Here is a 70,936-nt window from a genome sequence, read left to right as displayed (position 1 = left end):
CAGCCAGGACAAGCTGCAGCCTGTGCTGTTTGACACCCATGGAGTCACCGCCAGGCGTGGTGGGACAAGTCACACAGCTTGGGGTGCTGCAATGGCTGGGTACAGGCTTTTCAGGAGAGACGGGCTGGAAGGGTCAGCAGTGGGATTCCCTCAGAGTGAAGAAGTTGCTTGGATGTATGGAGCTCCTTTATGTGGGGAGTGACCAGATGGGTTTTCCCTTGTGAGTGAGGGCACCAATGACAAAGCCCTGGGGCTGTGGGGGCACATGGCCAAGCCTCCCAACAATCTGGTGCCACCAAAAGTGGGGCACAGCAGTCAGGGAGAGGCACCACCAAAAGGAGGAGAAAGCAACACTGAAAGACTGTGCTAGGGAGATTGGAAATTATTTCCTTTTTCTTGAATAAGCTCTGGATGGAACCCTGCTACTGCTGCCATTTTAGTGGCCTCTTCCTGGGCTCAGGAGAGTCCTGGAGGCTGAGGCCCCTTTTCTTTAGGGGGCACCGGGGGCTCCCCGGGCGAGTGGTCCCTGCCCTGGCTGGAATTGGAGGGACTGTGGCTGCAGCAGTGCAGGGAGAGTCCAGACCTGGAGAAACTTTGGGGTTCCACCATCAGGAATCTCTGAAGTTTTAAAAGGAGAAGTGGCCAGTCCTGTATCGGGGCAGGAGAATAACCCCATCCATCAGGACAGAGCAGGACCTGACACGCTGAGCAGTGACCCTGAGGAGAAGGGCCTGGGCACTACAAGGGCCGCCACACAAGCCCGTGCTGCACGCTCACCATGAACAAGGCAGCTGCCCACGGGGCTGCATGAGGAGGAGCGTGGGGACCCAGACACCTGGAGTTCTCATCCCATTCGGTTCAGCACTGGTGTGACCCCACACACACGGGTGTGTGCCAGTGTGCGGCTCCCAGTTTGGAGAAGCAGGGAGGAACTGGAGAGTGCAGGGCTGTGCCAAGGCAGGGTTCAGGACCTTGTGCACATGGTGTGGGATGCTGAGGGACCTGGGCTGCTCTGGCCCAGCAGCGCTGGGGAGGCTGCAGCAGTGTAGGAGTAGCCTGAGAGTGCTGGAAGGGTGGTTTCAGAGATGGTGGAGGTTTTCTTCATAGTGGGAAAGAGCATGAGAAAGAAATAATGGCACACAGTGCAGCTGGGGAGGTCCAGGCCGGACATGAGCAGCAAGAAATTTGAGGTCACCCAGAGGGAGTCTGCATCTGCCCAAGGCTTTGTGCTTCAAGGAACAGCTGGGGAGGATGGAGAGAGATCAGCAAAGGAAGGAAGATGCTCAGACAAGAGCAAGGTGGGGCAGCAGGGGGGATGTCTCCAGCCTGCAGGGAAAGAGGTGCAGGGGATGCCACAGCATAGGACAGGCTGTCGTGGAGATGATCAAGGGATGTAAAGAGGCTGAAAGCCCCCAACAGACATGAGCTCCTTCTCCCCTTGGCTGTGGCTGTTGTCTCCAGCTCTGATGCCTGTGAGGAGACACCTTGTCCTTACAGCACAGGGGCCTCATGGCCTCCTTGTCCCCAGCCAGGAACCTGGGAGGTGTGGGACCATAGTCCTGCCCTTGGCCTTGCACAGCCCCACATCACACTGTCCCAGGAAGGGCCCTGGGCAACGTGGGAGGGACAGGATCTGCCTTCCCAGGGCTGGGGGTCAGGGCTTGGCCCTTTGATTAATGAAACACGTCCAGGTTTACTGATCATCAGAGAGACCTTCACCTTGCTTGTCCTGACCTTCATCTCTGCCTCCAGTTTTCTTCTCTAACCAGATCCTGGGGTCAGTTCCTCAGTAGTGTTCCTCAGTGGGACCCATTAACATTACAAGAAACTTTGGAGTTTGAATCTGACTTGGACTTCTTGAGAGGTTTCTTCAGCTTCCTCCAGGGTCAGAGGTTCATGGACTCAGCACCAAACCCACCAGAGGGGTCATTAAAGTGCCTTGGGCTGCTCCTGTGCTGCTGAGCTGGGCTGGGCTCCTGGGACAGAGGGAGCTCATGGCAAGCGGCAGCGCTGCAGAGAGACAGCTCTGCCCAGGAGCAGCTCCTCTGCAAAGCGCAGCAGGGCTGAGGGCTCTGCCTGCAGCACCGAGGGGAGAGGAGACAGGCACAGAGAGGGGAAACACAGTCTGGGGTAGTGAGATGGCTGAGAGCTCACTGGAGGAGAAATATTTGCAGCCCTTGCCATGGTAAGTCTCTGGGTGCAGGGCAATGCAGCTGCAGCTCCTGGAGGCATCTCCTCAAGTTAGCACAGGCACAGCTTGAGGGATCTGTAAGGAGGGGGCTCTTGTCAGGCAATTTTGAACAGCTGTGAAGGTGGGTGAGCACCCAGGGGTGCCCAGGGCTGTCCTGCAGAGCAGGGTCCCTGCATTCCAGGGCTGTGCCGGGGCAGGGACTCTGCCGCCTGCCAGGGTCAGCGCTCAGCCTGCCCGGGGAGATCCCCACGGTGCTGTGGGGGGAAGCTCGGGGGGGAAGGAGCGACCCTTATCAGGGCAGGAAAGGTGCTTCTGCTCTTGAGGATGTGCTGCGTGGGTCAGGGCTGCTCACAGCTCCAGATCACCCCCAGGATTTTTTGCAAGTTGATGCCTCAAGGAGAAGACCAATATAAGGATTAGCAGACAGATAAAGAGCTTTCCTGAGCCTGTCTTTTCAGTTGCTTATTCCAAGGGGTGGGGGGTGCAGGAAAGTATAAAATGAAGATGAGCTCTCATGCTTAAACAAGTCACTGAGACTCCTGAACTGCAACTCTGAGCGATCAGTACGTCTGCCAGAAGCCTCATACCATCCCTTCAGCTGCTGCTCTGCCTGTGCACAGCGCCAGCATCACATCTGCTGAACCCGTCAGCCTTAGTCTGACCTGTCCTGTTTTCCAACCTGCAAACAGGAAGATGCCCCCAGGCAGTGCCCTGTGAACAGGCAGGATCTGTAGGGCCAGGGTGAGGGCACAGAGGGTGGGATGGGGTCTGTGAGTGCCATGTCTCTGTGAGAAGAGACATGGACAGGGAAACAGTTCCCAGGGGCAGAATCTCCAGGCAATAGGGAAATGATCAGAAATGAGAGGAAACTAAACCTGGAATTGTTATGGGAGGGAGAACAGAGAAAACTCCATATGATCCCCGCAGTGCAGATCCCTCCTGTGAGCAGCCCCCTCCCCTCCTCTCCCACCCAGCAAAGCCTCTGCCCTCAGGGCCGGGGGCTCCAAGGCATGAAGCAGCTCCTGTGCAGCCAGAGCTCCAGTTCCCTCTGCAGAGCACAGGGGCTGAGAGCAGCTGCCCGGCAATGCTGGTGTGTGGGAGGTGGCTGCACAGCTGGGGAAGGGTGACGCTGTCTGAGTGCCCGGCTGCCTCTGCCCTGGCCTCTCTCACACCCACCCTCACCGCAGTTTCCTTCTTGCTCCACTGCTCTGGGTCACTGCTGTTGTGACCTTGTTCTTGCTGTCGGGCTCTCTGGGGATGGGAGTTTCAGCTGCAGAGTCACAGCCTGATCTTGTGGGTCCTTTCCTGCAGATGCGTCCATGGGAACACGTGTCCCAGCTTTGCTCTGCCCTGTGGGGCTGTGGGCAATGCAGTGTGTGGGGCTGGGGAATGAGCTGAGTCTCCCTGAATCAAATGCCATCGTCAGGACACTTGGCTGCCTCACTGAGGTTTTCTTCCAATCCTGTCCTATAGCAGCTTTGTGTTATCTGAAACCCCTATGGAGAAACAGAGAGATGCTGTGACAGATAAAATGCAGTTTGGTTTGTGAAATGAGCCGTGTGTATCCTGGGCTAGAAGTGGAGAGTTGCAACCTTTAGGAGAGGGTGAGACATGTCATGGTCTGAGGTGGATCCCTCTGCTCTCAGCAGTGCCTGGTGGCTTTTCAGGGTAACATGGCAGTGTGATCACCATCTCAGAAAGGTGCCAGCCCAGGGCAGCTGGAGGAAGACAGAGGGACAGAGCAGCTGCCCTCACTCTGCACTGACCCACAAGCATCCTCTGGTCTCGCAGGACTCGCTCTGTTCTCCCTGAGTGCAGCAGAAATGCTGAGGGTTTCTGACACCCAACAACACTCTCCAGGGGAGTTGAATGATTGGACTAGATGATCTTTCAAGGTCCCTTCCAATCCCTAATATTCTGTGATTCTGCGAAGCTGTCAAAACCCCAAGCATTTCAAACTTCATTTTACCATCCTGTTCCATTCTCTGTGACAGTGCAGATGCTGACAGGCCCTTCTGCACCAGCAGCAGTTTCAGATGACAACTTTGAACCCCAGGTCTGTCCCCTGCCCCCCGTTCCATGACCCCTGCTGCAGAGCAGGGATGACTCCTGGGCAGCCAGCGGGCACAGGCCCTGCTCCTCACGGCACCTCCAGCCAGCACCACCCAGGGCTCAGCCACGGACCCGAAGGAAGGTCTGGAAAAGGACAAGGTGTGTGGAGCAGGGCAGGGTGTGTGAGAAATGGCTTTGATTTTGCTCAGAGAAGTCTCCCCTAACTTGTCACTGTGTTTTCCTCCTATGACAGGTCCTCATGTTCACAGGCAGAGCAAATGTGCAACAGCAGCTCCATCACCCAGTTCCTCCTCCTGGCGTTCACAGACACACGGGAGCTGCAGCTCTTGCACTTCTGGCTCTTCCTGGGCATCTACCTGGCTGCCCTCCTGGGCAACGGCCTCATCATCACCACCATAGCCTGTGACCAGCACCCCCACACCCCCATGTACTTCTTCCTCCTCAACCTCTCCCTCCTCGACCTGGGCTCCATCTCCATCATTATCCCCAAATCCATGGTCAACTCACTGTGGGATACCAGGGTCATTTCCTATGCAGGATGTGCTGCCCAGGTCTTCTGTGTATTTTTCTTGTTTGGTGCAGAGTATTTTCTTCTCACTGTCATGTCCTATGACCGCTATGTTGCCATCTGCAAACCCCTGCACTACGGGACCCTCCTGGGCAGCAGAGCTTGTGTCCACATGGCAGCAGCTGCCTGGGCCACTGGGTTTCTCGTTGCTCTGCTGCAAACGGCCAATACATTTTCACTGCCACTGTGCAAGGGCAATGCCCTGCACCAGTTCTTCTGTGAAATCCCCCAGATCCTCAAGCTCTCCTGCTCACAGTCCTACTTTAGGGAAGCTGGGCTTCTTGTGGTTAGTGTCTGTTTATCATTTGGGTGTTTTGTGTTCATTGTGGTATCCTATGTGCAGATCTTGAGGGCTGTTCTGAGGATCCCCTCTGAGCAGGGACGGCACAAAGCCTTTTCCACGTGCCTCCCTCACCTGGCCGTGGTCTCCCTGTTTGTCAGCACTGCCATGTTTGCCTACCTGAAGCCCCGCTCCATCTCCTCCCCATCCCTGGACCTGGTGGTGTCTGTTCTGTACTCAGTGGTGCCTCCAGCAGTGAACCCCCTCATCTACAGCATGAGGAACCAGGAGCTCAAGGAGTCCATTAGGAAAGTGATTTCATGGGCGTTTGTCAATACTGATCATCTTTCCATCACTGTCCACAAATGATGTCTAATTGTATCCCAATGCAGGCCTGTACCCTGTTTTATCCTTTTTACTTCGTTAGCATTACCCATATTTTTTTTTATGGTTATTATGTTTGTACATAACTGTTCATGTTTAGCTCACTATCCTGAATAATGGACCCATTATAAATAGTTTTTCTAACACTGTGTCAGAGCTTAGTCTCCCATAGCATCTCTGTAACAAAATGACATCTCCAGAGTGCAGTTCCTCAAGATTTGGTTGTTCTTCCAAAGCTGTTTTCAACAACAGGCCCAGGAATTTCCCTCAAAAGGGCCTGAGGAAAAAGCTTGATGCCACCTTGGAATCTGATAGACAACAAAGGTGTGATTTAAGACACAACCCTTGCTGTCTGTTGACAGTGGAGATGGGGAGTGGTCATGAAATACAGCCACACTGGGCTGTCCCAGTGCATGATGGGGCAGAGGACAATCCTCCCGGAGAGGAATCTGGAGCTGCCCAGAGAGCCCATGAGATACACACGGACCGGCTGTGCCTGAGGTGGGCAGTGACAGGACCCCACAGATTGAGACATGGCCCAAGGTGGACTCATCAAAGGGAAAGCAATAAATGCAGGTATCTGCAGGGAAACAAAGATGGACACAGACCATCTGACACAGACCAACTCCAACAGGCAACAGCACCCTCACAGCCACCACACCAACAGCAGCGCTTACACAACCATGAGCAACAGAACTGACCCTGTCCTGTTGCCCCTCTCAGACTGATCTGGTGTGAAGGTTGCACGAGTGGTCTGTACATCCCAGGTAGAACTTACTTGCAGTTTCACACACCCCTGTGGTCCTTCCCATGTGGACCTGGGGTTTGGGTCAGCCCAGACTCAGAGATATTACTCACTTGGACATTCCAACCCTGGGGTTCTCCAGATCCTGGTGTTCTCCTCCTCCTTGCTAGCCTCACTTAGAATTGACCAAGAAGGTGTGTACGTGCCATCACACCCAAACGCACACACAATAGTGAGCCCACTCACACAGCAAAGAGCCAGGAGCAGAGTTTGATTAGTTTTGTAGTTTAACGCTGACAGACAGCTCAGCACCACATAGTCTGTCGCTCACTGCCCCACAGCAGGATGAGGCGGAGGATTGGAAACACAAAAGAAAACTCGTGGGTTGAGATAAAGACAGTTTTATAGGTAAAGCAAAATCTATGCATGTAATCAAAGAAAACTAAGGAATTCATTCACTGCATCATCGGCAGGAGGGTTTTCAGCCATCTTCAGAAAAGCCGGGCTCCATCACATGTAATGGTTACTTGGGAAGACAAACACCATCACACCGAATGTCCTCCCTTCCCTTCTTCTCCCGGATTTTATTGTTGACCACGGTATCATATGTTGTGGAACATCCCTTTGGTCAGTTTGGTTCAGCTGTCCCAGCCATGTCCCCTCCCAATTTCTTGCGCACCCCAGCCCCCATGCTGGTGGGGTTGGTGTGAGAAGTGGGAATCCCCTTGATACTGTGCAAGCACTGCTCAGCAATGACTGAAACATTGGGGTGGGACCAACACTGTTTCCATCATAAATGTAAAATGGACTCATACAAATTGCTATGAAGATAAGTAACTCTGTCCCAACTGAAACCAGTATGATAAGCAGGACAGGCCATGGTGATCAGACAGGGAGTTTGGCCAGACCAGCACTGACCAGCCACCTCCCCACGGGCAGCTTGTTTCTTGAACCCCCCTCCTCCCCACTCTTCCACAGGCTGCTTCTTCCACGATCCAAATTTCTCTGCCCCGATCTCCTCACAATTCATAACCATCATCAGTTACTTTTTCCCCAGTGGGCTCAGGTTTTCTCCATTTGCACTCAAATTTGATAGTTTGGATTCCATTGCCTTGGTCCTCTGGGACTTCAGTGGCATCACTGGTGGCTCCTCCAGGCACTGATGGCCTTGCAAGACTTGACTGCCCAGACAGTCCCCAGTGCTCCCCTCTGTGCAGTCTGGCCAACCTGGTCACATCTGCAGCCACCTGTGAGGCCCAGCTGGCACACACGGAGCTGCCCATACTGCTGGTCCCTTCTCACATCCCTCAGCTTCTCATGCATGTCCCACAGTTTCCCGTGGCACGTACAGGTGGTTTCAGCCCAGGGCAGGGCCTCACCAGGGGCTCACTCATCTTTCTGCAACCTTCCCGTCTGGTGTCCTTGATGACCTCATGATACCTGCCTACCTCTGGCCAATCACATTGCTGTCATGAGGTGACCTCACAAGTAATAATCCAGGCATGTTGGCTTTGCCTACGTCTACCCCAGGTAACTGCAATAGAAGTGGCATCACAACCCACCTCCAGCCGTGTCATCTTCCCCTTCTCCTGCATCTCCTGTCTCCCAAGCTCTCAGCACTGCTGGGGGTGTTTCCCAGCATCCAGGTGACATCACCAGGCCTGTCTCACCACATGCCCAGTTGGGTTGTTTCCAAAGACGTGACCTCAAAATCCACCTCCCTCCCATGATGCCTCACCTTGCATCATCCTCTTCTGGCACCAGGGGTCACCTCCCAGCCAACCTCCCACACACTGCCCCTTTACCTGCCTCTCCTCTTTGCTACCCAGCACTGTCGTTTCTGCTGGGCAGGCAGCAACGTGCTCCCCATGGGGACTGCAGAGCCCTGGTGGGACAGCTCGGTGGTGGGAGGGCAGCCATGGGTGGGCAGGGCTCCTCAGGAAGGCAGGCGGGTGGATGAGGAGGTGGAGATGAGCTCTGTGCAGAGGGGAGCCTGGCGTGCACAGCCCTTGCCTTGGAGGAAGCTTCATGGTCACAGGTCCTGGATTACATGGCAAGTTGGACCATCGCTCGGTCTGCTGGGAGGGCAGCAGGGCTGGGCACAAGCAACCCAGGAGGTTCCTGCAGGGTGTGGAAGACAGCATTTTGAGACAAACACTGGACGAGCTGACTAGGGCTGGTCTCTTACTGACAGACAAGGTGGATCAGGCTGGGGATCTAAGGATGAGTGCGGCCATGGCTGCAGTGACTGTGAGATGGTGGAGAAGCAGGGCAACTGCAGAACAACAGTGCAGTCCTGCAGGAGAGCTGATTTCAGTTACCGGAGGATCTCCTTGGGCTGTCCTGGAGAACAAAGGGGCTGTTAAACTCTCTTGGATATTCAGGGACAACATCCTCAAATCCCAGGAAGAAACTAATCTGATGGTCAGGGAGTTGAGCAGGGCCTGGCAAGAGGTCAGCATGGGTGCACAGCAACCCCCTGCCTTAGGAGATCAAACAGCAGAAGGACGTGCAGGGAGGCTGGAGGGGAACAGGCTGCCCAGGAGACAGACAGACAGACAGCTGGCCTGGGGGTGCAGGGATGGAGCCAGCAAAGCCAGCGCTGAGCAGTGGCTGAAGTGGCCATGCAAGGGGAGCGCACCCAGGAGGGCTTCTCCAAAGATATTGTCAGCACAAGGAAGGCAGCTGAGGGAACCCTGGTCCCAGTGGCCAGTGGGGCAGGGAACGGAGTGACAAAGACAGTATCGAAACAGCAATTTCTCAGAAGAAAGATTCTTCCTTTGAGAGTGCTGGTAGGAAATGTGTTTTGCTGAGTAACTGGATGCACCTATGCATTTTACTATACATTTACCTCTACATAAATATTTATTTTTCCTTATACTCACATAGAAAGACAGATAACGCAGATCTGTTGAGATCACTGTCAACATGACCATCTACAAAGAGAACAGTTCAAGTAACCTTTTCATCCTTTTTTCCTCCATCAGGCAAGAGTGGCCAACAGCTTCGAGCATGACTCACGCCGTGCCAAGAGTAAAAAGTGGCATTGACGGTCCAGGGCAGTGGATTTTTTGGTGCCTTCGACTCTGTGCAAGACACAAGGATTATCTTTCTTAATGCTGTAGGCTTTGGTGGGATAGAAATCTAGAGAACATTTTCTAAAAATGGAGGGAAAAAGAAACCAAATGAAAGATGTAGAGTGAAGGAAATGTCTTCTTGCAACTTTAAGCATCAAACGTTGTTGGTGTTGTAATTCTCCTTTCTTTGTTTTGATACTTTAAATACCAGTGTTTTCCCATGAGATCAAAATGAGACTTTTCAGGATGTGCATTAAGAGCAAGAGGAGAACGTCAGATCTTCCACAAGATTTGCCTTCTCAGCACTCCCTGTTAGGCTGTGCATCTGATCTCCCTCATCCTTCAGGTATTTCCTCCTGCCCTAACTAAACTGACCATGTCTGAAGTCCCATTTCCAGCAGCTGATCTGCACACAAGCACTTGTGATCGGTCTCTGGATTGCCCTTCCCCTTACTCTTTGATCACTCAGACACTTGTCAACAATCCAGTTGCTGCTTTCAGCTTCACGGACTTAAAAGATTCCTTGTCTTTCAGTAGTCTGTCTAATTCTGTCTTTAGCCAACTCTTTTATTGTGTTTCTTTTCTAATTTCCTTTCTGTCTAAATCATTTCTTGCATGGTTATGCCTTGGAGAGAGTGAACCTCATTGGTGGCAGTTTGTCCTTGGCATACAGCTGAGGAATGTGTTTTCTTTTAACCATGATTCTTATCAGTTTATTTTGTTTGTTCAAAAGTAAGGAGAAGTCTCTCTTTGCCTGTGTGCAGCCAGGTCTCTAAGGAGAGCTGGTGGGAGCTGGTGCAAAGGAGCTGGAACATCCAGCTGCAGACTGCAGTGGAGAAGTCTGGGGTAAGGAAAAGGGATGCAAGTGCCAGGTGGCCAATGAGAGAAATGATGGGGTTGGGGAGGTGAGGAGCAAAGTTGTCCACATGGTGTCAGAGCTCAAGGGACAGCTTCTCCAGCCAGTCCAGACCTCCTTAGGAGAGACCATGGGTCAATATCAGATAATGCTGCAATCACCTCTTCTGCACACGGAAAAAAAATAAACTATATCATTTATGAAATTAAAAAAAAAAGTCAGTTTTATTAGAATGTTTTTGAAATCACTCTCCATAACTACAGTAGGAAATGTCTCTAATTAACTGTACAAGACTAGAAGGAAATTACAAGGAGACATGGTTTCTTAGAGCTTTCTTCAGTGTGATGAGCCCCATGGCGCATTTGGTGCTAAATCCTTGAACCTCAGGTGCTGAGAGATCGCACAAACCTTTCCAGAAGTCAACGTCAGAAGAAAAAAGTACTAAGTCCCTTGAAGTATTAATGAGTTCCACTGAGGGCAAGTACCAGCAAAGCCTCCCCAGGGACTCGTTAGAGCAGAGAATTGGAGGCCATGCTGGCAGATAAACAAAGGGTCATGTGCAGGCAGCTGAGGTGCTGAGAAAACCCTGGTTTTGTTGGACGAAGCAGACAGGCCAAGGCCTGACCCCCAGCCCCTGGGAAGGCAGATCCTGTCCCTCACCCGTTGCTCAGGGCTCCTCCTGGGGCAGGGGGATGTGGGCTGTGTGATGCTGAGTGAAGGACAACGGTGTGACAGTTCCCAGCCTTACTGGGGTGTGCAAGGAGGCCATGGGGTGCCCCAGTGCCTGAGGACAACATGGCTCCTCATAGGCCTTGGTGGCAGAGATGATTGCCATAGGCAAGGGGACAAAGACTTGGGTTCTCTTGGTGACATCCAGCCTTGCCAGTGCCCTTTGCCATCTCCACCACGGGTTGTCCTCCACTGTCCCACAGCTGCTTCTGTTTCCCTGCAGGCTGTAGACACCCATCTCGCTTCCTCCCCTTGCTCTCACCCTGGTGTTTCCATACATTGGCTGATGTGTCTCCACTCTCGTGCTCTGTTCCTTGAAACACAAGGAGGTGGACTGATCTCATGCTCCTTCTGGATGATTTCTCGTATCGCAGCACCACCCTTTGAGTGACATTTCTTCCTCCTCATGTCCATTCCAAGCTGCGCTGTGTGGCAGTGTTTCTGCTGGAGAAAGGAGGATCCTGAAAACTACTGACCTGTCAGCCTCTGACCTGTGCCTGGGAAGATCATGGAACAGATCCTCCTAGAAGCTGTGCTAAGGCACAAGGAATGGTGACTCAACCAGTTGCCTGGGCAGCCTGTTCCACTGCTTCACAACCTTTCCCATGAAGAAATGTCTCCTGATATCAATTCTTAACCTTCCCTGGCACAAGCTGAGGCCATTTCCTCTCATCCTATCACTTGCTACTCAGGAGAACAACACCACCCTCCATGCTACAACCTCTTTTCAGGTAGTTGTAGAGACTGAAAAGGTCTCTCCTCAGTCTCCTTTTCTCCAGGCTAAACACCCTCAGGTCCCTCAGCTGCTGCTCAGAAGACTTGTGCTCCAGACCCTCAACAGCCTTGTCCCGTCCTCTGCACTCACTCCAGCACCTCAAGGTCTTTCTTATAGTGAGGAACCCAAAACCGAACTGAGGATTCGAGTTGTGGCCTCACCAGCGCCGAGTAAAGGGGATGATCACTGCCCCGGTTCTGCCCACTACACTATTCTTGATGCACACCAGGAGGCCATTGGCCTTTTTGGACACCTGGGCACACGCTGGCTCATGTTCAACTGCTGTTGATCAACATCCCCTGGTCTTTTTCCACCAGGCAGCTTTCCAGCCACTCTTCCCCAAGCCTGTATTGTTGCAGGGGATTGTTATAAACCAAGTGCAGGACCCGGCACTTGGCCTTGTTGAATCTCAGACAATTGGCCTCAGTCAGCCAACGTCCCTCTGTGTGGCCTTCCCACTCTCCAGCAGATCAACACTCCCACCCAATTTCGTGTCATCTGCAAACTTACTAAGGGTGCACTCGATCTCCTCATCCAGATCATTGACAAAGAGATTAAACAGAACTGGCCCCAATACTGAGCCCTGGGGACACCACTAGTGACCGACCGCAAACTGGGTTTGGCTCCGTTCACCACAACTCTTTGGGCCCGGCCCTCCAGCCAGTTCTTTATCCATCACAGATACACCCATCCAGGCCATGAGCTGCAGCTGCTCCAGGAGATGCTGTGGGATACAGTGTCAAAGGCTTTACTGACATCTAAGTGTACAACATCCACAGTCTCTGTGGTGGATTCACTCCCCCACGACAGACTTCCCTCATCTGCTAAGCCGGTCACCTTGTCACAGAAGGAGATCAGGTTGGTCAGGCAGGACCTGCCTTTCATAAAGCCATGCTGATTGGGCCCGATTGCTCGTCTCGTATGTGTGACCTCCCAGTCCCTTTCCCAGCCCTGTTCCTGCTGTTGGCCTGTCCCCTGCAGGGGCACAGGTGACTCACAGTCCCCTCCACAGCCATTGGCTTCCTACTGGACTGTGAGTTCCTGAGACACAGCTGAGCACATGGCATCGTACCCAGCCATCACCCTCCTTGTGCTCCAGTGTGTGAGCAGGTAAAACTAAGCTGGTTTCATCAAATGTATCTAATAGATTTCCTATCAAGGGTTTGAGTGGAGAAACGTTCCTCAGAGGAGCTGCTGTATTTACACTGGGGCATTTTATATCTCTGCTTCTGCCTCTTTTTTTTTCTTCTTCTTCCTCTTCCTGTGTCTATTCTGATGTGAAAGAGCTCTCCAAGAAAAGATTCATGGAATCCTAGAATAATGCAGGTTGGAAGAGATCCCTCAACACCATCTCTCTCCCACTGACCTTTATGGATCCCTAATGAATAGCTGAAAGCATTTGCGCTCCCTTGGGTTCATCTCACCACATGCGCACAGTGGACATGCACATGATGTGTATGTTTGCAACTCATCTGTACAATGAAAACATGGGCTTTTGACCCAGTATTCCATAGAATCATAGAATGTCCTGAGTTGGAAGGACCCACAAGGATCATTGAGTCCAACTCCTGTCCCTGCACAGGACAACCCCACAGTCCACACCATGTGTCTGAGGACGTTGTCCAGTCTCTTCTTGAACACTGTCAGGTTGGGGCCGTGACACCTCCCTGGGCAGCCTGTTCCAGTGCCCAGCACCCTCTGGGTGAAGAACCTTTTCCTCATGTCCAACTGACCCTCCCCTGGCACATCGTCCTGCTGTTCCCTCGGGTTCTGTCACTGGTCACCAGAGAGAAGAGATCAGTACCTACCCTTCCTTCTCCCCTTGTGAGGAAGCTGTAGCCACCATGAGGTCTCCTTTTAGTGTTTTCTTCAGCTCTGATGCTGAGAAACCCCTTGGTTTGCTTTCTGCAGCAGAAAGGAGAAGCCATGACCTCCAGGCAATGGGAAAGGGGATCCTGTCCCTCACACACGGCTCAGGGCTCTGCCTGGGACCGTGGGATGTGGGTGTGCAAGGCCAAGGGAAGGACAGCTCTGGTACAACAACTTCCAGCTTCCCCATGGGGCTGCAAGGAGGAAGTGAGGCCCCAGTGCCATGAGGACAACATGTCTTCTCCTGGGCCTCAGTGGCAGAGACAACTGTGATGGCCAAGGGGACAAAGACCTGGGTTCTGTGGGTCCCTTCCAGCCTCACCAGCGCTCTTTGCCATCTCCATCACAGGCTGTTCTACACGGTCCTACACCTGCCCCTCTTTCCCTGCAGGCTGCACACACCCATCTGCTTCCCCGCCTGCTCTCACCCCAGCATTTCTGTCCCTTCACTGATGTGTCTGCACCCGCACTGGCTGTTCTTTGGAACACAAACCATGGGCTGATCCAGCTCCCTCTGGGTGACCTCTTGCACCACAGCACTGCCTTTCCAGTGACATTTCTTCCTCCTGATATCCTGTCCTCACCTTTCAAGTTGCACTTTCTGGCTTTTTTTTTCTCTTTCCTGCTTCTTCCCACTAACAAGGAAAGCTCAACTATCTCAGAAACTGCTCTTCATGCAGGAAAACCAACCCATTAGGATTTTTGAAGGTCTTTTACGTGACCGGAGAGAAGTAACCTCACCATGATCTTCTAAAACCCAGGACTGCTGCTGGCCTTTCAGCTTCTCTGATAGACATGACCATGTTCCTGCTGCTGTTCCATCATATACTCAGGTGGGATGGACATGACAGCCCGTCTCCAAGGCCTCTTACTTGGTAGGGCTTGTGGGTACTTATGCAGAGGTTCTTTCCCAGCCACGTTCCTGCTGCTGGGCTGTCACCTCCAGAGACAGAACTGACCCCACAGTCCCCTTCACAGCCACACGCTGCTTACTGGATTATGAGTTACTGAGACACAACTGACCTCATAATACCACACCCATCCATCTCCCTCCTTAGCACCCAAGACCTGACCAAGACTGAAGCGTGTTCTACACAGTGCTACACGTGCCCTTCTTTTCCTGCAGGCTGTAGACACTCATCACGCTTCCTCTCCTTGTTCAAATTTGTCAAATATATTTCCTACTTACAATGTGAGTGAAAAGCACTACTCACTCACGTTCATTTCACCTCTCGTACATGATGTGCGTGCTCACATCTCATCTGTACAACACAAACTCGGACTGTTGAACTACTCATTCAGTGTCCACCCATGGAGGGAAGAACAACCTCTGTGAGCTGGGAAGAGAGGCCAGGGCTGGAAATGGTGGTTGTGAGGGGCCAGTCCATGACGATGCCCTGGGGCAGCTTCCGCGGGGTGTCCAGTGCACAGGGGCACAGCCCAGCCCCTGCTCTGCTGGTCCTGCAGGTCTCTGGCAGGAGGCCTGGCTGTGAGAGGACACTGCTGAGTGCCCAGCCCTGCACACACACTGTTCAGCTGTACACTGGTGTTTGCATCTGCATGTCACTTCAGCATGTTCTACAGAGAAGCTTGGAAGAAGAGCTTAACCTTCAGGCCCTGCCCATAGGAGATGACCTTTCTTTCTGGAAAGCTGCTCTGAGGCCAGCTCTGTCACAGCAGTGCCCATGGCCTGTCCCTGCCTGCGCTCACAGGACTGACACACAGCAGGACGGTGACCAGGCTGCCAGAGCACTCAGGCCTTGCACCAACACAAGGGATGAGAAGGAGAGTGTGGGAGTGGAACGAGAACAGCTCTGGAAGGCCAAGCGCTGGTGCTCCCTGGCAGTGCTGTCATGATGGACTCTTTTCCCCTCCTCCCATGCACACAGGAGCTGTCCCTGCAGCTCCAAAAAACCTTGCAGGAAGGATATATATTGAAAAACAAGTCACTACAGACACATTTATTTTGTTTAAAGGGAAAGAGAGCATGGCTCCTGATTTACACTAGTGGTTATGAAAGAAAAGCAGACAGAGAATTAGAAAGGGGATGACAACATTATCACAATAAAAAAACAATCAATAACATATAATACAGATGACAGGATGGATCTCTAATTAGATACATTACAATTCCTATTCAGAAGCAGATGGGCAGTTTATTGTTTCATAAAACACTAAGACATGAGTTTCCACAGGGCATCCTTGAGCTCCGGTTCCTCATGCTGTAGATGAGGGGGTTCACTGCTGGAGGCACCACCGAGTACAGAACAGACACCACCAGGTCCAGGGATGGGGAGGAGATGGAGGGGGGCTTCAGGTAGGCAAACATGCCAGTGCTGACGAACAGGGAGACCACAGCCAGGTGAGGGAGGCACGTGGCAAAGGCTTTGTGCCGTCCCTGCTCAGAGGGGATCCTCAGCACAGCCCTCAAGATCTGCACATAGGATACCACGATGAACACAAAACACCCAAATGATAAACACTAACCAAAATAAGCCCAGCTTCCCTAAAGTAGGACTGTGAGCAGGAGAGCTTGAGGATCTGGGGGATTTCACAGAAGAACTGGTGCAGGGCATTGCCCTTGCACAGTGGCAGTGAAAATGTATTGGCCGTTTGCAGCAGAGCATTGAGAAACCCAGTGGCCCAGGCAGCTGCTGCCATGTGGACACAAGCTCTGCTGCCCAGGAGGGTCCCGTAGTGCAGGGGTTTGCAGATGGCAACGTAGCTGTCGTAGGACATGATGGTGAGCATAGAATACTCTGCTACTATCAAGAAGGCAAACGAAAAGAGCCGTGCAGCACATCCCGAGTATGAGATGGCCCTGGTGTCCCAGAAGAAATTGGCCATGGATTTGGGGACAGTGATAGAGATGGAGCCCAGGTCGAGGAGGGCGAGGTTGAACAGGAAGAAGTACATGGGGGTGTGGAGGTGCTGGTCACAGGCTATGGTGGTGATGATGAGGCCGTTGCCCAGGAGGGCAGCCAGGTAGATGCCCAGGAAGAGCCAGAAGTGCAAGAGCTGCAGCTCCCGTGTGTCTGTGAATGCCAGGAGGAGGAACTGGGTGATGGAGCTGCTGTTGGACATTTGCTGCCTGTGGGCATGAGGACCTGTGCAAGGAGGAAAAGACAGTGACGGTTTAGATGAGACTCCTCTGAGCAAAACCAAAGCCATTTCCCACAGACCCTCCCACAAAAGAGACCCTTTTCTTTTTCCAGGAGAAAGTCCTGGCTGGAGCCCTCGTCAGTGCTTGATGAGTGTGCACTGAAGAGCAGGGTCTCTGCCCAGGGGCTCTTGAGGAGTCAGCCTGAGCCTGTGTGATGGGGTGGGGCCGGGGCCAGTCCTGGGGTTCAGCTTTGTCAGATGGAACCGCTGCTGCTGCAGAAGGGACTGTCAGCATCTGTACCCGCAGGGCTGAGAAACTGAGTTTGAGAGGTTTGGCGTTTCTACAGCTCCTTCTGCCCTCCCACCCTGAAGAGTGTTGTGGGTGTCAGAAACCCTCAGCATTTCTGCTGCACTCAGGGAGAACAGAGCGAGTCCTGCGAGACCAGAGGATGCCTGTGGGTCAGTGCAGAGTGAGGGCAGCTGCTCCGTCCCTCTGTCTTGCTCCAGCTGCCCTGGGCTGGCACCTTTCTGAGATGGAGGCTGATCACACTGCCATGTTACCCTGAAAAGCCACCAGGCACTGCTGAGAGCAGAGGGATCCACCTCAGACCATGACATGTCCCACCCTTTCCTCAGGTCTCAGCACCCCACTTCTATCCCAGGACACACACGGCTCATTTCACAAACCAAACAGCATTTCTTCCATCATAGCATCTCTGCACTTCTGCATGAGTAATTCAGATAATGCTAACATGCTATAGGACAGGTTTGCATCCTGGAGGGAAGCTCACAGCTTGGAAGAAAAACTCAGTGAGGCAGCCAAGGGTCCTAATGATGGCATTTGATTAAGGGAGACTCAGCTCATTCCCCAGCCCCACACACTGCATTGCCCACAGCCCCACAGGGCAGAGCAAAGCTGGGACACGTGTTCCCATGGACACAGCTGCAGGAAAGGACCCACAAGATCAGGCTGTGACTCTGCAGCTGAAACTCCCATCCCCAGAGAGCCTGACAGCAAGAACCAGATCACACCAACAGTGACCCAGAGCAGTGGAGCAAGAAGGAAACTGCGGTGAGGGTGGGTGTGAGAGAGGCCAGGGCAGAGGCAGCCGGGCACTCAGACAGCGTCACCCTTCCCCAGCTGTGCAGCCACCTCCCACACACCAGCATTGCCGGGCAGCTGCTCTCAGCCCCTGTGCTCTGCAGAGGGAACTGGAGCTCTGGCTGCACAGGAGCTGCTTCATGCCTTGGAGCCCCCGGCCCTGAGGGCAGAGGCTTTGCTGGGTGGGAGAGGAGGCGAGGGGGCTGCTCACAGGAGGCATCTGCACTGCGGGGATCATACGGAGTTTTCTCTGTTCTCCCTCCCAGAACAATTCCAGGTTTAGTTTCCTCTCATTTCTGATCATTTCCCTGCTTCCTGGAGACTTTCCCCCTGGTTGGTGTTTCCCTGTCCATGTCTCTTCCCTGTCAATGCTCACAGACCCCATCCCACCCTCTGTGCCCTCACCCTGGCCCTACAGATCCTGCCTGTTCACAGGGCACTGCCTGGGGGCATCTTCCTGTTTGCAGACTGGGGAAAAGGACAGGTCAGAGTAAGACTGACGGGTATAGCCAATGTGATGCTGGTGCTGTGCACAGGCAGAGCAGCAGCTGAAGGGATGTTATGAGGCTTCTGGCAGATGTGATGATTAATCGGAGTTGCAGTTCAGGAGTCACAGTGACTTGTTTAAGCATGAGAGCTCATTTTTATTTTATACTTTCCTGCACCCCCCACCCCTTGGAATAAGCAACTGAAAAGACAGGCTCAGGAAAGCTCTTTATCTGTCTGGTAATCCTTGCATTGGTCTTCTCCTTGAGGCATCAACCTGCAACAAATCCTGGGGGTGATCTGGAGCTGCGAGCAGCCCTGACCCACACAGCAGCCTCTCCACAGCACAAGCACCTTTCCTGCCCTGATAGGGGTCACTCCTTCCCCCTACAGCTTCTCCCCACAGCACCGTGGGGATCTCCCTGGGCGGTGCTGACCCTGGCAGGCGGCAGAGTCCCTGTCCCAGCACAGCCCTGGGGTGCAGGGACCCTGCTCTGCAGGACAGCCCTGGGCACCCCTGGGTGCTCACCCACCTTCACAACTGTTCAACATTGCCTGCCAAGAGCCTCCTCCTCACACATCCCTCAAGCTGTGCCTGTGCTAACTTGAGGAGATGCCTCCAGGAGCTACAACTGCATTGCCCTGCACCCAGAGACTTACCGTGTCAAGGGCTGCAAAGATTTCTCCTCCAGTGAGCTCTCAGTCATCCTCCCCATCCTGACCACCTCTCATATCTCTCTGCCTTGCTCGTCTCCCTGAGATCCCCAGGCAGAGCCCTCAGCCCTGCTGCGCTTTGCAGAGGAGCTGCTCCTGGGCAGAGCTGTCTCTCTGCAGCGCTGCCGCTTGCCATGAGCTCCCTCTGTCCCAGGAGCCCAGCCCAGCTCAGCAGCACAGGAACAGCCCATGATGTCCCTTCCTCTGTCCCCTTTGGTCTCCCTCCCTCTGTCCCTGGGGCTCCAGGGGCACATCCTTTGAAACAACCTGAAGTAATCAGTGATGTTGATTCTCTCTCCTCTGCACAGACACTTCTTACCAGCATTGTATTCTTTCTATTAGAAAATAAATTGTTATGAGAATCATCTTTTCTTGTCCCATCATTAGACAGGACACCAGGAATATTACAGCAAAGGATCTAAATTCTCCAAGCTAGGGGAGGAATCTCTTCATCTGAATGAATTTAGGCATTATATTCTGCTTTTATACACTCAGGTCTAGAGAGACGTTCATCAATCTTTTGACCATGTCATGTCTGTGCTCTGAAGCAAAGCCTTTGCACCCATGGGCTCTTGGACACTTGGGACCAGGTTTCCATGGGGCGACTCAGAGGTTTCCTGGTGCCACAGCTGGGGTGGTTCAGCCCAGATGTGAGGCAATGTCCTCAGCCAGCAACCTGACTGGGTGAGCTGGAGCTGTCAGTGTTGCAGACAGAGCTGTGACACGGATGGAATAAACTGCCAAGGCAGGGTGGCAGAAGTTAGTTCATCTGGTCTGCAAGGACAGCAGCCTCCAAGCACAGCAACAGTCCAGAGCAAAACTCAGTCTAGACCTGTAAGGCAATTCAAGAGCCCTATAATGAGCTGTTACTACTGCAGGAACAGTTAAAGGAGAAACAAAGACACCTTGTGGCCACTCATTGATTTAATAAGGGAAAGACGTGATATTCTCTGTGTCTCTGGTCCTCCATCTTCACCAGCAAGGTCTCCCAGGCCTCTGTGACTGGAGGCAGAACAACCAGCAGTGGATGGGGATCAAGTCAGGGGTCCCTGGAACTAACACAATCCTTTCCAGTCTATGGGACAGGAGGGGCAGCATCCCAGGAGCTGAGACAGCAGGACCATGTCACAGTGAGGCCACTCTCCACCTTCTTGGAAAGCTCATGGAGACTGGGGGGACTCCCTGACCACTGGCAGCTCTCACACATTGGGTGCACTTTTCAAAAATGGCCAATGGGTGAGCAGGGGAACCTAGGGCTGTGCCCCAGAGCATGTCCACTGGGACCCCATTTCTGGGTGTCTGAAGGTGACAGGGTTTACCCAGGGCAGGTTGTGCCTGTCCATCCTCTTTGCTTTCTGTGAGGAAAGGACAGGGTTGCTGGTTGTGGGGAGAGCAGTGGTGGTCTGTTACCTGGAAGTCAGCAAGGCATTCAGCATCATCCCCGACAATATTCTTGTGTTCAAGGAAGGATATTATGGTCTGTGTCAGTGTGCAAGTAGATGGGTAAAAACCATTCTGGATGGTTGGGCTTGGAAAGGTGCTATAGAAAGGGAGAAACTTTCCAATCCTGAGGACAGTCAAGCCCTGGAAGCTGTTTCCCAGGAGTGCACATCCAGTCTACCCCAGAAAGTGGCCAAGATGTGTTTGGATAAAGCCCCGAGTAATCTGGTCCGACCCTGCTTTGAGCAGGAGGTTGGTCAAGACACCTCCCGAGGTCCCATCCAGCCTGAATGATGCTGTCCTTTCATTCCCTTCATGTTTTCAATTTAGGGACGGCTTTCAAGTTCTCCCTGGCCACAGGAATAATTCACATGAGGTGCAGGGCTGCTTTACAAGTGCCCCCAAACAGCCCTGACCACACCTTGTGCATCCCTTTTCATTTGCCCTCACCCAAGTTCTTCTTTTTTGCTGTCCTCATGCCCACCTTGTTGATCCTTTCAGAGCAGGTTGCTCAACAGGTGTCAGCAAGGGCAGATGAAGGGAGCTCAGAACTCCAGTCTCTGCTGCACCATTGCAACTTCAGAGACTGGAAATGCAGGTGACGGTGTGTGTCAGTGCACACCACATAAACATTCTGGCTTCCTTTCTGCCTTTGCACTGACCTGAGATCTGTTCCTTGGCCTTCTTTGGCTAAAAAAGAAATAAAACTGCCCTATGTCACCTCCCCTCACACCAGAAAAAAGGGGGAAAAATTATGGAAGAGGGGTGATTTAAGAGCAATTCTGTCCTAGGAAGTACTTTTTAAATTATAAATCTGGTAGAAGTGAGAGAAAAAGCTCTTAAAAAGAACTCCATGCAAGAGGTTAGCTACTGAGATGTAGCAGCTGTTTTGAGAAGCAAGAATGACTGATAGGAATGAAATTAAAAAACTTTAGTTCATCATCATCATCATCAGGAATAAGGAACTCCCTGTTATTCTTATTAGTGATTGTACCACTTTTCAAAAACATCCTTGAGATTGTCTCTATTTTTCGCTGGCTCCAAAACTGAGCCTGCTCAGATTTTGAAAGGACTGCTTGAAATCTCTGCAACCCAAATCTCTACAACTGTCTCTCATTGAAGATCTTTTACCCCAGAAAGGGGAAAACTCCCAATGCAGGCACCAAACCAGTGCCCAACCTGCTTGGAGAGCCAGGCCAGTTGTGCCACACAACAGCCGACCTCGGGGGCAGCTGGAGGTGATGGGAATTGAAATGGTTTTGACTCAAATCATAATTTAGGTTGGAAAAGACCCTTAAGGTCATAAAGTCCAATCGTAAATACGACACTGCCAAGTCCACCCATTACACCATATCCCTAAGCGCCATGTCTACACATCTTTTCAATACCTTCAGGGATGGAAGCTCCAATCCTGAGCTGGCAGGACAACACTGTCTGCAGTTACACATAAGATACCTGTCATGGCTGTGACTTCAGAGTTTCTCACACCCTTCACTGGGCAGGGCGGGTGTTGGGAGATGGGCGCACACTTCAGTTTCCAGATGCCAGGACAGAGCCCAAGCCATCCTGCCCTTGGCCTCTGGCATCCCATTTCTTGAGATGCAAAGCTGCTGGGCCTTCTGTGGATAATCATGTTAGAATGCATCAAGAATCATTCAAGTCTTTGTGTAATTTCTCTAAGAGTGTCAGTATTAAAAATAATAATAATTAAAAATGAGAAAAGGGTTCATCTGCCTACATATAAATACCTGCAACACAGCAGTCTGCATCTGTGGTAGCCCCACTGGCAGTGCCAATCCAATAGGTATTTGCAGTATAAGGCATGACACCCCATCCATAAGTACATATCTAAGTGGTTCAGATGAAGGGCGGTCTGGCAAAAATCACCCTGTTCCTCCCCAGGTGCACGGACACTGCTCATGTGCCTCTCCAGGGAGTGGCAGAAGCTGGATGCCCTTCTTGGGACAGACTCCTTCCAGGAAAGACACAGCAATGGGAGTAACTCCTCAGGTCTTCATGGCATTTCACTTGGCATCAGTTTTTATATATTTGTTTTTTTCCTGAGACTACTCTTTCTGCACAAATTCTCACAAAAAGACACCCATTTAGTAAAACATGGTCATCAAGGTGCTGTGATGGACAAGAAATCTCACCATGAGCTCTGGAGGGAGTTAGGAAGTTTATAACAAGCGCCAGGAAAAACCAAGAAGCTCAAGGCCTCTTCTGAAGAGTGAGAGGCCCTGAGCAGCAGTGAGTGGCCATGTGTGGTGTGGGAGGGTCAGGGGATGTGAGGTAGAGAAGGGTGATGGCTGATGAATTCAGCAAATCCTTACAACCATGTTTAACCCCGCAAGTGGGATGTGGTCGATGTTTGTGGGTGGAGGGGGAACAGGAGGAAGATTTTCAGGTGGTTATGGAAAGAAGGCAGCCTTCTCTTGGACTAGTCATACATGGCAGTGACATTTGCATGCTGAGGGCATGGCTGTGCCTGGGAGATGGGAATGGCTGCTGCTGGGGGTGGCTGTGCTCAGGCATGGCCCATGAGCTGACCTTGCTCTGCTCCTCTCTTGCACTGCCCACACTTGGATGGTCCTCAGGAATCATCCATGAGCCCGGAGGAAGCACCAACCTCCTGGAGTGTTGGCCCATTACTGGAGGACAAGAGTGAAAGGTTTGTGAGACACATGGGAGTGCAGGAAGACACGGGTCTATGCGTAGTAGTAAACGTGTTAAAGAAGAAGACCTAAAGACCATTGGCTGATCGTGCTAATGTGGAATAGATTGATTTTTCTTTTTTATTTTAGGGCAGCAGAAGAAGGAATGTGTGCTTTCAGTGCTGGGGCATGGATCCAAAGAGCGGATTCAAGCAAGTTTGGGACCGGGACAGCTCAGGTGATTGGTGACCATTGCAGGTCTATGAAAGAAGCTGCATGGGCTTGGGGAGCCTCATAGGCATTGCCAAACCCTCAGAAAACCAGAGCCTTGTGGTAAAAGTAACAGCACTTGGCACCAAACCCACACCCAAACCACAAATACCCTCCCAGTGACCACAGGCAGAGCCTCGAGAAACATTTGACTGAAAGGGTCTCCTTTGCCAGGCCCTGGGGGTCAGGGCTTGGCCATTCTGATGCTAAACAACCATGAAGGGCTGACAGGGCACCAGAGCCACCTCCACATCGCCTTTACCACCTCTGACCATCGTCTCCAGGCTTTTCCTTCAGCAGCCTCCAGGGACAGGGACTGCTTGTGTCAGCGATGGCCCCTCATGGGGTCCCAAACACCCTCAGAAACTTGGGCTTTGTTTCTGCCTTTCACTCACTAGGGGTTTGTCCATTCTTTCAGTAGCTGCAGTTCAGGACCATGGCAGCAGAGGGCTCATTAACAGCCAAAATGCTCTTACAAGGCTCTCTGCAGCACTTTGCTAAAGGCTTCAAGTCTGGTGTGGATGATTAGAGAGATTTCAGAACTGTAGCCAAACAGTGAGCATTTCCTTAATAAGTAGTCATAAAGCCAAATTTCTTATATTTCTGTCCCCCTCCCAATGCCCTCATTGCCAGAACAACTGGTATCAATGTCCACTAAATATTGATCTAGAGAATCTCCTGATAAAGACTGAATATGTCAGAAAAGTGGGTGCCTAAAGCACCACTTGAGTGAGGAGACAGGATAGGACTCCTCAGGAGGAATCACACAACTCTGGACCAAGAGGTGGGAGTTCCTGAGAATCTCAGGTGCCACAGCACAGCGATACTTGTGTTCAGGGAGCTGGTCAAGTGACCCATCTCCTTTTCTGTAATGGTGTCTGAGTTTGCTCAGGTAACCCCTGACTTGAGCCCCATCCACTCCTGGCTGTTCTCCAGACTCCTGCCTTCAGGAACAAAGTCCCAGGAGACCTTGCTGGTGAAGATGGAGGCAAAGATGCCATGAAGTACATTGGTCCTGTCTGATTCTACTCTTACGAAGTTCAGCAGCAGGCCCACGTTCGCCCTGTCTATTCTTTTACTGTAAGGAAGCAATGTCAGCTCATCTTGCTGCCCTCAGCCTCCCCTGCAGGTATCAAGTCCAGGGCAGCTTTGGCATCATCCCCACATCCATGGACAAGGATTCTAAATTCCTCCTTTACAGCTTGACCTGCTTTGACCTCCCATGTGCTGCCTTTTTGCCCTGGAGCTCTGTCAGTTCAGACAAGCAGCCTCATGATGTAAAGTCTTCTTTTCATGGGTACTTGGAGAGATCATTCTTGTGCTTGGAGCAGGCTGTCCTGTGAGGCTTCTCGGATTTCCTGAGCTCCTTCACCCTTCAGACCTACTTCCATGTCACCATCTTTATTGGCCGCCATCCCCCAGTATGTCAAAGTCTTCTCCTCTGGAGCCCACCAGCCTGTGCTCTGCTGCTGGCCTTCCTCCCTCCCCTCTGCTGCCTGGAATCCCACTGTTGCCTGGTCACCACAGCCAAGGTGGACACTGATGTTCACATCCCTCACCAGCTCTTCTTTGTCTCCCAGTTCCAGATCCAGGTGAGCATCACCCTTGTTGGCCCAGCAGGCAGCCACGTTAAGAAGTTGGCCCAAGATCCTCTGGACCGTTGGCACCTGCTGCTTTGCCTGTGAATGTCAGGGCAATGACAGTTCCCCATAGGAACCTACTCATTGACTTGTGACTTCCTCAGGTTACTAACAGAAGAACTTTTCCATTTCTTCCCCATGGTCAAGTAGTTTGTAACACCCAACACTTTATCACCCTGTATTGGGTTTACATGGCAAAGTCTTGGAACTGGGGTGAGTGTGGGTGTGCTACCGTTGTCACCTCTCTGGGAAGACAACAGGAGTTTGATGTCAGACAGAGCCGATATGAGCTGGCTCCAAGATGGACCCACTCCTTGCCCAGTCTGAGCCACTCAGGGATGCTGGCAGCACCTCTGTGATATTGTATTTGAGAAAGGGTAAAAAACGCTGCACAACAGCAGGTGGGAGAGAGCAGGGAGGAAATGTGAGAGAAAAATCGCTGCAAACACCAAGGTCATATCCCATAGGACCCAAGCAGGTCCCTCAGCAGGCCAAAGCCTGCTCTCCTGAAATCCTGCTCTTTGCCTTGTTAGCATCTTCCAGGAGCCTCAGCTCCACTTTCCCATTCCTGACTGTTCCATCCCTGACCAACCCTTTCTGGTTTGTAAGTGTGAAGTCCCACAGGGCACCTCACCTCACTGACTCCTCAGTCACCCGTGTCAGGAAGATGTTGTCCATGAGCTCCAAACCCCTCCTGCATGGCTGGTACCTTGCAGATATTGTGATATCTTAGGTTTGCCACGAGGACACGGCCCTGGAAACACGAGGCTTCTTTCCTTTGTCTGAAGGAGGCCTCATCTAATTCCTCTTCCTCATCAGTGAGTCAGTAGCTGATGTCCACCCACCACAACACTGCCCATGTTGTTCTGCCCTCTCACGCTGACTCCTCAACTTTCAGCTGATATTCTCTGTCCCCAGGCAGAGCTCCACACATTCCTGATGTTCTCCCACATGAAGGGAAACTTGTCCTCTAAGTCCAGAGCTCTGGCATTACGAGCACTAGCCCCCCAAGACCGCAAAGTTTCTCCTGCAGGTGATATTCGTAGTGTCCTGTAACTCCTCATGATGTTATCTTGGGATAGACACCCTCATCAGGATAAACCGTCTGCATGTAAACACTAACAGCTGGAGCTCCTTCTCCCCTTGGCTGTGGCTGTTGTCTCCAGCTCTGATGCCTGTGAGGAGACACCTTGTCCTTACAGCACAGGGGCCTCATGGCCTCCTTGTCCCCAGCCAGGAACCTGGGAGGTGTGGGACCATAGTCCTGCCCTTGGCCTGGCACAGCCCCACATCACACTGTCCCAGGAAGGGCCCTGGGCAACGTGGGAGGGACAGGATCTGCCTTCCCAGGGCTGGGGGTCAGGGCTTGGCCCTTTGGTTAATGAAACACATCCAGGTTTACTGATCATCAGAGAGAACTTCACCTTGATTTGCCTGACCTGTTGTCTCTGCCTCCAGTTTCCTCTCTAACCAAATCTTGGCGTCATTTCCTCAATAGTGTCCTTCAGTGGGACTCATTAACATTACAAGAAACTTTGGAGTTTGAACCTGACTTGGACTTCTTGAGAGGTTTTATTCAACTTCCCCTCAGGGTCTGAGGTTCATGGTGTCAGCACCAAAGCCACCAGAGGGGTCATTAAAGCGCCTTGGGCTGCCCCTGTGCTGCTGAGCTGGGCTGGGCTCCTGGGACAGAGGGAGCTCATGGCAAGCGTCAGCGCTGCAGAGAGACAGCTCTGCCCAGGAGCAGCTCCTCTGCAAAGCGCAGCAGGGCTGAGGGCTCTGCCTGCAGGACCGAGGGGAGAGGAGACAGGCACAGAGAGGGGAAACACGGTCTGGGGTAGTGAGACGGCTGAGAGCTCACTGGAGGAGAAACCTTTGCAGCCCTTGCCATGGTAAGTCTCTGGGTGCAGGGCAATGCAGCTGTAGCTCCTGGAGGCAACTCCTCAAGTTAGCACAGGCACAGCTTGTGGGATCAGTAAGGAGGGGGCTCTTGTCAGGCGATTTTGAACAGCTGTGAAGCCATGTGAGCAGCCAGGGGTGCCCAGGGCTGTCCTGCAGAGCAGGGTCCCTGCACCCCAGGGCTGTGCCGGGGCAGGGACTCTGCCGCCTGCCAGGGTCAGCGCTCAGCCTGCCCAGGGAGATCCCCACGGTGCTGTGGGGAGAAGCTGTGCAGGGAAGGAGTGACCCATATCAAGGCAGGAAAGGTGCTTCTGCTGTTAAGGGGGTGCTGTGTGGATCAGAGCTGCTCGCAGCTCCAGATCACCCCCAGGATTTTTCCAAGTGGATGCCTCAAGCAGAAGATCAATGCAAGGATTACCAGACAGATAAAGAGCTTTCCTGAGCCTGTCTTTCAGTTTCCAATCCCAAGGGTTGGGGGGTGCAGGAAAGGATAAAATGAAAATGAGTTCACATGCTTAAACAAGTCACTGATACTCCTGAACTGCAGCTCTGAGTAATCAGTGCATCTGCCAGAATCCTCATTAACATCCCTTCAGCCACTGCTCTGCCTGTGCACAGCACCAGCATCACATCTGCTGAACCCGTCAGCCTTAGTCTGACCTGTCCTGTTTTCCAACCTGCAAACAGGAAGATGCCCCCAGGCAGTGCCCTGTGAACAGGCAGGATCTGTAGGGCCAGGGTGAGGGCACAGAGGGTGGGATGGGGTCTGTGAGCGCTGACAGGGAAGAGACATGGACAGGGAAACACCTCCCAGGAGGAAAATCTCCAGGCAGCAGGGAAATGATCAGAAATGACAGGAAAATAAAACTGGCGTTGTTCTGGGAGGGAGAACACAGAAAACTCCGTATGATCCCCGCAGTGCAGATGCCTCCTGTGAGCAGCCCCCTCGCCTCCTCTCCCACCCAGCAAAGCCTCTGCCCTCAGGGCCGGGGGCTCCAAGGCATGAAGCAGCTCCTGTGCAGCCAGAGCTCCAGTTCCCTCTGCAGAGCACAGGGGCTGAGAGCAGCTGCCCGGCAATGCTGGTGTGTGGGAGGTGGCTGCGCAGCTGGGGAAGGGTGACGCTGTCTGAGTGCCCGGCTGCCTCTGCCCTGGCCTCTCTCACACCCACCCTCACCGCAGTTTCCTTCTTGCTCCACTGCTCTGGGTCACTGTTGGTGTGATCTGGTTCTTGCTGTCAGGCTCTCTGGGGATGGGAGTTTCAGCTGCAGAGTCACAGCCTGATCTTGTGGGTCCTTTCCTGCAGCTGTGTCCATGGGAACACGTGTCCCAGCTTTGCTCTGCCCTGTGGGGCTGTGGGCAATGCAGTGTGTGGGGCTGGGGAATGAGCTGAGTCTCCCTGAATCAAATGCCATCATTAGGACTCTTGGCTGTCTCCTTGAGTGTTTTTTTTCCAAGGTGTGATCCTCCCTCCAGGATGCAAACCTGTCCTATAGCACGTTAGCATTATCTGAATTACTCATGCAGAAGTGCAGAGATGTTATGATGGAGGAAATGCTGTTTGGTTTGTGAAATGAGCTGTGTGTGTCCTGGGATAGAAGTGGGGTGCTGAGACCTTAGGAAAGGGTGAGACATGTCATGGTCAGAGGTGGGTCCCTCTGCTCTCAGCAGTGCCTGGTGGCTTTTCAGGGTAACATGGCGGTGTGATCAGCCTCCATCTCAGAAAGGTGCCAGCCCAGGGCAGCTGGAGCAAGACAGAGGGACAGAGCAGCTGCCCTCACTCTGCACTGACCCACAGGCATCCTCTGGTCTCGCAGGACTCGCTCTGTTCTCCCTGAGTGCAGCAGAAATGCTGAGGGTTTCTGACACCCAAGAACACTCCCCAGGGTGGGAGGGGACATAGAGCTGTAGAAACGCCAAACCTCTCAAACTCAGTTTCTCAGCCCTGCGGGTACAGATGCTGGCAGTCCCTTCTGCAGCAGGAGCGGTTCCATCTGACAAAGCTGAACCCCAGGACTGGCCCCGGCCCCACCCATCACACAGGGTCAGGCTGACTCCTCAAGAGCCCCTGGGCAGAGACCCTGCTCTTCATTGCACACTCATCACGCACCGACCAGGGCTCCAGCCAGGACGTTCTCCTGGAAAAAGAAAAGGGTCTCTTTGTGGGAGGGTCTGTGGCTTTGGTTTTTCCCAGAGAAGTCTCATCTGAACCGTCACTGTCTTTTCCTCTTTCCACAGGTCCCCATGCCCACAGGCAGCAAATGTCCAACAGCAGCTCCATCACCCAGTTCCTCCTCCTCTCGTTCACAGACACACGGGAGCTGCAGCTCTTGCACTTCTGGCTCTTCCTGGGCATCTACCTGGCTGCCCTCCTGGGCAACGGCCTCATCATCACCACCATAGCCTGTGACCAGCACCTCCACACCCCCATGTACTTCTTCCTGTTCAACCTCGCCCTCCTCGACTTGGGCTCCATCTCCACCATTGTCCCCAAATCCATGGCCAATTCCCTCTGGGACACCAGGACCATCTCCTATACAGGATGTGCTGCCCAGCTCTTTTTTTTTTTCTCTTTGATCACAGCAGAGTTTTATCTTCTCACCATCATGTCCTACGACCGCTACGTTGCCATCTGCAAACCCCTGCACTACGGGACCCTCCTGGGCAGCAGAGCTTGTGTCCACATGGCAGCAGCTGCCTGGGCCACTGGGTTTCTCTATTCTCTGCTGCACACAACCAATATATTTTCACTGCCACTGTGCAAGGGCAATGCCCTGGACCAGTTCTTCTGTGAAATCCCCCAGATCCTCAAGCTCTCCTGCTCACACTCCTACCTCAGCGAACTTGGGCTTCTTGTGTTTTGTGCCTGTTTAGCATTTGGGTGTTTTGTGTTCATTATGCTGTCCTATGTGCAGATCTTGAGGGCCGTGCTGAGGATCCCCTCTGAGCAGGGACGGCACAAAGCCTTTTCCACGTGCCTCCCTCACCTGGCCGTGGTCTCCCTGTTTTTGACCACTGCAATATTTAACAACCTGAAGCCCCCCTCCATCTCCTCTCCTTCCCTGGACCTGGTGGTGTCTGTTCTGTACTCAGTGGTGCCTCCAGCAGTGAACCCCCTCATCTACAGCATGAGGAACCAGGAGCTCAAGGATGCCCTGTGGAAACTGATGTCTTGGTATTTTCTGAAGGAATAAACTGGTTATTTTCCTCTGCATAACAGTTATAACGTAACTTATTGCATGCTCTGGCTCTCTTCCTTCGTTGTTTATGTTTTAAATTTTTTAGAAATATTTTAGTCTCATTTCTATTTCTCTGTCCATTTTTCTCAAGGAGTGGATGTGTAAATGAAAAGCTGTGCTCTCTGTGTGTTTAACCAAAATAAAAGAATCCTCAGTATCATTTGTTTTCCTGAGGTCTTTCCTCCAATGTCATTTTGGAGCTGCAGGGACAGTTCCTGTGCATGGGTGGAGGGGAAAAGAGTCCAGCCTGGCAGCCCTGCCAGGGAGCACCAGCGCTTGGCCTTCCAGAGCTGTTCTCGTTCCACTCCCACACTCTCCTTCTCATCCCTTGTGTTGGTGCAAGGCCTGAGTGCTCTGGCAGCCTGGTCACCGTCCTGCTGTGTGTGAGTCCTGTGAGCGCAGGCAGGGACAGGCAATGGGCACTGCTGTGACAGAGCTGGCCTCCGTAACAGGACTTCTATAAAGAAGAGTGATCTCCTCAGGGCAGTGCTGGAAGGCTTAGGTCTTCTTCAAGTTTCTGTCAAGAGCATGCACAAGAAGGTGGCCACAGATGCAAACACCAGTGTACAGCTGCACAGTGTGTGTGTGCAGGGCTGGGCACACAGCAGTGTCCTCTCACAGCCAGGCCTCCTGCCAGAGACCTGCAGGACCAGCAGAGCAGGGGCTGGGCTGTGCCCCTGGGCACTGGACACCCCGTGGAAGCTGCCCCAGGGCATCGTCATGGACTGGCCCCTCACAAACACCATTTCCAGCCCTGGCCTCTCTCCCCAGCTCACAGAAGTTGCTCTTCCCTAAACGGATGGACACCGAATGAGTAGGTCAGAAGTCCATGTTTGCATTGTACAGATGAGATGTGAGCACACACATCATGTACATGAGGTGAGATGAAACCGAGTGAGGACAAACACCATCAGCTATTCCTGGGGGTTCCATGAACGCCTGTGGGACAGACAGTGTCTCGAGGTCACTTCACATTGGGAGTAACAACCATGGGAAAACACCCACTGGGATCTTCTTCCTTGGACTGTGATCCCCGTGTCCATTCCTCATGACGTGGGACATCTCAGATGAGCGCAGAGCAGGGTGACACACCACAGGGCTGAGGTGCCTCCTGTCCTTTGGGAGTGGAAACAGGAGGCCAGAGAGACACTGTGACTCCTGCCTCTGTGTGTAAAAGGGACAGACTCTGTCTCTGAACATCCCTGGGTGCATAAGCAGTCCTGAGACCAGCTCAGTCACGGATGTCTGATGGAACCCTGGCATTTCTGTGTGTGACTCCAGGAACAAACCCCACTGGCCCAGTGAGATTCATCTCAGCTGCTGGGACAGGCTCATTGCAAGTGCTCCTGTCTGCTACATCAGCCTTGCCCATGATTCTGGATTGTGCTTTCAAAAGTGACAGCAGAATCAGAGAAGTTCTGAGGTCCTGGGGAAACGAGGATGTCAAACCCATCTTCAAGAAGGGCAGGAAGGAGAATCTAACGAATTACGGGCTGGTCAGCCTACCTCCATCCCTGGGAAAGGCACAGGCCGCATCTTCCTGCACCAATCTCCAGGCACCCGAAGGGCAAGGAAGGGATTGCTGAACTGAAATGAGTGGAAAACCCAATGAGTCCCAAGAAATGCTCTGAACCCATTCCGGAGCTTTAGACCCCCAGGAAAGAGCTCAGTGACCGTGCAGCCCATGCAGTTGCATCTGTGTCCCTCACCGAGCAGCACAACCAGTGTGGAGTCACCCCATGGTCCTGCAGCCAACCTGCTCTGTAGAGCGTCAGTGCCAGGTTGGGGCGCTGTGGGGAGCACAGGGAAGGGGCCAGGAGCACCAGACCAGATCAGAGGAGGGATGGGGGGAGATCAGACAGCAGCTGACCGGGGCTGGAAATTGCCTTGGAGAGAAAAATGCTGGTGTTCAGCTGTCCCAAGATAATACCCAGAGTTCAGGGTGCAGGGCCAGAAGTCCTTGCTGTCCTGGTGCTTCACCAGGCCCGGGAAGTAGCTGGAGAAGGATCGGTGTCCCCCACTTGCCATCTTTTAGTGCATCATCCCTCGTGAAGGGTGGCATGGAAAGCAAGTCTGGGACTCTGTTTCAGGATTTGCACCGAAGAAAGTATTCACCCAGAAGCCACATCATTTTGCTCTGGTACTTCAGTCCTGGTGCTCATCACATGTCCTTAAGACAAACTTATGCACCCCTCTTGTCAACCTTACCCCAAAAGTCACCCCTAGACAAGGCTCCTGAGCTGGGGCCGAGCTGGAGAACTGGGGTCCAGCTGTGACCAGGGGAAGGACAAGGCCTGTCCTGGGTCCTCTAAAGGGCCAGCAGCCTCTGTGATCTCCGCCAGAAAAGGCAGCATGCAGGAAACTGTAGACCATCCCCATGCCCACTGGAGGCCCTTAGGAAGAGTTCCTCTCTCCAAATATCCAGCCCAGCTTGTTGCTGCACGAACAACCAGGAGAAACTGCCCCAGGACCCTCATTCCAGACCCCATCTCCTCCACCCCATACAGGCAGTGCTCTCCCCCTTGTCACTGAGGTGGTTCCAGGGACCCAAGAGACACCTGTGGGGAGGAGATGTTGGGTAGTACGGTGTCCTTCAGTGCTCCTCATGGTACCTCCTGCTGGGCTTTGTGCCGCTGGTCACAACCCTCTGAGCCTGGCTGTTCAGTCAGTTCTCAGTGGTGCTAAACAGGAATATGCCCATGAGCACGTTGGGCTGCACTGGGAGGAGCGTGGCCACCCAGCCAAGGGCAGTTATTGTCCATCTTGACTCCGCACTGGTGTGGTCACATCTGGAGCGGGGTGTCCCAGTGGGAGGTTCCCCACTCTGCAGGAACGGGGAGGAGCTGTCGTGTGGCCAGAGACAGTCTGGGTCATGTGTGGAGATGTTGAGAGACCCAAACTTCTTTAGCCTGGTGAAGTGGAGGCTGAGGAAACGTGCTGTTTTTACTGAGATTGAGTTAATTTTCTTCATGCATTTTGAATCTCTCTCCTTCATAGCTACTACAGTCTTTTGTTTAGATTTGCTATGAGAATAATAACACTGTTTCTTCCCTGGGATAGATTTAATTTTTTCTTTTAGCAGCTTTACAGTGTTTCCCATTTGGTATGAAAGGAATGTCAGAACTCACTGATATCTTGGCTGTTGTCAGGGAAACCAAGGACTTCTTTGGCCATCCAGCTGCAGATGCAAATTGGCAGGAGGGGACACAGACAGGACAGCACCTGGATTGACATGCAGGCTGATCAATGAAATATTCCCTATGATTAGCGTCATGCTCAGTCTAAAGCTGGAGCCGGCTTTTAGGGCTTGTTACATCCGTTACTTTGGGTTTTCCGGCTAGTTTGGTTAGTTCCATTCAGAAGTTTCATTCTGTCAGGAGTTGGATGTTAGTTCAGCCTTTTGCCGTTCTGCCATTTTGTAGTTGGCCTTTGGGTCTTTCTGCCTGTTGCCCTTTTGCTCTCTCTTGCTGGGGTCAGCTGTTCAGCAGCACAGGTGGGGACACACCGGGGTGAGAACAAGCTGGGGAAGCGCATGGGGTGTCTGCAGCCTGTGGGGAAACAGCCACAGGCCTGGGACAGTGTAGGATGGACCGTGGTGGAGATGGCCAAGGGTGCTGGCAAGGCTGGATGTCCCTGGAAGACCCAAGGTCTTTGTCCCCTTGGCAATGGCTGATGTCCCTGACAGCGAGGCCTAAAAGGAGACACATGGTTCTCATGGCCACGGCGCCCCATTGCCTCCTTGCACCCCCCAGGGAGTGTCACACCATTGTCCTGCACTGGGCATCATCCCCACATCCCCAGGAAGAGCCCTGAGACACACGTGAGGGACAGGATCTCCCTTCCTAGGGGCAGGGGGTCAAGGCTTGGCCATTCTCCTTCATCAAACAAATCAAGGGTTTTCTCAGCATCAGAGCTGCTGCACTTTGCCTTTGCCTGATGCAATCACTGCCTCCAATTATCTGCTCTAACGAGTCCCTGGGGAGGCTTTGTCAGTAACAGCCCTCAGTGGGGCCCATTAATGCTTCAAGGTACTTTGGGCTTTGCTTCTGACTTGGACTTCTTGAGGAGATTCTTCAGTCTGTCCTTGGTATCTGAGGTTCATGGACTCAGCACCAAATACGCCAAGGGGCTCATTAAAACACAGAAAGCCCTAACAAGTCATGTTTCTTTCCTAATTTTCTTCCAATCTTCAAGACTTGTAGAACTAACGGGAGAGGTTTCAATGGGACACTTACTGATGAAGATTTCAAAGAAGATTTCATAAAGGAGGGGTTTTTCTTTCAAGGGTATTTTCTGTCATTTTTCAGTGTATAGAAGAAGTGACAGCAGCATTCTGCAATGGACATTGATCCAGAGGGTCTCCTGAAGCCATCTGGACAGGCAGGAGAACAGTCCCTTGAGGTTGGACACTGTATGTACACCCTTGCTGCTCACCCCCCACCCCCAGTCTGCCCGTTCCCTCCTTGGCCACCTGGGACTGGCATCACTTTTCCTCACATCAGACTTCTGCACTGAGCTCTGCAGGTGGATGCTGCAGCTCCTGCACACCAGCTCCCACCTGCTGTCCTGTGTAAACACTACACAATTTCATAAACACTAAAACACTTTCCTCAACTGTGTGTGTAAGCTGGGTCTAATGAGGTCCACCATCCACACGGGACATCCACACAAGAACTGTTTTAGACAGAGAGATAGGAAAGGATAGGTAGAAACACAATTAACCTGTTGACTACCATGTTAATTAGACTTCTGAAGAATGAGGCAAGTTTGTAACTCCCTGAAGCTCTGAAGCAGAAACCAGACAGTTGAGAGGCAACTGAGTGACCAAAGAGCAAGTGGAGGAGGAAACCTGAGAGCACTGGGAAGGGCAAACGTCCAGACAGTCTGCTGGGAAGTTGTCCTTTGACATGGACATTTAATCAGGAGAGGTGGAAACTCCTGAATGATGAGGGAGATGAAATAATAGAGTGTTGGTAATAGAAGTACAGGGGAAGACCAATATTTGTTTTCGTACCCTTAGTACACTTCCCAGTAATTCACTTTTTAACATTTTTTTGTGTTTCTGGTGGGGGTTTTTTTCTTTGTTTTGGATTTTTGTTTTAATATGTTAAAAATAAGCCAACAAAAAACCCCAGAAACAAACAAACAAAACAAACAAAAAACAAAAACAAAACCCCAAACCAAACCACAAAACAACAACAACAACAAAGTGCACCTTTCCAGGCAGACATCAGTCATCAGTTGTCTCACCATGAACAGCCAGGGCCATTTGAGGGGCCCCAGTGCACCTGAGGTGCTGGCCTGGGATTGGCATCTATCACAGGGGACCTGGGGGAGACCAGAGCACCTTGCGATGCAGGGGGAGCCTGGGCAGGGGTTCCCGGGGCATCTACACTGGCACCAGGTGTCTGTGTCCCTGGAGCTGAAGACATTTGTGTCCTAAATCCATTCCCAGTTCTGGAAAACTCTTTGCTTTTCAAAGAAAAGAAACCCTCCCAAAGAAAAAAAGAAAAATAAAGACAAGTATGTTGACACCTTCCTTTGCTTTGGATCTTTGTCTTCAGTTCTTCTTATTTTAATTTTCATTGACATTAACTGACATCTGATGGGCCTACAGGTATTAAGCCAAGATCATTTTGTGTCTTGCATAGCGCCCCATGCCCTCTAAACCTTCCCTGCCCAGGACTCCTCACACTTTGCCCAGAGCGAGTCACACTGAGGTGTTGGCTGGTTCACTGGTTGAGATGATGGTTTAGATGGTCACCTCCAGCACAGCTGGATTCATGGCCCATAATCGTCTGCTCTGACCAGTTAGAAACAGAGCCCAGCATCACAATGGGATTGTAAGAGAACTGAGGTTGAAGGGACCTCAGGAGTCTGCAGTCCAACCTGTCAGAAACTGGGTCAGACCAAGGTGTTCAAGCCTGGATTCAATCAGAGATTGAAAACCTGCAAAGACAGAGACTGTGCAGCCTCTCTGGGTGACCTGAGACAGCACTTGGCTGAGCTCAAGGGGAAAAAGCTTTTCCTTATGTCCTGGCTGAACCTCTCTCACCTTCCACCCATTCTCTTCTGTGCTTCTACCACACACCATGGTGAAGGGCCTGGCTGCGTGTTCTCCATGACCTGCTGTAAGAGTCGGTCTGAAGAACAGTATTTGCCTGAACTTCGCCATCAGGGACTTGGAGAACAGATGCCCTGATAGAAAGAACTGTACAAGGACTTGGAGAGAGGCCTGAGGAAAAGAACTGTTTTGTACAGGTCTCTCTGACCTGGGGCTACAGGTAACAATAGCTGCTGTCCAGGAGATGATTTCACCTGATGCCTCTAGCCAAACTTGCCCCCACCTCCTCCTTGCTACTAAGGCCAGCGAAGCAGAGCATGGGCAGAGGCTTGACGAAGGTCTAGAGGTCACCCAGCGGACCAGTAAGAGACCCCTGAACCGAGGTGACGCAGGCGCAGACGGGTTCTGGCAAGTGAAGAGGGGACTCTTCGGGCCTGCGCAGTTAGGCCTGGATTGCGAAACAAAGGCGGTGATTGGCCTCAATCAACGGGAGAGAGGAGGGGTGAAGAAGCAGAAAAGACGATTCCCATCATTGAGATGTCCCCACCAAAGGATCATGGATCATGGCGGAAGACTGGCAGGATGCTGCTTTTGGGACCTGAGACCATAGGGACGCCTGTGGAGTCGCGGTGGTAGCTAATCCTCTTTCCCCCTTTTTTTTTCTTTCCCTTTTCTCCACTTTCTCTATCACGTGCCGCTTTATGGGCAAAATAATAAAGTTAACACTGTTTGACTGAATTGTAACCCCTTGGCATTTTGGTCGTCTTAATTTTGCGCTTCGAGATCAAGGTAAATGAACCATCACGAGTCCATCATTGAATGGACCGTGACATTAAATTGGTGTCACGGACAGGATTCTGAGAATACAGAGGAGTGCAGGTGCTGTGTGGTCTGTAATAGGGGAAGAAAGTTTCGCTCCAGCCACACCTGGCCCTACACCCGATAAGGTGAGAGGTGTCCAGAAAGTAAGGGGGGCGATTCAGTTTTTTTGCACACCACACATGCCTTGGTGTTGAGCACTCCAAACTTGAGTTGAGGGCTCTGTCTCTGGGATCTCAAAGTGCAAAAATGGGTGTTGTTCTCATGTTGATGAGAATTGTCCACTAGGGAGAGTGAAGGGGCAATCCTGTGTGTTTGCGTAACTAAGTTGAGCCTTCCTGTAGCAGATTTTTGTCCCCTCCAACCACTCAGGAAAGAGAAGGGTGACACAGCAGTTGCTGTGCTTTTGTATAACTAACTTGTGCCTTGCCGACGTGGGTTTGGTCCCTTCATAATAAGAATGACTGAAAAGGTTGATAATCAAGATTTTTGGTTAGGGAAAGATCGAGACTTGTTCTACACACTTTTAGCAAAGTATGGGGCTCGACCCTCCATACCCAGAGAGGACTGGGCTTGTGATAATTGGGCTAATTGACAGAGTGTAGTTGTGGATAACTTTTTAGGAGACATAATATGTATGTGTGGTAAGCAATCCAGGGCTCCACATGGCCGCGGTTTAGGTTTAGGCTGCTGCTTGCCGTCCTCTACCAGCAGAGACATGGAACGTCACAGCGCATGGACAGTGGCTGATCACCAATAGCAAATGGGGATGGGACGCGTGATCAGCGCATTGTAGCCAATCACTACCGTTTCTTTAGCGCGTGCTCAGGGAAAAAGTTCTATATAGTCTTTGTTGTTATGTTGAATAAAGGAGAACGATTTAACCCACATTGGGATGCTGTCATTATTCTGGCCGACTATTTCCGTCCAACGAGGCTCGTCCTAAGGATCCACTCCGACATGTAGTGGACCGAGTGATTTCTCTACAGACTAAGTCTAAGTTTAGATCAGATAAGAACAAAGCTATGGTCTGTGCTGTCCTAGGCCAGCCTAGTAGCAGCGATTGAAGATCACCTCAGGCAACGTAGTAATGAAAGCAAAATTATAGAATCCCTTGAAAATCTGGTGCAGATTTCACAAAAAACGATCTCCAATTTAGAACAATTAGAAAATTCTTCACAAGGATTCGAAAAAGAGAGGGAAGAAAACCGCTCATTAAAAGCTACTGTAAAGGAGGAATGTTTAAAAAGCACAAGAGTGCTGAGGGAGCGGCAGCTAGAGGAGAAAAGTATCTGAGAAATAAATCAAATTTACCCTCAGAAAGAATTGGAGGAGATGAGAAAACATTATGAGGAATACCCACACGTGAGACCCTTAGTGAAAACAGAATATTTTCATGCAAATGAAGAGGATACTGACCCTCACATTACAACTAAGCAAACACCTGACACTGCCACCGAGCTGGCCAAGCTAAAGAGAGAGTATGGGCGCCTCCCTAAAGAACCTGAAACGGAGCACGTGTGGCGCATATCCCTAACTGGGGGAGACCAAATTCAGTGAAGTGAACAGGAAGCTCATGGTTACTGGGGGCATGGAGTTTTCTTAACAACTGGTGACAGACGTGCCCCGTGGTCCCTAACCCAGCGAGCTGTTTATTGGGCTGGAGGGCTAAACCCTTTAGATAGGGGAGAGCCCCTGTAAATCACTGGCACACCTGATCAATTGCTAGAAAGTGCACACAAAGCAGCCTGCTTGCAAATGGTACATGAAAGAAAATTGATTCCCAAATGTGAATCCTCAATGATGCTGCCCATGAGTCCTGACATGATGACACCCTTGATAAGGGGACTTCCAGAATCACTTAAACCTTCAAAGGACAATCGCATTGATGAGCCCAGTAGAAAGATTGGAAGGTTTGATCAGAAGCCAGGGTACCAGAAGTGGGTGCCAGAGGGATGGAGCTGACACTGCCATTGATTCACTGTTCACCGCTGCCCCGACTTCCCCCAACCAACCAAATACTAAAAAGGTGTGGACATGGGGGGAAGCAGCACAAGAATTGATACATTATAATAGGAAATACGGCCCTGTAAAAATCCTAGAAGAAAGGTCGAGAGGAATCTGTCATGTTGAAGTCAAGAATCTGCCCCTTTCTACCAGTACTGCTGCTGCTACCAGTGCTCCAAGAAAGAAGCATCCGCATATTAGAAGAGGAAAGGGGGAACAACCTAAGATCCGACAACAATGGTGGGTTTTGGGAATTAAAAAGGGAGTTCCCGGAGATATAATGGAAGGCTTACTTACCCCTTGATAAACTGAGTAAACTGGTATCAAGGTGGCATAATGCAAAAGAACATTCACAGAGCATGAAAGAAGTCCTACCCGTTATACCTTCAGCTACCTCCTCCACCGAGCATGAAAGTCTCTCCCAGAAACAGGAAAACTAGAACCTCCATTCCCTCCATTCCGCACTCATACCTGAGGGCAGGACGTGACATGCTGTGGGCATTACAACATAGTCCAGGAGCTTCTCAGCTTCTCTGGGCACCTCCTTTGCTGAGGACCCTGTCAACTGACTGAGGGTCCCACCCCTCCTGCCCCCCAGCTGGTGCAGGTGAAGTCACCCTGCCCGGGGCAGGGGAGGATGTGACTGTCAGCACCTTGGTACCACCCTGGTGTGTACGTGGGGACAGGCACAGTGGGGCACAAAAGGTGCGAAGGAGCCATCGACTGCCCCACTGAAGGCTCTGGATCTCAGGGGGATGTGCAACTGCCACAGTGGGGCATTGTGATGTCACTGGTGATGTCACAAAGGGCCCCGCCCAGGCACCCCTTTAAAAGCAGGGCGGGGGTGCAGAGCTGCATCCTCTGGCAGGGCAGGGAGGTGGCCACCCCACCATGGCTCGGTCCTGGTGAAAGAGGAGATGTCGCCGCAGCTGGAAACGATGCCGTGGCTGGCACCACTACCAGAGCCGCTCTTGCTGCCGCTATGTCCCATCCCTGGAAACTGTGAGGCCAATAAGAGCCAAAATTTCCCATCCCTGCACACCTTGGGCCACTCAGGGTAAAATTTCCTGTCCCTGGACCCATTAGGTCACCAAGACCTAAAATGTCACATCCCTGGACCGCTTGAGTCACCGAGAGCCAGAATGTCCCATGCCAGACACCGGATATCCCATGCCTAGAGACTTTGGGACCAAGACCTAAAATGTCCCATCCCTGGATCCAGGATGTCCCGTCTCTAGACACTTTAGGCCACCCAGGCCCAGATATCCCATCTCTGGACCCCATGAAGCCACCAAGACCCAGGATGACCCATCCTTGGAAACTCTGGGGACACCAAGTCCTAAGATGTCCCATCTCCAGCTACCTTGGGCCACCAAGATCAAGATGTCCCATCCCTGGACACTTTGGGCCACCAAGACCTAAAATATCGCATCCCTGGATCAAAGATGTCTCATGCCTGGAGACTTTGGGCCACCAAGACGCAGGATGTCCCATCCCTAGACCCAAGATGTCCCATCTCCAGCCCCCTTGGGCTACCCAGGCCAAGATGTCCCATCCCTGGAAACTTTGGGCCACCAAGATGAAGATGCCTCATCTCTGGACACTTTGGAACACTAAGACCAAGATGTCCCATCTCTGGACCCAAGATGTCCCATCTCCAGCCCTCTTGGGCCAACCAGACCCCTGATGTCCAATCCCTGGACCCCGTAGGCCAACAAGATGTCCCATGCCTGGACTTTGTGAGGCCATCAGGTGCCAAAATGCCCCATCCTTGGATACTTTAGGTGACCAAGACCAAGATGTCTCATCCCTGAAAACTATGAGGTCACCAAGACAGAAGATGTCCCATGCCTGGACACATTTGGTGACCAAGACCTAAAATATCCTATGCTTGGGCCCCTTGGGCTACCAAGACCTAAAATGTCTCATCCCTGGACACTTTGGGCCACCAAGACCCAGGATATCTCATCCCTGGACTAAAAATGTCCCATTTGCAGCCATCTTGGGCCACCAAGACCTTAAATGTCCCAACCCTTGCACCCCTTGGACCACCCAGGCCAAGATGTCCCATCCCTGAACACTGTGAGGACACCAAGACCCAGGATGTCACATCCCTAGACCCTTTGGGGACACCAAGTCCTAAGATGTCCCATTTCCAGCCCCCTTGGGCCACCCAGGCCAAGATTTCCCATCTCTGGACAACTTTGGCCACAAAGACATAAAATGTCCAATCCCAGACCCCTAATGTACTATCCCTGGAGACTTTGGGCCAACAAGACCTAAAATGACCCATCCCTGGACCCCTCGGACCACCAAGACCAAAAATGTCCCATCCCTGGACCCCTTAGGCCACAGAGAGCAAGGGTGTCTCATCCCAGACCCCGGATGTCCCATCCCTGGACATTTGGGCCAACAAGACCCAGGATGTCCCAGCTCTGGACACAGTATGTCCCATCTCCAGCCCCTTTGAGCCACCAATACCTAAAATGCCCCAATCCATGGACCACCCAGACCAAGATGTCCCATCCCTGGACACTTTGAACCACCAAGACCCAGGATGTCCCTTTTCTGGACCCCTTAGGCCACCAAGATAGAAAATGTCCAATCCCAGACCCCACATGTCCCATCCCTGGACACATTTGGCCACCAAGACCTAAAATGTCCCATCCCTGGACACTTTGGGACACCCAGGCATAGATGTCCCATCCCTGGACACTGTGAGGCCACCAAGACCCAGGATGTCGTATCTCCAGGCCCCTTCGGCTACCAAGACCAGAATGTCCCATGTCCAGCCATCTTGGGAAACCAAGACCAAGATGTCCCATCTTTGGATTCCTTGGACCACTGTGAACCAAAATGACCCATCTCAGAGCTCCAATGCCCCATCACTGGAAACTTTGGGCCACTGGGACCAAGATGTCCCATCCCTAGATCCAAGATGTCCCATCTCTGGACCCAAAATGTCCCATCCCTGGACTCTTTGGGCCACCAAGACCCAGGATGTCCCAACCCTTGGACCCCTGGAGCTCCCGGGCCAAGATGTCCAAATCTTGCACTGAAGATCTCCCATCGCTGGACACTTTGGGCCACCAAGGTGCAGAATGTCCAATCTCCAGCCCCCTTGCTCCACCAAGACCAAGGCTGTGCCATCTCTGGACCCAAAATGTCCCATCTCCAGCGCCCTTGGCCCGTCAAGAGCCAAAATTTCCCATCCCTGGATACCTTGGGCAACTCAGCACAAGATGTGCCATCCCTGGAACCCTTAGGCCACCGGGACATAAAATGTCCCATATCTGGACACTTTGGGCCACCAATACCGAAAATGTTCTATCCTGGGACCCCTTAGACCACCAAGACCCAAGATGTCCCATCCTTGGACACTTTGGGGACAATAAGACCAAGGACATCCCTTCTCGGGACTCAAGATGTCCCATTTGCAGCCATCTTGAGCCATCAAGATGTTAAATGCCCCAACCCATGGACCACCCAGGCCAGGATGTCCCATCCCTGGACACTTTGGGCCACCAAGACCTAAACTGTCCCATCCCTGGACACTTTGGGACATCCAGGCCTAGATGTCCCATCCCTGGACACTGTGAGGACATCAAGACCCACGATATCCCGTCTCTGGACCCTTTCGGCTACCGAGATCAGGATGTCCCATGTCCAACCATCTTGGGACACCAAGACCAAGATGTCCCATCCCTGGACCACCTGGGCCACCCAGACCCAGGATATCTCATCCATGGACTCAAATTGTCCCATCTCCAGCCTCCTTGGGCCATCAAGAGCCAAAATTTCCCATCCCTGTATCCTCTGGGCTACGCAGAGCAGGATGTCCCACCCTGGACCCCTTAGGCCAACGAGACCTAGAATATCCCATCCCCGGACACTTTGGGCCACCCAGGCCAAGATGTCACATCCCTGGACCCTGTGAAGCCATCAAGACTCAGGATGTCCTATTCGTGGACACTTTGGGGACACCAAGTCTTATGATGTCCCATCTCCAGCTCCATTGTGCCACCCAGGCCCTGATGTCCCATGTCTGGACCCCTTGGGCCAACCAGAACATCAACATCTCCCCCAACTTCGTCCCACCTTATGTGGAGAGTATTGAACTTCAAGTCCTCAAAACTTCTCCCCAAACTTACCCCCTCCTCACCTGGGGATGTTCAGCCCCAACCATCTCCCTAACTTCACCGCACCTCATCTAGAGGATGTTGGAACCCAAGACCAAACATCTCCCCCAACTTCACCCCACCTCACCCGGAGGAGGTTGAACTCCAGCTGAGACCAAACATCTCCTCCAATGTTGTCCCATCTGGGGAATAGTGAACCCAAGACCCCAAACACCTCTCCAACTTTGTCCCACCTCATCTAGCCGGTGGAGAATCCCAAGACCCCAACGATCTCCCCAACTTCACCCCACCTCATATGGAGGATGTTGAACCCCAACCAAGACACCAAACACCTCTCCAACATTGTCCCACCTCATCTAGAGGGTGGAGAACCCCAAGACACCAAACATCTCCCGCAGTGTTGTCCCACGTCATCCAGAGGATGTTGAACCCCAACATCTCACTCAATTTTGTCCCACCTGGAGGATATTGAACCCCAAGACCCCGAACACCTCCTCAACTTCATGCCTTCTTCACCTGGAGGATGTTGAACCCCAACCAAGACTCCAAACATCTTTGCCAACTTTGTCCTACCTCATCTGGAATGTGGAGAACCCAGGACTCCAAAACATCTCCCGCAGTGTTGTCCCACCTGGGGGATGGAGTATCCAAGACCCAACCATCTCCCCCAACTTCATCTCTCCTCATCTAGCCGGTGGAGATCTCCAAGACCCCCAACATCTCCCTCAGTGTTGTCCCACCCGGAGGATGTTGAACCCCAACCAAGACCCGCAAACATCTCCCCAAATTCATCACTCTTCCCCTGGAAGGATGGAGAAACCAAGACATAAACCATCTCCCCCAATGTTCTCCCACCTCACGCTGACAACGTTGAACTCCAAGACTCCAAGATCTCCCCAACTTTGTCCCACCTGGAGGATGTTGAACCCCAACTGAGACCCCCAAACATCTTCCCAACTTCATCCAACCTCATCTGGAGGATGGAAAACACAAGACCCTAACATCTCCCGCGAACTCCTCCTGATTGGTGAGTGGAGGGGGTGGGGTGGGGTGGGGTCTGTGGGCGGGGCCTGCCAGGGGCAGTGGCCACTGCTGCTCTCCCAGGGAAGTTCATCTGGATCCATTTTGGGGCCACCAGGAAGTTGGTGTCACCCAACAAGACGTGTGAGTGGGCGGAGGGCCCAGCAGGGGCCATCTAGTTGGCCGGCGTCTACTTGTCCATCATCCATCTGTCCATCCATCCGTCCCTCCACATGGCCATCCCTCCATCTCCTCATCCCACCACCCACCTGACCCTCATTCTCCATCTCCTGGTGTCTCCACCCTCATCTGTCCATATGTCCATCCCCATCTTCTCACCCATCTCCTGGTCCCTCCGTCTCCATCCCCTGGTGTCTCCATCACCTCGTGTCTCTGTCCATCTGTCCATCCCGAGCTCCTCACCCACCACCCACCCGACCCTCCCTCTCTTGGTGTGTCTATCTCCTCATCCATCCATCTCCTCACATCTCCCTCTCCTGGCCCCTCCATCTCACAGAATCACAGAAATCAGGGATTGGAAGGTGTAAGAGTCGGTCCGAAGAACAGTACTTGCCTGAACATCGTCATCAGGGACTTGGAGAACAGATGTCCTGATAGAAAGAATCGGACAACGACTTGGAGAGAGGCCTGACGAAAAAAATTGTGTTGTACAGGTCTCTCCAACCCGGGGGCTACAGGTAACAATGGCTGCTGTACGGATTCCACCTGCTGCCGCAGCCAGACTTGCCCCCACCTCCTAAAAGGAATGGTGTTCTACAGGTCTCTCCCACCTGGGGACTACAGCTGCTGTGCAGAAGATGGATTTTCACCTGCTGCCTCAGCCAAACTTGCCCCCACCTCCTCCCTGCTACTAAGGCCAGTGAAGAAGAGCATGCGCAGAGGCTTGACGAAGGTCTTGAGGTCACCCAATGGACCAGTAAGAGACCCCTGAACCGAGGTGATGCAGGCACAGACGGGTTCTGGCAAGCGAAGCGGGGACTCTTCAGGCCTGCGCAGTTCAGCCTGGATTGCGAAACAAAGGCAGAGATTGGCCTCAATCCATGGGAGCAGAGCGGGGTGAAGAAGCAGGAAAGACGATTCCCGACGGGACATCGCTGAGCTCTCCCCACCAAAGGATCACGGATCACAACGGAGAACCGGCAGGACTCTTCTCATGGCACCTGAGACCATAGGGACGCCTTTGGATCTCGTAGTGGTAGCCAACCCTTTTTTCCCCCTTTCTTTTCTTTCCTTTTTCTCCACTCTCTCCATCACGTGCTGCTTTACGGGCAAAATAAATAAAGAAATATTAATGATTGAATTACAACCTCTTGGCTTTTTGATTGCCTCAATTTTGCAATTCAAGATCAAGGTGAATGAAGCATCACGAGTCCATCACCGAATGGACCGTGACAGGCCTGGAGCACAAGTCTTATGAGGAGCAGCTGAGGGACCTGAGGCTGTTTAGCTTGGAAAAAAAGAGACTGAGGGGAGACCTTATCGGTCTCTACAACTACCTGAGAGGAGGTTGTAGCGTGGTGGGTGTTGGTCTCTTCTCCCAAGCAGCAAGTGATAGGACGAGAGGAAATGGTCTCAAGTTGTGCCAGGGAAGGTTCAAACTGGATATTAGGAGGCATTTCTTCATGGAAAAAGTTGTGAAGCAGTGGAACAGGCTGCCCAGGGAAGTGGTGGAGTCACCATTCCTGGAGGTGTTTAAAAGACATTTAATTGGGTTTCTTAGGGACATGGTTTAGTGCTAGAGTTGGGTTATGGTTGGACTCGATGATCCTGAGGGTCTCTTCCAGCTGAAATTATTCTATAATTCTATTGACAAATCAAATTCAGGGCGGTTATTCCCTTTAATGCCAGTTACAGGCCTGCAGTGTTACGTGAGGTGCCAAGGCTCTCGCACACCCCTACATGCACTGGGCAGGGACAGCGATGGTCCTGTCCAGGGCAGCCATCCCCATCCACAGCGAGTGTGGGACAGACACCCCAGACAGCACTGCAGACAGATTCGGTGCCTTTGTGCAAGAAACTCATTCCCACCTCTGAAGCATCGCAAGATCTGTCCCTTCTCTATCCAGTAGATGTAGGGCAGCCCATGAATAGGAAGCGCATCACACCGCGGTGTCCATGCGTATAGCTACACTTCCAAATCTCCTTTTTTTCTTTTCACCATCCTATTCTCACCCCCTTGATAACACAATCAAGGAACAGACAAACCATTGTCACCTTGGGCCTGTCAGCAGCACCTTGTCATTCCTAGAGATCAGTGACACGTCTGCCCAAGTACCTCAGGGGCAGCAGAGACGCCACTGACAAAACACACGTTTCCTTCCAGGTCTGTCATTCCCAGCCCTGTTTCTCTCTGGCCTTGGGGACAGCAGGGCTTGCTCACTCTCCTGTTGCCCAGTTTCAGCCCTAACTTTCCATCTGCCAAGCACTGTGACATTGCTCTGCTCTGAAGTCAAACCTTTGCACACATGGGGACCTGGATTCTTGAGACCAACCAGATTTCCCTAAGCCTCTCAGAGCTTGGCCGGGTGCTACAGCTGAGGTGCCACAGCCCAACTGTGCACTGATGCCCTCAGCCAAGGGCACAGCCAGGACAAGCTGCAGCCTGTGCTGTTTGACACCCATGGAGTCACTGCCAGGCGTGGTGGGACAAGTCACACAGCTTGGGGTGCTGCAATGGCTGGGTACGGGCTTTTCAGGAGAGACGGGCTGGATGGGTCAGCAGTGGGATTCCCTCAGAGTGAAGAAGTTGCTTGGATGTTTGGAGCTCCTTTATGTGGGGAGTGACAAGATGGGTTTTCCCTTGTGAGTGAGGGCACCAATGACAAAGCCCTGGGGCTGTGGGGGCACATGGCCATGCCCCCCAACAATCTGGTGTCACTGAAAGTGGGGCACAGCAGTCAGGGAGAGGCACCTGGATAAGGAGGAGAAAGCAGCACTGAAAGACTGTGCTAGGGAAATTGGAAGTTATTTCCTTTTTCTTGAATAAACTCTTGATGGAACCCCTTTTCTTTAGGGAGCACCGGGGGCTCCCTGGGCAAGTAGTCCCTGCCCTCGCTGGAATTGGAGGGACCGTGGCTGCAGCAGTCCAGAGAGAGTCCAGACCTTGACAAATTTGGGGTTCCACCATCAGGAATCTCTGAAGTTTTAAAATTAGAAGCGGCCAGTCCTGTATCGGGGCAGGAGAATAACCCCATCCATCAGGACAGAGCAGGACCTGACACGCTGAGCAGGGACCCTGAGGAGAAGGGCCTGGGCACTACAAGGGCCGCCACACAAGCCCGTGCTGCACGCTCACCATGAACACGGCAGCTGCACCCGGGGCTGCATGAGGAGGAGCGTGGGGACCCAGATACCTGGAGTTCTCATCCCATTCGGTTCAGCACTGGTGTGACCCCACACACACGGGTATGTGCCAGTGTGCGGCTCCCAGTTTGGAGAAGCAGGGAGGAACTGGAGAGTGCAGGGCTGTGCCAAGGCAGGGTTCAGGACCTTGTGCACATGGTGTGGGATGCTGAGGGACCTGGGCTGCTCTGGCTCAGCAGCGCTGGGGAGGCTGCAGCAGTGTAGGAGTAGCCTGAGAGTGCTGGAAGGGTGGTTTCAGAGATGGTGGAGGTTTTCTTCATAGTGGGAAACAGCACGAGAAAGAAATAATGGCACACAGTGCAGCTGGGGAGGTCCAGGCTGGACATGAGCAGCAAGGAATGTGAGTGGAAGGGCAGTGCTGTGGTGGAGCAGGTCACCCAGAGGGAGTCTGCATCAGCCCAAGGCTTTGTGCTTCAAGGAGCAGCTGGGGAGGATGGAGAGAGATCAGCAAAGGAAGGAAGATGCTCAGACAAGAGCAAGGTGGGGCAGCAGGGGGGATGTGTCCAGCCTGCAGGGAAAGAGGTGCAGGGGATGCCACAGCATAGGACAGGCTGTTGTGGAGATGATCAAGGGATGTAAAGAGGCTGAAAGCCCCCAACAGACATGAGCTCCTTCTCCCCTTGGCTGTGGCTGTTGTCTCCAGCTCTGATGCCTGTGAGGAGACACCTTGTCCTTACAGCACAGGGGCCTCATGGCCTCCTTGTCCCCAGCCAGGAACCTGGGAGGTGTGGGACCATAGTCCTGCCCTTGGCCTTGCACAGCCCCACATCACACTGTCCCAGGAAGGGCCCTGGGCAACGTGGGAGGGACAGGATCTGCCTTCCCAGGGCTGGGGGTCAGGGCTTGGCCCTTTGGTTAATGAAACACATCCAGGTTTAGTGATCATCAGAGAGAACTTCACCTTGATTTTCCTGACCTGTCATCTCTGCCTCCAGTTTTCTTCTCTAACCAAATCTTGGGGTCATTTCCTCAATAGTGTCCTTCAGTGGGACTCATTAACATTACAAGAAACTTTGGAGTTTGAATCTGACTTGGGCTTCTTCAGAGGTTTTATTCAAATTCCTCCAGGGTCTGAGGTCCATGGACTCAGCAGCAAACCCACCAGAGGGGTCATTAAAGCGCCTTGGGCTGCTCCCGTGCTGCTGAGCTGGGCTGGGCTCCTGGGACACAGGGAGCTCATGGCAAGCGGCAGTGCTGCAGAGAGACAGCTCTGCCCAGGAGCAGCTCCTCTGCAAAGCGCAGCAGGGCTGAGGGCTCTGCCTGGGGATCTCAGGAGATGAGCAAGGCAGAGAGAGATGAAAGGTGGTCAGGACTGGGAGGATGACTGAGAGCTCACTCGAGGAGAAATCTTTGCAGCCCTTGCCATGGTAAGTCTCTGTGTGCAGGGCAATGCAGCTGTAGCTCCGGGAGGCATCTCCTAAAGTTAGCACAGGCACAGCTTGAGGGATCTGTAAGGAGGGGGCTCTTGTCAGGCAATTTTGAACAGCTGTGAAGCTGGGTGAGCACCCAGGGGTGCCCAGAGCTGTCCTGCAGAGCAGGGTCCCTGCACCCCAGGGCTGTGCCGGGGCAGGGACTCTGCCGCCTGCCAGGGTCAGCGCTCAGCCTGCCCGGGGGAGATCCCCATGGTGCTGTGGGGGGAAGCTGTGCGGGGAAGGAGCGACCCCTATCAGGGCAGGAAAGGTGCTTCTGCTGTGGAGAGGATGCTGTGTGGATCAGAGCTGCTCACAGCTCCAGATCACCCCCAGGATTTTTCCAAGTGGATGCCTCAAGCAGAAGATCAATGCAAGGATTACCAGACAGATAGGGAGCTTTCCTGAGCCTGTCTTTTCTGTTTCCTATCCCGAGGGTTCGGGGGGCACAGGAAAGGAGAAAAGGAAAATGAGCTCTCCTGCTTGAACAAGTCACTGAGACTCCTGAACTGCAACTCAGAGTCACCAGTACATCTGCCAGAAGCCTCATAACATCCCTTCAGCTGCTGCTCTGCCTGTGGACAGCACCAGCATCACATCTTGCTGAACCCATCAGCCTTAGTCTGACCTGTCCTGTTTTCCAACCTGCAAACAGGAAGATGCCCCCAGGCAGTGCCCTGTGAACAGGCAGGATCTGTAGGGCTGGAGTGAGGGCACAGAGGGTGGGATGGGGTCTGTGAGCATTGACAGGGAAGAGACATGGACAGGGAAACACCTCCCATGGGGAGAATCTCCAGGCAGCAGGGAAATGATCAGAAATGACAGGAAAATAAAACTGGCATTGTTATCAGAGGGAGAACACAGAAAATTCCGTATGATCCCTGCAGTGCAGATCCCTCCTGTGAGCAGCCCCCTCGCCTCCTCTCCCACCCAGCAAAGCCTCTGCCCTCAGGGCCGGGGGCTCCAAGGCATGAAGCAGCTCCTGTGCAGCCAGAGCTCCAGTTCCCTCTGCAGAGCACAGGGGCTGAGAGCAGCTGCCCGGCAATGCTGGTGTGTGGGAGGTGGCTGCACAGCTGGGGAAGGGTGACGCTGTCGGAGTGCCCGGCTGCCTCTGCCCTGGCCTCTCTCACACCCACCCTCACCGCAGTTTCCTTCTTGCTCCACTGCTCTGGGTCACTGTTGGTGTGATCTGGTTCTTGCTGTCAGGCTCTCTGGGGATGGGAGTTTCAGCTGCAGAGTCACAGCCTGATCTTGTGGGTCCTTTCCTGCAGCTGTGTCCATGGGAACACGTGTCCCAGCTTTGCTCTGACCTGTAGGGCTGTGGGCAATGCAGTGTGTGGGGCTGGGGAAAGAGCTGAGTCTCCCTGAATCAGATGCCATCATTAGGACTCTTGGCTGTCTCCTTGAGTGTTTTTTTTCCAAGCTGTGAGCTTCCCTCCAGGATGCAAACCTGTCCTATAGCACGTTAGCATTATCTGAATTACTCATGCAGAAGTGCAGAGATGCTATGATGGAAGAAATGCTGTTTGGTTTGTGAAATGAGCCGTGTGTGTCCTGGGCTAAACATGTGGTGCTGAGATCTGAGGAAAGGGTGGGACATGTCATGGTCTGAGGTGGGTCCCTCTGCTCTCAGCAGTGCCTGGTGGCTTTTCAGGGTAACATGGCAGTGTGATCAGCCTCCATCTCAGAAAGGTGCCAGCCCAGGGCAGCTGGAGCAAGACAGAGGGACAGAGCAGCTGCCCTCACTCTGCACTGACCCACAGGCATCCTCTGGTCTCGCAGGACTTGCTCTGTTCTCCCTGAGTGCAGCAGAAATGCTGAGGGTTTCTGACACCCAACAACACTCCCCAGGCTGTGAGAGGAGAAGGAGCTGTAGAAACGCCAAACCTCTCAAACTCAGTTTCTCAGGTCTGGGGGTACAGATGCTGACAGTCCCTTCTGCAGCAGGAGCGGTTCCATCTGACAAAGCTGAACCCCAGGACTGGCCCCTGCCCCACCCCATCACACAGGCTCAGGCTGACTCCTCAAGAGCCCCTGGGCAGAGACCCTGCTCTTCATTGCACACTCATCAAGCACCGACCAGGGCTCCAGCCAGGACGTTCTCCTGGAAAAAGAAAAGGGTCTCTTTGTGGGAGGGTCTGTGGGAAATGGCTTTGGTTTTTCCCAGAGAAGTCTCATCTAAACTGTCACTGTCTTTTCCTCCTTGCACAGGTCCTCATGCCCACAGGCAGCAAATGTCCAACAGCAGCTCCATCACCCAGTTCCTCCTCCTGGCGTTCACAGACACACGGGAGCTGCAGCTCTTGCACTTCTGGCTCTTCCTGGGCATCTACCTGGCTGCCCTCCTGGGCAACGGCCTCATCATCACCACCATAGCCTGTGACCAGCACCTCCACACCCCCATGTACTTCTTCCTGCTCAACCTCGCCCTCCTCGACCTGGGCTCCATCTCCATCACTGTCCCCAAATCCATGGTGAACTCACTGTGGGATACCAGGGTCATTTCCTTTGCAGGATGTGCTGCCCAGGTCTTCTGTGTATTTTTCTTGTTTGGTGCAGAGTTTTCTCTCCTCACTGTCATGTCCTACGACCGCTACGTTGCCATCTGCAAACCCCTGCACTACGGGACCCTCCTGGGCAGCAGAGCTTGTGTCCACATGGCAGCAGCTGCCTGGGCCACTGGGTTTCTCAATGCTCTGCTGCACACGGCCAATACATTTTCACTGCCACTGTGCAAGGGCAATGCCCTGGACCAGTTCTTCTGTGAAATCCCACAGTTCCTCAAGCTCTCCTGCTCAGATGCCTCCCTCAGGGAACTTGGGCTTCTTGTGGTTAATGTCTGTTTAGGATTTGGGTGTTTTGTGTTCATTGTGCTCTCCTACGTGCAGATCTTGAGGGCTGTGCTGAGGATCCCCTCTGAGCAGGGACGGCACAAAGCCTTTGCCACGTGCCTCCCTCACCTGGCCGTGGTCTCCCTCTATGTCACCACTGCCTTGTTTGCCTACCTGAAGCCCCCCTCCATCTCCTCTCCTTCTCTGGACCTGGTGGTGTCTGTTCTGTACTCGGTGGTGCCTCCAGCAGTGAACCCCCTCATCTACAGCATGAGGAACCAGGAGCTCAAGGATGCCCTGTGGAAACTCATATCTTAGTGTTTTCTGAAGCAATAAACTGTCCATCTCCTTCTACATAGCAGTTTTAACGTAACTAGTTACAGGCCCAGCCTCTCATCTCTATTTTTTGTTGTTATTGATGGTTTTTTTGTTGTGATAACATCGTCATCCCCTTTCTAAATTACTATCTGCTTTTCTTTTATAACCACTGGCTGTGTAAATGAGGAGCCATGATCTGTGTGTATTTAAACAAAATAAAGGGTCCTGTAGTGACTTCATGTTCACTATATCCTTCCTGCAAGGCCTTTTGGAGCTGCAGGGACAGTTCCTGTGTGCATGGGAGGAGGGGAAAAGAGTCCAGCCTGGCAGCACTGCCAGGGAGCACCAGCGCTTGGCCTTCCAGAGCTGTTCTCGTTCCACTCCCACACTCTCCTTCTCATCCCTTGTGTTGGTGCAAGGCCTGAGTGCTCTGGCAGCCTGGTCACCGTCCTGCTGTGTGTGAGTCCTGTGAGTGCAGGCAGGGACAGGCAATGGGCGCTGCTGTGACAGAGCTGGCCTCACAACAGCCTTTCCAGAAAGAAAGGTGATCTCCTATGGGCAGGCCCTCAAGGTTTAGGTCTTTTTACAAACCTTCTCTCAAAAACTTGCCCACGTAAGTGGCCACAGATGCAAACAGCAGGGTACAGCTGCACAGTGTGTGTGTGCAGGGCTGGGCACTTCAGCAGTGTCCTCTCACAGCCAGGCCTCCTGCCAGAGACCTGCAGGACCAGCAGAGCAGGGGCTGGGCTGTGCCCCTGTGCACTGGACACCCCGCGGAAGCTGCCCCAGGGCATCGTCATGGACTGGCCCCTCACAACCAACATTTCCAGCACTGGCCTCTCTCCCCATCTCGCAGAGGTTGTTCTTCCCTCCATGGATGGACATTGAATGAGTTGTTCACCAGTCCGAGTTTGTATTGTACAGATGAGATGTGAGCACGCACATCGTGTACGTGAGGTGACATGAACGCGAGTGAGCACAAACACCATCAACTATTCCTTGGGGTTCCCTGAAGGCCTGTGGCACAGACAAGGTCTTGAGGTCACTTCATGTTGGGAGGAACATCCCGTGGGAAACCACCTGAATGCAGCACTGGGATGTGCTTCCTTGAACTGAGGTCCCGTGTCCATTCCTCATGACATGGGACATCTCAGATGAGTGCAGAGCAGGGTGACACACCACAGGGCTGAGGTGTTTCCCATCCTTTGGGAGTGGAACAGGAGGCCATAGGGACACTGTGACTCCTGCCTCTGTGTTGAAAAGGAACAGGATCTGAGCATCCCTGGGTCCATCAGAAGCCGATGAGGCCAGCTCAGATATGGATGCTTGATGGAACCCTGACATTTCTGTGTGTGACTCCAGGAACAAACCCCAGTGGCCCAGTGAGATTCATCTCAGCTGCCTTGGACAGGCGCATTGGAAGTCCTCCAGTCTGCTATGTCACCCTTGCCTGTGATTCTGGATTGTGCTGTCCAAAGTACCATAGACACCAGAATGGATCTGGGGTCCTTAGCAAATTCAGACCTCAAACCCATCTTCAAGAAGAGCAGGAACAGGAACTGGGAGAATAACAGGCTGGCCACCCTACCTCCCTCCCTGGGAAGGGGATGGGACATGTCGTCCTGCAGCCATTTCCAGGAACGTGAAGGGCAAGGAAGGGATTGCTGAACACAAATGGACAGGGGAAAGAAAGGCATGTTGTGTACAGGGTGTTTGCAAGGCCTCAGACGTGGTCTCCTTCTGGGCAGAGTGGTGCTGATGGGGCTCAAGAAGTGGATGCTGGGTGGGAAGTTGGCTGAACCATCAAGCCCAAATATCACCAGTGGTACAAAGTCCTCCATGAAGCCAGTTACCAGTGTCATCTCTCAGTGACTGGCACTTGGGCCAACACTGTTGAATGTCTTTATTCTCCCCTTCCATGATGTAACAGAGTGCACATTCAGTGCCTTTGTGGATGGTGCAAACCTGGGTGGAGGCCTTGAGCAACCTCCCCTGGTTCACCCTGCCCTGAGCAGGAGAGTGAGACAAGATGAGTGAGACAAGGGCTCTCTTCAAATCTTATTCTGTGATTTGAAATACTTTTTGCCTTGGAGAGGTTTCTGGAAGAAAATACGTAGAAGAATAGTAAAAACAAAAAAGCAGAAGTGGAGATATAGAAGTGTTAATATAAGTATAGCAGTTCCAGCGAGGAGTGCTTTTCACTCACATTGTTAGTAGGAAATATATTTGACAAATTCGAAAAAATGTGAGGAAGCGAGATGGATGTCTAGGGCCTGTGGGAAAGAAGGGAGGTGTAGGACCATGTAGAACACACTTCAGTCTTGGTTGGGTCCTGCGTGCTACGGAGGGGGATGGATGGGTGTGGTATTATGAGGTCAGTTGTGTCTCAGTAACTCCTAATCCAGTAAGCAGCGTGTGGCTGTGAAGGGGACTGTGGGGTCAGTTCTGTCTTTGGAGGTGACAGCCCAGCAGAAGGAACGTGGCTGGGAAAGAAGCTCTGCCAAAGTACCCACAGCCCCTACCCAGGAAGAGCAGGAACAGGGCTGGGAAAGGGACTGGGAGGTCACACATACGAGACGAGCAATCGGGCCCAGTCAGCATGGCTTTATGAAAGGCAGGTCCTGCTTGACCAACCTGATCTCCTCCTGTGACAAGGTGACCGGCTTAGCAGATGAGGGAAAGTCTGTCGTGGGGGAGTGAATCCGCCACACAGGCTGTGGATGTTGTGCACTTAGACTTCAGTAAAGCCTTTGACACCGTATCCCACAGCATCTCCTGGAGAAGCTGCAGCTCATGGCCTGGATGGTGTATCTGCAATGGATAAAGAACTGGTTGGAGGGCCGGGCCCAAAGAGTTGTGGTGAACGGAGCCAAATCCAGTTGGCGGCCGGTCATGAGTGGTGTTCCCAGGGCTCAGTATTGGCGCCAGTTCTGTTTAATCTCTTTGTCAATGATCTGGACGAGGGGATCGAGTGCACCCTCAGTAAGCTTGCAGGTGACACCAAATTGGGTGGGAGTGTTGATCTGCTGGAGGGTGGGAAGGCCATACAGAGGGATCTGGACCGGATGAAATGATGGACTGAGAACAATTGTATGAGGTTTCTGACCATGCTGCCATATGGTGTGGAATATCTCTTTGGTCAGTTGGGGTCAGCTGTCCTGGCTTGGTCCCCTCCCACCCTTTAGCCACATCCAGCCCTCTTGTTTTTGGGGCAGACTGAGAAACACCGAAGGCCTTGAAGCTGTGCCAGCACTGCTCAGCAACAACAAAAATGTCAGCGTGTTCTCAAAGCTATTTTGGCCACCAAGTAAAGCACAGAACAGCAGGGAAGGAGTGTTGATCTGCTGGAGGATAGGAAGGTCATATAGAGCGATCTGGATGAGCTGGATTGATGGGCTGAGGCCAGTTGTCTGAGGTTCAACAAGGGCAAGTCCTGGGTCCTGCACTTCGGTCACAACAACCCCATGAAGGCTCCAGGCTCAGGGAAGAGTGGCTGGAAAGCTGCTCGGCAGAAAGGGATCTGCGGGTGTTGACTGACAGCAGCTGAACAGGAGCCAGCATGTGCCCAGGTGGCCAAAAAGGCCACCAGCATCCTGACGTGCACCAAGAATAGCACAGCCAGCAGTACCAGGGCAGTGACCTTCCCGTGTACTGGGCACTGGTGAGGCCCCACCTCGAATCCTCTGTTCAGCTCTGGCCCCCTCGCAAAGGGAAAGACCATGAGGTGCCGGAGCAAGTTCAGAGAACGGCAAAAGAGCTGGTGAGGGTCTGAAGCACAAGTTTTATGAAGAGCGGCTGAAGGACCTGAGGCTGTTTAGCCTGGAAAAAAAGAGACAACCCTGTTCTCAACCCCTTGATAACACAATCAAGGAACAGACAAACCATTGTCACCTTGGGCCTGTCAGCAGCACCTTGTCATTCCTAGAGATCAGTGCCCAAGTACCTCAGGGGCAGCAGAGACGCCACTGACAAAACACACGTTTCCTTCCAGGTCTGTCATTGCCAGCCCTGTTTCTCTCTGGCCTTGGGGACAGCAGGGCTTGCTCACTCTCCTGTTGCCCAGTTTCAGCCCTAACTTTCCATCTGCCAAGCACTGTGACATTGCTCTGCTCTGAAGTCAAACCTTTGCACACATGGGGACCTGGATTCTTGAGACCAACCAGATTTCCCTAAGCCTCTCAGAGCTTGGCCGGGTGCTACAGCTGAGGTGCCACAGCCCAACTGTGCACTGATGCCCTGAGCCAAGGGCACAGCCAGGACAAGCTGCAGCCTGTGCTGTTTGACACCCATGGAGTCACCACCAGGCGTGGTGGGACAAGTCACACAGCTTGGGGTGCTGCAATGGCTGGGTACAGGCTTTTCAGGAGAGACGGGCTGGAAGGGTCAGCAGTGGGATTCCCTCAGAGTGAAGAAGTTGCTTGGATGTATGGAGCTCCTTTATGTGGGGAGTGACAAAATGGGTTTTCCCTTGTGAGTGTGGCCACAATGACAAAGCCCTGGGGCTGTGGGGGCACATGACCAGTCCCCAACAATCTGGTGCCACTGAAAGTGGGGCACAGCAGTCAGGGAGAGGCACCAGCATAAGGAGGAGAAAGCAGCACTGAAAGACTGTGCTAGGGAAATTGGAAATTATTTCTTTTTTCTTGAATAAACTCTGGATGGAACCCTGCTACTGCTGCCATTTTAGTGGCCACTTTCTGGGCTCAGGAGAGTCCTGGAGGCCAGGGCCCCTTTTCTTTAGGGGGCACCGGGGGCTCCCCGGGCGAGCGGTCCCTGCCCTCGCTGGAATTGGAGGGACCGTGGCTGCAGCAGTCCAGGGAGAGTCCAGACCTTGAGAAATTTGGGGTTCCACCATCAGGAATCTCTGAAGTTTTAAAAGGAAAAATAACCAGTTCTTTATCAGGGCAGGAGAACAACCCCATACATCAGAACAGAGCAGGACCTGACACGCTGAGCAGTGACCCTGAGGAGAAGGGCCTGGGCACTACAAGGGCCGCCACACAAGCCCGTGCTGCACGCTCACCATGAACACGGCAGCTGCACACGGGGCTGCATGAGGAGGAGCGTGGGGACCCAGACACCTGGAGTTCTCATCCCATTCGGTTCAGCACTGGTGTGACCCCACACACACGGGTGTGTGCCAGTGTGCGGCTCCCGGTTTGGAGAAGCAGGGAGGAACTGGAGAGTGCAGGGCTGTGCCAAGGCAGGGTTCAGGACCTTGTGCACATGGTGTGGGATGCTGAGGGACCTGGGCTGCTCTGGCCCAGCAGCGCTGGGGAGGCTGCAGCAGTGTAGGAGTAGCCTGAGAGTGCTGGAAGGGTGGTTTCAGAGATGGTGGAGGTTTTCTTCATAGTGGGAAACAGCACGAGAAAGAAATAATGGCACAACATCCAGCTGGGGAGGTCCAGGCTGGACATGAGCAGCAAGGAATGTGAGTGGAAGGGCAGTGCTGTGGTGGAGCAGGTCACCCAGAGGGAGTCTGCATCAGCCCAAGGCTTTGTGCTTCAAGGAACAGCTGGGGAGGATGGAGAGAGATCAGCAAAGGAAGGAAGATGCTCAGACAAGAGCAAGGTGGGGCAGCAGGGGGGATGTGTCCAGCCTGCAGGGAAAGAGGTGCAGGGGATGCCACAGCATAGGACAGGCTGTCGTGGAGATGATCAAGGGATGTAAAGAGGCTGAAAGCCCCAACAGACATGAGCTCCTTCTCCCCTTGGCTATGGCTGTTGTCTCCAGCTCTGATGCCTGTGAGGAGACACCTTGTCCTTACAGCACAGGGGCCTCATGGCCTCCTTGTCCCCAGCCAGGAACCTGGGAGGTGTGGGACCATAGTCCTGCCCTTGGCCTGGCACAGCCCCACATCACACTGTCCCAGGAAGGGCCCTGGGCAACGTGGGAGGGACAGGATCTGCCTTCCCAGGGCTGGGGGTCAGGGCTTGGCCCTTTGATTAATGAAAGAAAACCAGGTTTATTCAGCATCAGAGAGACCTTCACCCTGCTTGTCCTGACTTGTCGTCTCAACCTCCAGTTTTCTTCTCTAACCAGACCCTGGGGTCATTTCCTCAGTAATGTTCCTCAGTGGGACCCATTAACATTACAAGAAACTTTGGAGTTTGAATCTGACTTTTGACTTCTTGAGAGGTTTCTTCTACTGCGTCTCAGAGACTGAGGTTCATGGACTCAGCACCAAAGCCACCAGAGGGGTCATTAAAGCGTCTTGGGCTGCTCCTGTGCTGCTGAGCTGGGCTGGGCTCCTGGGACAGAGGGAGCTCATGGCAAGCGGCAGCGCTGCAGAGAGACAGCTCTGCCCAGGAGCAGCTCCTCTGCAAAGCGCAGCAGGGCTGAGGGCTCTGCCTGCAGCACCGAGGGCAGAGGAACCAGGGAGAGAGCGGAAATGCAGTCTGGGGTGGGAGGATGCTGAGAGATCACTGTGGGAGAAATCTTCGCAGATATGATGCCTGTGGCTGTAGGGCATTGCATCTGCAGATCATGGTAGGATCTCAGAAAGCTGTCACATTGCAGAGCCTGCAAGAGACGTAAGTAAAACTCTCAGAGATTCTCTGATGCAAAGGAAGAGGATGTGCTGCAGTGCAGGGATTGCCTTCTGCACCGTCAGAGTGACAAGACATGAATGCTGTGTTCTGCCAAGGATGGCTGTGGGGTGTAAATGTAAATGTGCAGGCAGGAGTGCCCAGGGCTGTCCTGCAGAGCAGGGTCCCTGCACCCCAGGGCTGTGCCGGGGCAGGGACTCTGCCGCCTGCCAGGGTCAGCGCTCAGCCTGCCCGGGGAGATCCCAACAACACTGAGGGGAGAAGCTGTGGGGGGAAGGAGCGACCCCCGGCAGGGCAGCGTCCTTCTGCTGCTGGGTTCTCCGTTGGTCAGGGCTGCTCTTCCAATAGGAGGTTTCTAGGAGAAGATCTATACAGGTATTACTACAAAGATAAGGAGTTTTCCCAAGTCTGTCCTTTCAGTTTCCTATTCCAAGACTTGGGGAGTGGGGGGATGGAGGACAGGATAAATGAAAAAGGAGCTCTCCAGTTTTAACAAGTCACTGAGACTCCTGAAGTGCAAGTCTGAGTGATCAGCCGATCTGCCAGAGGCCTTGTAACATCCCTTCAGCCACCCCTCTGCCCATGGACAGCAGCAGCATCACCTTGGCTGGACACATCTGACTTAGTCTGACCCGTCCTTTTTTGCAGCCTGCAAACCTCTGCTCTCAGCAGTCCTGGTGGCTTTTCAGGGTAACATGGCAGTGTGATCAGCCTCCATCTCAGAAAGGTGCCAGCCCAGGGCAGCTGGAGCAAGACAGAGGGACAGAGCAGCTGCCCTCACTCTGCACTGACCCACAGGCATCCTCTGGTCTCGCAGGACTCGCTCTGTTCTCCCTGAGTGCAGCAGAAATGCTGAGGGTTTCTGACACATGAGAACACTCCCCAGGGGGGTTGCAGGATTGGATTAGATGATCTTTCAAGGTCCCTTCCAATCCCTAACATTCTGTGATGCTGTGATTCTCTGAAGCTGTAAAAAAACCTTTCAAATTTCATTTTACCATCCTGTTTCATTCTCTGTCACTGTGCAGATGCTGACAGGCCCTTCTGCACCAGCAGCAGTTTCAGATGACAACTTTGAACCCCAGGTGTGTCGCCTGCCCCCCGTTCCATGACCCCTGCTGCAGAGCAGGGCTGACTCCTGGGCAGCCAGCGGGCACAGGCCCTGCTCCTCACGGCACCTCCAGCCAGCAGCACCCAGGGCTCAGCCACGGACCCGAAGGAAGGTCTGGAAAAGGACAAGGGGTGTGGAGCAGGGGAGGGTGTGTGAGAAACGGCTTTGATTTTGCTCAGAGAAGTCTCCCCTAACTTATCACTGTCTTTTGCTCCTGTGACAGTGCCCCATGCTCATCAGCAAATGTGCAACAGCAGCTCCATCACCCAGTTCCTCCTCCTGGCGTTCACAGACACACGGGAGCTGCAGCTCTTGCACTTCTGGCTCTTCCTGGGCATCTACCTGGCTGCCCTCCTGGGCAACGGCCTCATCATCACCACCATAGCCTGTGACCAGCACCTCCACACCCCCATGTACTTCTTCCTGCTCAACCTCGCCCTCCTTGACCTCGGCTCCATCTCCAGCATTGTCCCCAAATCCATGGCAAATTCTTTATGGGACACCAGGGACATCTCATACTCGGGATGTGCTGCACAGCTCTTTTCGTTTGCCTTCTTGATACTAGCAGAGTATGCTATGCTCACCATCATGTCCTACGACCGCTACGTTGCCATCTGCAAACCCCTGCACTACGGGACCCTCCTGGGCAGCAGAGCTTGTGTCCACATGGCAGCAGCTGCCTGGGCCACTGGGTTTCTCGTTGCTCTGCTGCACACGGCCAATACATTTTCACTGCCACTGTGCAAGGGCAATGCCCTGGACCAGTTCTTCTGTGAAATCCCCCAGATCCTCAAGCTCTCCTGCTCAGATGCCTCCCTCAGGGAAGTTTGGCTTTCTGTGGTTACTCTCTTAGTAATATTTGGGTGTTTTGTGTTCATTGTGCTGTCCTATGTGCAGATCTTGAGGGCCGTGCTGAGGATCCCCTCTGAGCAGGGACGGCACAAAGCCTTTGCCACGTGCCTCCCTCACCTGGCCGTGGTCTCCCTGTTTGTCAGCACTGCCATGTTTGCCTCTCTGAAGCCCCCCTCCATCTCATCCCCATCCCTGGACCTGGTGGTGTCTGTTCTGTACTCGGTGGTTCCTCCAGCAGTGAACCCCCTCATCTACAGCATGAGGAACCAGGAGCTCAAGGATGCCCTGTGGAAACTGATGACTGGATTTCTTCCGAAGCTATAAACTGTCTCTGTCTTCTTCTACATACGAGTTATAGTCTAACTCATTGCAGGTTCATCCTGTGTGCAGTATTTTTTGTCTCTAGTTGTGTTTTTCTCTTATGATAATACTGTAATTCCATTTTTAGTTCACTGCCTGCTTTTCTTTTCTCAGTGAGTGTCTGTGTCCATGAGGAATCATGCTCCCTGTGTTTAAGCAAAATAAAGGGCTCTCCGGCAAACTGTTTTCTGCTGACATCCGAACTCCAAGACCTTTTTCAAGCTGCAGGGACAGTTCCTGTGTGCATGGGTGGAAGGGGAAAGAGCTCTCGCTTGGCAGCACTGCCAGGGAGCACCAGCGCTTGGCCTTCCAGAGCTGTTCTCGTTCCACTCCCACACTCTCCTTCTCATCCCTTGTGTTGGTGCAAGGCCTGAGTGCTCTGGCAGCCTGGTCACCGTCCTGCTGTGTGTGAGTCCTGTGAGTGCAGGCAGGGACAGGCAATGGGCACTGCTGTGACAGAGCTGGCCTCTGTAACAGTACTTCTATAAAGACGAGTGATCTCCTCAGGGCAGTGCCGTAAGGCTTAGGTCTTCTTACAAACCTTCTCTCAAAAACTTGCCCACGAAAGTGGCCACAGATGCAAACACCAGTGTCCAGCTGCACAGTGTGTGTGTGCAGGGCTGGGCACTCAGCAGTGTCCTCTCACAGCCAGGCCTCCTGCCAGAGACCTGCAGGACCAGCAGAGCAGGGGCTGGGCTGTGCCATGTGCACTGGACACCCCATGGAAGCTGCCCCAGGGCATCGCCATGGACTGGCCCCTCACAACCACCATTTCCAGCACTGGCCTCCCTCCCCAGCTCACAGAGGTTGTTCTTCCCTCCATGGAGAGACACTGAATGAGTAGGTCAGCAGTCCAAGTTTGTATTGTACACATGAGATGTGAGCACGCACATCGTGTACGTGAGGTGACATGAACGCGAGTGAGCTCAAACACCATCAACTATTCCTTGGGGTTCCCTGAAGGCCTGTGGCACAGACAAGGTCTTGAGGTCACTTCATATTGGGAGGAACATCCCGTGGGAAACCACCTGAATGCAGCACTGGGATGTGCTTCCTTGAACTGAGGTCCCCGTGTCCATTCCTCATGACGTGGGACATCTCAGATGAGTGCAGAGCAGGGTGACACACCACAGGGCTGAGGTGCCTCCTGTCCTTTGGGAGTGGCAACAGGAGGCCTGAGAGACACTGTGACTCCTACCTCTGTGTGTAAAATGGAGAGACTCTGTCTCTGAACATCCCTGGGTGCAGAAGGAGCCCATGAGGCCAGCTCAGATGTCAATGCTTGACGGAACCCTGGTATTTCTGTGTGTGACTCCAGGAACAAACCCCAGTGGCCCAGTGAGATTGATCTCAGCTGCCTTGGACAGGCTCATTGCAAGTGCTCCAGTCTGCTATGTCGCCCTTGCCCGTGATTCTGGATTGTGCTCTCAAAAGTGCCATAGACACCAGAATGGTTCTGGGGTCCTTAGGAAACGCAGACCTCAAAGCCATCTTCAAGAAGAGCTGGACTAAGAACTGGGAGAATAACAGGCTGGCCACCCTACCTCCCTCCCTGGGAAGGGGATGGGATATGTCATCCTGCAGCCATTTCCAGGAACGTGAAGGAAGGGATTGCTGAACCCCAATGGAGAGGGGCAAGAAAGGCATGTTGTGTGCAGGGCGTTTGCAAGGCCTCAGCCATGGTGTGCTTCTGGGCAGAGTGGTGCTGATGGGGCTCAAGAAGTGGATGCCGGGTGGGAAGTTGGCTGAACCATCAAGCCCAAATATCATGAGTGGTACAAAGTCCTCCGTGCAGCCAGTTATCAGTGTCATCTCTCAGTGACCGGCACTTGGGCCAGCACTGTTGAACATCTTTATTCTCCCCTTCTATGATGTAACAGAGTGCACTTTCAGCTCCTTTGTGGATGATGCAAAACTTGGGTGGGCGCCATGAGCAACCTCCCCTGGTTCACCCTGCCCTGAGCAGGAGAGTGAGACAAGATGAGTGAGACAAGGGCTCTCTTCAAACCTGAGGTATTCTGTGATTTGGAATAATAATTGCTTTGGAGAGGTTTCTGGAGAGAGAATAGGTAGAGGAATCGTAAAAAAAAAAAAAAAAGGCAGAAGAGGAGATATATAAGGTGTCAACATAAATACAGCAGTTCCAGTGAGGAGTGCTTTTCACTTCACATTGTTACTAAAAAAGATATTTGACAAATTTGAACAAGGAGAGGAAGCAGATGGGTGTCTGCAGCCTGCAGGGAAAGAGGCACAGGTGTAGGACCGTGTAGAACAGCCTGTGATGGAGATGGCAAAGGGCGCTGGTGAGGCTGGAAGGGACCAACAGAACCCAGGTCTCTGTCCCCTTGGCCATGGCAGTTGTCTCTGCCACTGAGGCCTGGGAGAAGACACGTTGTCCTCATGGCACTGGGGCCTCGTTGCCTCCTTGCAGCCCCATGGGGAAGCTGGAAGGTGTTGTACCAGTGTTGTCCTTCCCTCGGCCTTGCACACCCACATCCCACAGTCCCAGGAAGAGCCCTGAGCTGTGTGTGAGGGGCAGCCCCATTGCCTGGGGCTCATGGCTTCTCCTTTCTGCTTCAGAAAGCAAACCAAGGGGTTTCTCAGCATCAGAGCTGAGGAAAACACTAAAAGGAGACCTCACGGTGGCTACAGCTTCCTCACAAGGGGAGAAGGAAGGGTAGGTACTGAGCTCTTCTCTGTGGTGACCAGTGACAGAACCCAAGGGAATGTAAGAAGGATGTGCCAGGGGAGGTTCAGTTGGACATGAGGAAAAGGTTCTTCGCCCAGAGGTGCTGGACACTGAACAGGCTCCCCAGGGAGGTGTCACGGCCCCAAGCCTGACAGTGTTCAAGAAGAGACTGGACAAAGCCCTCAGACACACGGTGTGAACTGTGTGGTTGTCCTGTGCAGAGACAGGAATTGGACTCCATGATTCTGGTGGGTCCCTTCCAACTCAGGACATTCTATGATTCCATGTTTTCATTGTACAGATGAGTTGTAAGCATACACATCATGTGCCTGTCCACTGTGTGCATGTGGTAAGATGAACCCAAGGGAGCACAAATGCTATCAGCTCTTCCTTCAGGTGCCATAAAGGTCAGTGGGACAGAGATGGTGTTCAGGGGTCTCTTCCAACCTGCGTTATTGTAGGATTCCATGAATCTTTTCTTGGAGAGCTCTTTCATGTCAGAATAGACAGAGGAAGAAGAAAGAAAAAGAGGCAGAAGCAGAGACATAAAATGCCCCAGTGTAAATACAGCAGCTCCTCTGAGGAACGTTTCTCCACTCAAACCCTTGATAGGAAATCTATTAGATACATTTGATGAAACCAGCTTAGTTTTACCTGCTCACACACTGGAGCACAAGGAGGGCAATGGCTGGGTACGATGTCATGTGCTCAGCTGTGTCTCAGGAACTCACAGTCCAGTAGGAAGCCAATGGCTGTGGAGGGGACTGTGAGTCACTTGTGCCCCTGCAGGGGACAGGCCAACAGCAGGAACAGGGCTGGGAAAGGACTGGGAGGTCTCACATACGAGACGAGCAATCGGGCCCAATCAGCATGGCTTTATGAAAGGCAGGTTCTGCCTGACCAACCTGATCTCCTCCTGTGACAAGGTGACCGGCTTAGCAGATGAGGGAAAGTCTGTCGTGGGGGAGCGAATCCACCACACAGGCTGTGGATGTTGTGCACTTAGACTTCAGTGAAGCCTTTGACACCGTATCCCACAGCATCTCCTGGAGAAGCTGCAGCTCATGGCCTGGATGGTGTATCTGCGATGGATAAAGAACTGGTTGCAGGGCCGGGCCCAAAGAGCTGTGGTGAACGGAGCCAACCCCAGTTGGCGGCCGGTCACGAGTGGTGTTCCCAGGGCTCAGTATAAGGCCAGTTCTGTTTAATCTCTTTGTCAATGATCTGGACGAGGGGATCGAGTGCACCCTCAGTAAGTTTGCAGGTGACACCAAATTGGGTGGGAGTGTTGATCTGCTGGAGGGTGGGAAGGCCACACAGAAGGATCTCGACCGGATGAAATGATGGACTGAGAACAATTGTATGAGGTTGCTGACCTTGATGCCATATGGTGTGGAATATCTCTTTGGTCAGTTGGGGTCAGCTGTCCTGGCTTGGTCCCCTCCCACCCTTTAGCCACATCCAGCCCTCTTGTTTTTGGGGCAGACTGAGAAACACCGAAGGCCTTGAGGCTGTGCCAGCACTGCTCAGCAACAACAAAAATGTCAGCGTGTTCTCAAAGCTGTTTTGGCCACCAAGCAAAGCACAGCACAGCAGGGGAAGGAGTGTTGATCTGCTGGAGGGTAGGAAGGCCATACAGAGGGATCTGGACGAGCTGTATTGATGGGCTGAGGCCAGTTGTCTGAGGTTCAACAAGGCCAAGTCCCGGGTCCTGCACTCGGGTCACAACAACCCCGTGAAGGCTCCGGGCTCAGGGAAGAGTGGCTGGAAAGCTGACCGACAGAAAGGGATCTGTGGGTGTTGACTGACAGCAGCTGAACAGGAGCCAGCGTGTGCCCAGGTGGCCAAAAAGGCCACCAGCATCCTGACGTGCACCAAGAATAGCACAGCCAGCAGTACCAGGGCAGTGCTCATCCCCTTGTCCTCAGTGCTGGTGAGGCCCCACCTGGAATCCTGTGTTCAGTTTTGGGCCCCTCACTATAGGAAAGACCTTTACGTTCTGGAGCAAGTTCAGAGAAGGGCAATGGATCTGGTGAAGAAGCTGGAGAAGAAGTCTTAGGAGGAGCGGCTGAGAGAACTGGGGCTGTTTAGCCTGGAGAAAAGGAGGCTGAGGGGAGACCTTGTCACTGTCTATAACAGTCTGATAGGAGGTTGGAGCAGGGAGGGTGTTTGTGTCTTCTCCTGAGTAGCAAGTGATAGGACAAGAGGAAATGGCCTCAAGTTGTGCCAGGGGAGGTTTAGATTGGATATTAGGAAAAAATTCTTCTTGGAAATGGTTGTTGGGCATTGGAACAGGCTGCCCAGGGAAGTCACGAGGTCACCATCCCTGTAGGTGTTTAAAAGGAGTTTAGATGAGGTTCTTAAGGGAGATAGTTTAGTGCTTGAGTCAGATTATGGTTGGACTCGATGATCCTGAGGGTCTCTTTCCGCTGAAACGATTCTATGATTCCGTGATACCAACTGGATAATTCTTCTATCACTTCTTCTCAGTGCTCTTCATGTACCTGCCTCTTTGCCTACAGTGCTGAAACTTTTCTAATTAAGCACAGAAGTCTTGAATACTAGATGTAAATGATGGAAGTGACATGTCTTTATCAGTCTTGTCTGATACCTGCCAGTCCAGGCAAACACCTCAGGTATACTGGGGCCTCTCGAGGTTTGCACTGGGTGCTTATAGTGAGACCATGGAGCTCATCCTGAAAAACTGAGAACTCCCCTCAAAACTGAAAAAACAAACCAAACCAACAACAACAACAAGAACAAAAAATTCCACACTTTCTTAATCAGATGAAATAATTCAATATTTCCAATAAAATGTCTGTGAAATTTCTATACTGCTAAAATATGAATTTTCAGAATGTATATGTAGTGTGGGAGTTGAAACATTGACCTTTCCCTGTGCTTGCATTGCCAGAATTCTGTCTATCATGATGTGTATAAATCCCCCTGAACATCCAGGAGTTTCTACCTGTCCTTAATCATCTCAGCATGTCTGAAGTCATCTCTTCAGAAGCCTGTCTGGACATTTGCACTTTCCATTGCTCCCCAGAGGTTCTTCCTCCTCTCACTCTTTGCTCGTTCAGAGCCTCTCAGCTCTCTCCCTGCTTTGAGCTTCAGGCAGGTAACGTCTTTCAGCAGTTGCTGTCGTACTCCCTATAGGCGACTCAATTATGGCAATGGACCTCACTGGAAACTACTTAATTTAACCATAGAACTGAGAAACATCATTAAGTTCTATTGTGTTTTCTTTTTTTTCTCCTTTCTTTGTTTCCTCTAATTAAAAATTCCCCCGGTGCCTGTTTAATCCAGTTCTCTAAGGAAACATGAACTAATTCCTGCAAAGAACCTGCAACAATCAGGTGCAAACTTCCATGCAGAATCTGATGTAAAGAAATGTGATGTAAATCCCAGGGGGCCAATGAGCAAAACAGGGAGTTTGGGGAGCTGATTAGAGATTTCCTGCTAACAATTTGAGTAGAGAAACAGTCTTCATAGGAACTGCTCTGTTTCTGTTGTCACCTTTTAGGTCTCCTCCTCTGCCTCTTTTTTCCTTTTTTTTTGTCTTGTTCCTCCACCTATTCTGTCTTCCAAAACCTTTCCAAGAGGAAGATTCCTTGAATCACAGACTAACTCAGGTTTGAACATCCTCTTGTCTCACTGTCCTGCTCAGGGCAGGGTGAACCAGGTGAGGCTGTCCAAGGCCTCTGCCCAGCTTTGCACCATCCACAAAGGAGCTGAAGGTTCACTCCGTCACCTCATTCAGGGGGAGAATAAAGACATTCACCAGTGCTGGCCCGAGTGCTGGTCCCTGAGGGATTCCACTGGTAACTGACTGCAGGGGGGGCTTTGTACCACTGGTGACATTTGGCCTTCATCATCCAGCCAGCTTCCCACCCAGCATTCACTTCTTGAGCCCAGAGAGCACCAATCCCACTTTAAGGACACCATGGGAAACCACGTCTGACACCCTGTGAAATTCCATGTATAGAACATGCCTTTCTTTCCCTGCCCATTTGGGTTCAGCAATCCCTTTCTTGTTTTCCAAGTGCCTGGACATGGCTGCAGGAGGACTTGTCCCACTCCCTTCCCATGGAAGGACACAGGCTGACCAGCCTGTAATTCTCACAGTTCTCATTGCTGCCCTTCTTGAAGACAGGTTTGACAACTGCCTTTTCCAAGGACCTCAGAACCCCTCTGATTGCTCTGGCAGGTTTCAGACCACAATTCAGACTCACAGGTAAGGATGACATAGCAGACAGGAGCACGTGAGATTGATCTGCCTGGGCCAGTGGCGTTTGTTCCTGGAGTCACACACAGAAATGTCAGGTTCTGTCAGGTGTCCACATCTGAGCCGGCCTCGTGGGCTCCTTATGCACCCAGGGATGTTCAGAGACAGAGTCTGTCCCTTTTACACACAGAGGCAGGAGTCACAGTGTCCCTCTGGCCTCCTGTTGCCACTCCTAAAGGACGGGAGACACCTCAGCCCTGTGGTGTGTCACCCTGCTCTGCGGTCATCTGAGATGTCCCACGTCATGAGGAATGGACACGGGACCTCAGTTCAAGGAAGAAGATCCCAGTGGGTTGTTTCCCATGGGCTGTTACTCCCAATGTGAGTGACCTCGATGTTTGTCCCACAGGCCTTCCTGGCACTCCCAGGAATAGCTGATGGCATTTCTGCTCACTCGTGTTCATCTCACCTCATGTACATGATGTGCATGCCCATATCTCATCTGAACAATGCAAACATGGACTTCTGACCTACTCATTCAGGAAAAAATTCTCAATCTGGTGTGACAGCCCAGTGCTGGAAAGGGAGGTTGTGAGGGGCCAGTCCATGACGATGCCCTGGGGCAGCTTCCGTGGGGTGTCCTGTGCACAGGGGCACAGCCCAGCCCCTGCTCTGCTGGTCCTGCAGGTCTCTGGCAGGAGGCCTGGCTGTGAGAGGACACTGCTGAGTGCCCAGCCCTGCACACACACACTGTGCAGCTGTACCCTGCTGTTTGCATCTGCATGTCACTTCAGCATGTTCTGCAGAGAAGCTTGGAAGAAGAGCTAAACCTTCAGGCCCTGACCATAGGAGATGACCTTTCTTTCTGGAAAGGCCGTTCTGAGGCCAGCTCTGTCACAGCAGTGCCCATGGCCTGTCCCTGCCTGCGCTCACAGGACTCACACACAGCAGGACAGTGACCAGGCTGCCAGAGCACTCAGGCCTTGCACCAACACAAGGGATGAGAAGGAGAGTGTGGGAGTGGAACGAGAACAGCTCTGGAAGGCCAAGCGCTGGTGCTCCCTGGCAGGGCTGCCAGGCTGGACTCTTTTCCCCTCCTCCCATGCACACAGGAACTATCCCTGCAGCTCCAAACAGGCCTTGCAGGAAGGATATATATTGAAAAACAAGTCACTACAGGATGCTTTATTTTGTTTAAATACACAAAGATCATGGCTCCTCATTTACACAGCCAGGGGTTATAAAAGAAAAGCAGACAGTGAATTAGAAAGGGGATGAAAATGTTATCACAATTTAAAAAAAGGCTAATAATGAGAGAAAATACAGATGGGAGGCTGGACCTGTAACTAGTTACATTAAAACTGCTATGTAGAAGGAGATGAGCAGTTTATTGCTTCAGAAAACACTAAGATATGAGTTTCCACAGGGCATCCTTGAGCTCCTGGTTCCTCATGCTGTAGATGAGGGGGTTCACTGCTGGAGGCACCACCGAGTACAGAACAGACACCACCAGGTCCAGGGATGGGGAGGAGATGGAGGGGGGCTTCAGGTAGGCAAACATGGCAGTGCTGACAAACAAGGAGACCACGGCCAGGTGAGGGAGGCACGTGGCAAAGGCTTTGTGCCGTCCCTGCTCAGAGGGGATCCTCAGCACGGCCCTGAAGATCTGCACATAGGATACCACAATGAACACAAAACACCCAAATCCTAAACAGAAACTAACCACAATAAGCCCAGCTTCCCTGAAGTAGGAGAGTGAGCAGGAGAGCTTGAGGATCTGGGGGATTTCACAGAAGAACTGGTCCAGGGCATTGCCCTTGCACAGTGGCAGTGAAAATGTATTGGCCGTGTGCAGCAGAGCATTGAGAAACCCAGTGGCCCAGGCAGCTGCTGCCATGTGGACACAAGCTCTGCTGCCCAGGAGGGTCCCGTAGTGCAGGGGTTTGCAGATGGCAACGTAGCGGTCGTAGGACATGACAGTGAGAAGAGAATACTCTGCACCAAACAAGAAACCTAAAAAGAAGACTTGGGCAGCACATCCTGCAAAGGAAATGACCCTGGTATCCCACAGAGAGTTGGCCATGGATTTGGGGACAGTGATGGAGATGGAGCCCAGGTCGAGGAGGGCGAGGTTGAGCAGGAAGAAGTACATGGGGGTGTGGAGGTGCTGGTCACAGGCTATGGTGGTGATGATGAGGCCGTTGCCCAGGAGGGCAGCCAGGTAGATGCCCAGGAAGAGCCAGGAGTGCAAGAGCTGCAGCTCCCGTGTGTCTGTGAATGCCAGGAGGAGGAACTGGGTGATGGAGCTGCTGTTGCACATTTGCTGCCTGTGGGCATGAGGACCTGTGCAAGGAGGAAAAAACAGTGACGGTTTAGATGAGACTTCTCTGGGAAAAACCAAAGCCATTTCCCACAGACCCTCCCACAAAGAGACCCTTTTCTTTTTCCAGGAGAACGTCCTGGCTGGAGCCCTGGTCGGTGCTTGATGAGTGTGCAATGAAGAGCAGGGTCTCTGCCCAGGGGCTCTTGAGGAGTCAGCCTGAGCCTGTGTGATGGGGTGGGGCAGGGGCCAGTCCTGGGGTTCAGCTTTGTCAGATGGAACCGCTCCTGCTGCAGAAGGGACTGTCATCATCTGTACCCGCAGGGCTGAGAAACTGACTTTGAGAGGTTTGGCGTTTCTACAGCTCCTTCTGCCCTCCCACCCTGAAGAGTGTTGTGGGTGTCAGAAACCCTCAGCATTTCTGCTGCACTCAGGGAGAACAGAGCAAGTCCTGCGAGACCAGAGGATGCCTGTGGGTCAGTGCAGAGTGAGGGCAGCTGCTCTGTCCCTCTGTCTTGCTCCAGCTGCCCTGGGCTGGCACCTTTCTGAGATGGTGATCACACTGCCATGTTACCCTGAAAAACCACCAGGCACTGCTGAAAGCAGAGGGACCCACCTCAGACCTCGACATGTCTCACCATTTTCTAAGGTCTCAGCACCCCACTTCTATCCCAGGACACACACGGCTCATTTCACAAACCGAACTGCATTTCTTCCATCATAGCATCTCTGCACTTCTGCATGGGG

The 70,936-nt window shown here is 52.6% G+C and overlaps 2 protein-coding genes and 1 pseudogene across 2 annotated transcripts; 1 reads left to right on the top strand and 2 right to left on the bottom strand.

Moving 5' to 3' along the window:
• Positions 1-4,521: 4,521 nt before the first annotated feature.
• Positions 4,522-5,481, top strand: LOC136001170 (olfactory receptor 14A16-like). The gene has a single exon (XM_065655259.1). It carries the CDS (start codon positions 4,522-4,524, stop codon positions 5,479-5,481), a length of 960 nt encoding a protein of 319 aa, XP_065511331.1.
• A 10,230-nt stretch (positions 5,482-15,711) lies between these two features.
• Positions 15,712-16,394, bottom strand: LOC136001061 (olfactory receptor 14A16-like; annotated as a pseudogene).
• A 14,515-nt stretch (positions 16,395-30,909) lies between these two features.
• On the bottom strand, positions 30,910-69,808 carry LOC136001060 (olfactory receptor 14J1-like; the record flags this gene model as incomplete). The annotated part of the gene is made up of 2 exons (XM_065655108.1): positions 30,910-31,029; positions 69,347-69,808. Coding segments are annotated over 2 exons (582 nt in total), but the record flags the coding sequence as incomplete, so codon positions are not given.
• Positions 69,809-70,936: the final 1,128 nt, after the last annotated feature.

This window comes from Caloenas nicobarica, chromosome 37 (assembly GCF_036013445.1).
Source record: "Caloenas nicobarica isolate bCalNic1 chromosome 37, bCalNic1.hap1, whole genome shotgun sequence".
Lineage (NCBI taxonomy): Eukaryota > Metazoa > Chordata > Aves > Columbiformes > Columbidae > Caloenas > Caloenas nicobarica.
This window is presented reverse-complemented; position numbering and strand designations above follow the sequence as displayed.

Coding starts and splice junctions, on each gene's coding strand:
- LOC136001170 (XM_065655259.1), top strand. CDS start 4,522: ATGTGCAACAGCAGCTCCATCACCCAGTTCCTCCTCCTGGCGTTCACA.